Source organism: Pecten maximus, chromosome 5 (assembly GCF_902652985.1).
Source record: "Pecten maximus chromosome 5, xPecMax1.1, whole genome shotgun sequence".
NCBI lineage: Eukaryota > Metazoa > Mollusca > Bivalvia > Pectinida > Pectinidae > Pecten > Pecten maximus.
In genome coordinates this window covers 6,105,216-6,168,559 of record NC_047019.1, presented here as the reverse complement: position 1 = coordinate 6,168,559, position 63,344 = coordinate 6,105,216, and the positions used below count along the sequence as shown (strand labels likewise).

Genomic DNA, 63,344 nt, shown 5'->3' with positions numbered 1-63,344 from the left:
GACTTCAGACGTCATAATCCGAAACGATTTAAGATGTCCTAATCCGAAATGACTTACGTCATAATCCGAAACAGCATAAAAAGGGCAAAGACACACCCTTTAACAGTAATACACGCTAGAATCATTCTTGCTACCATAAACTCACAGAATAATAACACTTCACACGTTATAATACTCGCATTTGAAATCACGTACTCCCTTGAAATTGATTAAATAGGCAGAGTAGAAAAAGCATCACCACCTATACTGTATATTTGTTAATATTCGCACCGGAATTAATTTCAATATGTATTTTCGCGGTCATAGAATACAGCGCGAAAATAAATACCAAGCGAATATTTATACACACAGTGAAATATGTGGAAGTTTTTACTCCAGAATGTTTGAAAAACGTGGTTACGCGAATTTTATTGCCCGCGAACAAGGTCTAACTGGGAGAACCGCGAAATATTGGCCCCGCGAAATCTATTATCTGTATAGTATTATTTTCTAATGAAGATATGATAACAGGACCTCCCCATTTTTGGTTGCTAATGTAAATACTCTTCTAAATGATTAAGTTCTAGTATATTTTTAACTGTGAGTGACTGGATGAGTTTAAACATACATGTACTAGGATTCCTAAAATAACCAGGCTTAATGAAATTGATAGGAATAGTCTGTGCCTTTAAAGGAACAATTTAGTAACTAACGAATTTGAAATCGACCAAGAAAAGAAACACATCACTTCTTATGAAAGTTTGGCCAACGAAGATCGCAACTCTTAACTACAGGTAATTAGTTAATATGGTCTCCGGCTAGGGATAATTTGAACATTCAGCTTATGTCGAAACAAGCTTATGTCATAACAAGTGTTCATGGATTGGAAAGCAGGTTGAGATGACTGTTGTGAGAATTCCCGTCTTAAAACGTGTATTAATGACATGTGCTTTACAGATAAGAATTTTTTTCTGGTTATTTAAAGTTAAATTTCAAGAAAAACATAGCTTTTGTCAATTTTTGAAACATGAATTGTTCAGAAGGGGTTTACACAATGCTTTACGAAGAATTTTGTAACTTGATAAAAAAAAATCAAAACTTCATTTTTTTTTCATTAAAATGACTCTGCTTGTGTGAAATGACAATCGTGACAGAGTAAACTACCCATGTATATGTCCCTGTTGGAATCGACGGCGTAATGAAATATCGATTTGTCAAAAATGATGCTGAAAATCTGAAATTTTATGGAGTTTTCCACACGACGCCTGGAGCTGCACCTCGCTCTTAAAGCAGTACATATACAATACAGCTTACATTTCTCGTGACTTCGCCGAAACCTCGAGTCCCAGTGAAATGTACCAGCATTAATGCCTAATTTCTTGTGAATAATTCTGTTTCTAAAACAGCTCATTGAAAGACGGAATGGTTTGTTCATATGTTTTTATGTATCAGGTTTGGATATACAGATATGGACAATGTGACTTGCTTTAGAAATAACTAGTTTATATAGAAGAGTAGGTCTTGATGGCGGTCTGTACTGTATACATGTAGCTAGTAATATTTACGGAAGATTTGAGTTCACTATTTTCGCGGTCATCAAATATATATATAAAAATAAATAAATGAAAAAATGAAATTTAAAAAAAACGAAAAAAAGTACCCTGCCAACATTTTTTTTATTATACACTGATCTGTATAGAAGTTTTTTCACTGCGGAATGTTTACATTGCATTGTTGGGCGACATTGATATCCGCGAACTAATTTCGACTGGGGTAACCAAGAAATGCTAGCCCCATGAAATTTAAAAAAATATACAGAAAGTATTAAGGTTAACAACATCAATCTTAAACGATCTTTCAATATTAATTAGTTGATAAATTGCAAGTTTCTTTCATTGCTTGATGTAAACTTAAGTTTGCCACTGTTATGAATCATTCTCTTCGAGTTGGTATTTATGACTGTCTATAGTGTTAAACTTAAACTGGGTGTCTTTTTGAGGGGGGGTCTCCTTTTAGTAGTTAGAGATACCTCACTGAACAATATAGGGACCGGTACGTTTCTCAGCTTCCCGAGAAACACAACCCTACACACATGGAACGTCGAACCATGGAGCTATCCAACAACATGAACGACAAGGGACGATGAACCGGATGTTTTCTAATAAAAAGGGCAAAGCACAAAGGAGGCAGATATCCGGAATTCGTACTCTTTTAAATATTGATTTTTTTTATTATCATTATCTGACAGAAAATGAAGGGTATATTGCTGTGTTAGAATGCCACGTTCCTTTCTAAAAAGCGCTGGTTTTGATTTCCCCTACTTGTCCACTTAAACTTTGCACGTGACTGGATATATACACAGTACCACGATATTCTAAATTAAGCTCTTTCTCTTTCCAATTCCTTTCAGAGTATTCAAACACTAATTTCGATTCGTCGCAGCATTTTATTCTTTGTACTTTTAGTAAGATTGATATTCAATCCCTTTATTTCCGGTTTTATGAAATGCACGTGCTTTGTCCCTTCCCCGCGTTTGGTCATCATACTGTCAGAATATATGTTTACTGCAGAACACGTCGCATAAAACTTTTACATTGCGTAGGTACAACATCACGTGTTCACCGACAGTAATGTTACCCATACGTATAGAATGTATATTTCCACGATAAAGTTGTCTGTACAATGAGGTAAGTATTTATTGTTTAAGCTATAAAATTCCCACGTGTTGAAAACAGCAGAATTAAAGCAATGTTCCAAACAAAATTTCATTGTTATGTGTTTTACCAAGTTTTAAACTATTTCATAAATACACCTCCGCAGTACGGGGGTGTGTAGCCATCACTTTCTGCGTCCGTCCTCTCGTCTGTCCGAAACGAAAATCATGTGAATCTCCGATTATGGTACAGGATAGTCTTGGCTAAAAATACAGGTAAAATATCACGTGACCAGAGTGATTCCCACAGTACCAAAATACGTCGTCATGGTCCATAGGCGCACTGTGCGTTATGAACGAATTATGTAGTCAATCAATACTATATGGATTAAAGCTAGATTGACATATTTGATAGGAATTTTACACTATTCATCCATGTGTGTCTGTTGTCGACGTTGCAGTTCATTAACAGTTTACTTTGAATTATACGGAGCAAATCGGTTATTTTACTCCTTTTTTCGTCAAAGTGAAAATTTTCGATCTCAACATTTTCATATTTATTCTAAAAACTTTATATCAAATATTCATTTAAAATGTTGAAAATATCTTTCAAATACGATCAAGAAAAATTAAATAGTATTCACATTCAAACGACAATATATGATAAAGATGCATCGTGGTAACTCGAACCCTGAACCTTCGGGCTGCTAATGCGGTGATTCTGCCATATGAATCATGCGGACTGGTAGGTCTATATACGAGCAGTTTATGTCATTAGTTACATTCAGTCTGGTTAATACTAAATTAAAATATTTTATCGACTATGTTTTTTTCTCTCTCTCTCAATTTTTCGATACCAGCGCATCGGAGGACCACATTTTAAGAATAGGATTTTAGTTGTCTTTTGTACACAGAATAAAATAAGACATTGTTAAAGTTGGTCTTCCGAGGCTCTTTATGTCAAAAAATGATTTGAATGCGGGAAAACCCCCTCGAAAATTGCAAATAGCCCGATGATGGAAAATTTACGGTCATTTCATGAACTATCCACTGGAATTAACAGACACATATTTTTCACAAACAAGTTTGTCTACATTATATATTTATGTTATAGATTGAATGTTTGTTTTCCAAAACTCATTTTTTAACATTTATTTTTCAATTTTAAAAACAGTCACCGTTAAGTCAAAATAGGCCTAAATGCACCATACCTCGTTAGCACATATTAACACTATTGAACATGTATCGTAACATCAATGTCTACAGATTATTTCATTTAGTTGGTAAATGGTCACGGTTAAAGGGTCAAAGGTCATTCTTGACCAGTTCTGAAAACAAAAGTATATGTAAAAAAAAAAAAAAAAAGAAAAGAAGAAAAAAAAAAAGAAGAAAAAAAAGAAGAAAAAAAAAAGAAGAAGAAAAAAGAATAGATAATAACGAAACCATAATTCTAATTCAAAATCGAGAAAACCAGTGCAAAATATGCACAAAAATAAGTCTGGGGAACCTTGAACGATATCTCATGAACCCCTTAAAATAGATTAAGATCATATTCGTACTTAAGATTAATATTAAACATCTAGATTTTGGAGGTTAACGTTCAAGGTTAATTGAAAGGGCAAAGGCCATGGAAAAAGAATTTTGAACAATCAGCATTTAATGAGCGTATTGACCTGTCGAATTGTACATTGCGTTTTATTGTACGCGATAGACTCCATTAATATTTTACATAAAGAAATATTCTTTCGAGAAAATATTGCATTTATGATTGCATTCTGTCATAATTAAATTATGATAATGAGTTACATTGATTTTAACGATAACAGTGTTAATGAACAAAATAAAAACATCATTAAATTCTATCTTTCATTTTTTTTATTCAGAAAACAATTAATGATATCGGTTGCTCTCTCCTATCTTATGTTGAAGAGTCAAAAACTCTCGTGATACATATACAATTTGTTGGTATTACTTGAAATATGTCTTGCTGCTCGCCGTATATCCGATATCATCCCCCGAGGTCCGCAAACAAATACTCCAATTTTTGACCTGTATTAAAGAAAAAAAAAAGATGATTTAGTACAAAATTAGGATTAACAAATGATTTATTCAAGTGTCCATGGAATTACAAAAAAAAAAATATTAAAAAATGTATAGGGGAACAATACTAAACGAAAACGTGACCTATGAGCAAAGAGAAACACGTACTTAATGGTGTTTGATGAGTATAACGTTTAATTTGGTGTAAAGGTAAGGAGACGCCAAAAGACTGGGTCATATGACGGTGTTGTGAAGGAGACAACAGCAGACTGAGTCATATGACGGTGTTGTGAAGGGGACAACAGCAGACTGGTTCATATGACGGTGTTGTGAAGGAGACACCAACAGACTGGGTCATATGACGGTGTTGTGAAGGAGACGCCAACAGCCTGCGGTCATATGACGGTGTTGTGAAGGAGACACCGACAGACTGGGTCATATGACGGTGTTGTGAAGGAGACGCCAACAGCCTGCGGTCATATGACGGTGTTGTGAAGGAGACACCAACAGACTGGGGCATATGACGGTGGTGTGAAGGAGACGCCAACAGACTGGGTCATATGACGGTGTTGTGAAGGGGACAACAGACTGGGTCATATGACGGTGTTGTGAAGGGGACAACAGACTGGGTCATATGACGGTGTTGTGAAGGAGACACCAACAGACTGGGTCATATGACGGTGTTGTGAAGGAGACACCAACAGACTGGGTCATATGACGGTGTTGTGAAGGAGACACCAACAGACTGGGTCATATGACGGTGTTGTGGAGGAGACACCAACAGACTGGGTCATATGACGGTGTTGTGAAGGATACACCAACAGACTGGGTCAGATGACGGTGTTGTGAAGGAGACGCCAACAGACTGGGTCATATGACGGTGTTGTGAAGGAGACACCAACAGACTGGGTCATATGACGGTGTTGTGAAGGAGACGCCAACAGACTCGGTCATATGACGGTGTTGTGAAGGAGACGCCGACATACTCGGTCATATGACGGTGTTGTGGAGGAGACACCGACAGACTGGGTCGTATGACGGTGTTGTGGAGGAGGCACCAACAGACTGGGTCATATGACGGTGTTGTGAAGGAGACGCCAACAGACTGGGTCATATGACGGTGTTGTGAAGGAGACACCGACAGACTGGGTCATATGACGGTGTTGTGACGGAGACGCCAACAGTTTGGGTCATATGACGGTGTTGTGAAGGAGACACCAACAGACTGGGTCATATGACGGTGTTGTGAAGGAGACGCCAACAGACTGGGTCATATGACGGTGTTGTGAAGGAGACACCAACAGACTGGGTTACCTGACGGAGTTGTGAAGGAGACACCAACAGACTGGGTTATCTGACGGTGTTGTGAAGGAGACACCAACAGACTGGGTCATATGACGGTGTTGTGAAGGAGACACCAACAGACTGGGTCATATGACGGTGTTATGAAGGAGACGCCAACAGACTCGGTCATATGACGGTGTTGTGAAGGAGACGCCAACATACTCGGTCATATGACGGTGTTGTGGAGGAGACACCGACAGACTGGGTCGTATGACGGTGTTGTGGAGGAGGAACCAACAGACTGGGTCATATGACGGTGTTGTGAAGGAGACACCAACAGACTGGGTCGTATGACGGTGTTGTGAAGTAGACACCAACAGACTGGGTCATATGACGGTGTTGTGAAGGAGACACCAACAGACTTGGTTCATATGACGGTGTTGTTAAGGAGACACAAACAGACTGGGTCATATGACGGTGTTGTGAAGGAGACACCAACAAACTGGGTCATATGACGGTGTTGAGAAGGAGACAACAGACTGGGTCATATGACGGTGATGTGAAGCAGACACCAACAGACTGGGTTCATATGACGGTGTTGTGAAGGAGACACCAACAGACTGGGTCATATGACGGTGTTGTGAAGGAGACACACACAGACTGGGTCATATGACGGTGTTATGAAGGAGATGCCAACAGACTGGGTCATATGACGGTGTTGTGAAGGAGACAACAGACTGGGTCATAGTACGGTGTTGTGAAGGAGACACCAACAGACTGGATCATATGACGGTGTTGTGAAGGAGATACCAACTGTTGGGGTCATATGACGGTGTTGTGAAGGAGACACCAACAGCCTGCAGTCATATGACGGTGTTGTGGAGGAGACACCAACAGACTGGGTCATATGACGGTGTTGTGAAGGAGACACAAACAACTGGGGTCATTTAAGCATTGAACTGTTACCAAATGGTAGTATACAGTCGATATGAATACAATTTGGGTGACAGATAAATAGAATGTCGCCCGTTACATGAAATATTTATCTGTCACCCAAATTGTATTCATATCGACTGTATACTACCATTTGGTAACAGTTCAATGCTTATATTTACATTCATAAAGATTTTTTATTTACTGTAGGTTATGACGCGTTTAAATTTGCCGCTTACCCTATCACTGACGTCATCAAGTTCAAATACCGGAACAGCGAAATTTCCAGAAGAAATGATATAGTCCCTCATGACGTTATTAATAGCAAACACATAAAGTGGTTTTTGCACAAATTTGGCTTTATTTTATATTTCATATACGTGTGTAGGTATCGTCAAATTGTTCATAATTACATCATTTCTAATTGTTTAAAATCGAAACCGTTTTTATGCGCAATGATGTACGATTAACATTTAGAAGTGATGCAGCGTTGAACGGGCATTGCACAGGACAGACTCGATTCCTCGGAAACACTTATGTTTCTGGTATTGACTGGATTTACGTTATTTTCAGAAGAATAACATCTCTTAATTCTTAAAGAAAGTTGTCTTGATAGTAGGTGAAAACGATTCCAAGGATATTTCGTTCGAAACAGATTCCAGTCTAACCGGTCACATCAGTGTCGCTAACTTAGCAGACGATTTTCAACTTCACAGGGGCTCGATTTTGTAAGGTAGGCCTTTGCTATCAGTGAATAATCACAAAAACTAAAATCCAGTAGGCATATACATACACAACCGGAAACTATGTCGATACTCCCGATTTTTTTTACAAGATTTTTTTTTTATAAATACTTGACTTTTAATGTTGTCGTGTCTTTCATTTCTGAAAATTTGGAAACGAGCCCCTGTGAGTGTGACGACATTGACAATTTGATAATTTCGTATAGATCAAGAATGGCGCTTATAGTAATTTCGTGTTGACTACATTTTTAGTATTATAAAATTATACTCTCATAACTTGTGATATTGCTTTATTTTTTTGTTGTGGCTTCTGTTAATAAATGCTAGCATTCGAAAGATCTCTAGGCCGAAAGTAACTGGCGACCATTGTTAAACCTACAACACCTGGAGCTCTAATATTCCTCCACTGACCGAATCACTGTAAATTGTAGTATACACTCTGATGAATACAATTTGGTTTACTAACGACATATAGACAAATGCAACACAGAATGTAAATATACGACGGTGTTGTGAAGGAGACGCCAACAGACTGGGTCATATGACGGTGTTGTGAAGGGGACAACAGACTGGGTCATATGACGGTGTTGTGAAGGGGACACCAACAGACTGGGTCACATGACGTGTTGTGAAGGGGACAACAGACTGGGTCATATGACGGTGTTGTGAAGGGGACAACAGACTGGGTCATATGACGGTGTTGTGAAGGGGACAACAACAGACTGGGTTAACTGACGGTGTTGTGAAGGAGACAACAACAGCCTGGGTCATATGACGGTGTTGTGAAGGAGACACCAACAGACTGGGTCATATGACGGTGTTGTGAAGGGGACACCAACAGACTGGGTCATATGACGGTGTTGTGGAGGAGACACCAACAGACTGGGTCATATGACGGTTGTAAAGGAGACACCAACAGTCATGGTCAGATGACGGTGTTGTGACGGAGACCCCAACAGACTGGGTCATATAACGGTGTTGTGGAGGAGACACCAACAGACTGGGTCATATGACGGTGTTGTGAAGGAGACACCAACAGAATGGGTCATATGACGGTGTTGTGAAGGAGACACCAACAGTTGGGGTCATATGACGGTGTTGTGAAGGAGACGCCAACAGACTGGGCCATATGACGGTGTTGTGAAGGAGACACCAACAGACTGGGTCATATGACGTGTTGTGAAAGGGACAACAGACTGGGTCATATGACGGTGTTGTGAAGGGGACAACAACAGACTGGGTTATCTGACTGTGATGTGAAGGAGACAACAACAGCCTGGGTCATATGACGTGTTGTGAAGGGGACAACAGACTGGGTCATATGACGGTGTTGTGAAGGGGACAACAACAGACTGGGTTATCTGACTGTGATGTGAAGGAGACAACAACAGACTGGGTCATATGACGGTGTTGTGAAGGAGACACCAACAGACTGGGTCATATGACGGTATTGTGAAGGAGACGCCAACAGACTGGGTCATATGACGGTGTTGTGAAGGAGACAACAACAGACTGGGTCATATGACGGTGTTGTGAAGGAGACGCCAACAGACTGGGTCATATGACGGTGTTGTGAAGGAGACGCCAACAGACTGGGTCATATGACGGTGTTGTGACGGAGACGCCAACAGACTGGGTCATATGACGGTGTTGTGAAGGACACACCAACAGTTGGGGTCATATGACGGTGTTGTGAAGGAGACACCAACAGACTGGGTCATATGGCGGTGTTGTGAAGGAGACACCAACAGACTGGGTTATCTGACTGTGATGTGAAGGAGACAACAACAGCCTGGGTCATATGACGTGTTGTGAAGGGGACAACAACAGACTGGGTTATCTGACTGTGATGTGAAGGAGACAACAACAGCCTGGGTCATATGACGTGTTGTGAAGGGGACAACAGACTGGGTCATATGACGGTGTTGTGAAGGGGACAACAACAGACTGGGTTATCTGACTGTGATGTGAAGGAGACAACAACAGCCTGGGTCATATACAGTGTAACGATGAAGGAGACACCAATATATCTAAAAGTCCAAAAAGAAAGAAAAGACATAAAAAAGGGGTTTTGGTTTGTTTACCGTCCTGTTAACAGCCATAATCATTTAAGGACGTGCCTTGTTTTGGAGGTGGTGGAAAACCACCGGCCTACGATCAGTACCAGGCAACTACCCGACATAGGTTTCAAACTCGCGACCAAGAGGTGGAGGGCTAGTGATTAAGTGTCGGGACACCTTATATATTAACCACTCTGCAAAGGTAAAGACACGAAAGAATGATAAGAGAAAAATATCTTCGTCCCAATTATGGTAGCAGTTCGATTGTAGTCTCTGCAATGTCGCTTTAGAAGAGGATATGACAGGAGACACCTGATTATGCAGGTGAGAACTTTTTAGTCGCCTCCTGACATCATTATTCAGTGGAATACAACAAGCCTTATTCTGGGGCTCTCGAATGTTCCTAAAAGGAAGACATAGAAGAATCCTTCCCCAACCCTGCGGGGGGTCTACAATAAGTCGTCTCTAACGACATGAAGTGATATATAATGCATGGGCAATTCCCAAAACTTACATCTCGTAAACATAAATGTGGTTTAATATCCAAGATCTTATAAACAAATGAAATACGCGACAAAGAACAAATCGCTTAGTTCCTGTGTTAAATATCACAGATCAACAGACATATTAACTTCTCCTGTAGCCGCTGGGGGTCTCGGTGTACAACAATTTACGGCGTCTGTTGCTAGGTGCTAAAACTGCCCCCTAGGACCATCATTACGACCATTTCTAGACAAGTGTCAGGCGTTAACTAGGAAATTAACTCCAATGCCGGACAGTCACATACAAATTAAGAAGGACATTGTCGCAATTATGTCCGCCAATTTTCCTGTAGATAATTACTTTCATTGCTAAGACGAAGCCACAAGGTGCGTTAGTGAACTTTTCCATTTGTAGAAATCATAAGAAGGAATTAATGACTAAATATCAAATCTAGAAGCAATAATAAGACGGGAAATGTTTAAGACAAGCGCCATTATTGAATATTTACTGTACGTAATTCAATATCAATTTCCCCGTCTATCATAAATCGAAATGAAAATAGCATTTGTATCTAGACAACAACCGCAGATTGTTTTCTATACAAGTGGACTAGTGCTTGTACCCAATGACCTCCAAGACTTTCGCAGAAAAAAAAACATGCCTAATAAAGCATGACGAAAGCGGATGTTCCCATGCAATACAGAATATGATGCCAACCTTGAATGCCGTTTCATGTAGCTATCCAGTGTTTGGTGCCAGACGGGTCTGCCAAATATTGTCCTACTAACGGCGAATCCGTCGCCGGCTTGTACCTGAAAAATCAAATATTGCATCATACCCTTTAAACAACTTGCTCGTATTTATGATTTTTCGCTTCGCCATGCATATCTCTCAGATACATTCGTAGTATTCATAGACAAAGAAACAGAATAAGTATCTAGTATTTTATAGTTATGATAATAGCGGTCACGTGAAGAAAAAAAAAAATTTAACGACCTCAAATCTTAGCGCAAAATCTAATTTAACGTATTAGTTCAGTAATCAATTGGCGTATAATTAATTAAAATAAATTTTAATCAAGGACAATTTCATTATCCAAGTCCTAATTCAACGCAACCTTTGAACCGCGAAGACCGTCAAGATAAGGCTATCGCTGAAATAATTACGGTTACACTAAACCGATGATTTTTATTCACATACATGTCTCACATAAAGTCCCTAGAAGAGAAAAGGACTTTTCGTCTGGTATGTTGGCTTGGTAAGTGTTTCTACTGCATGAAGCAACATTGATATATCTAGTTACGTTATTAATTATTACATAATGCGTTTGATTTATCCTTTACTATCCACACAATATATATTATGAATTATTATACCTTTACGTTTTTTTCTATATATAAAAGTAATGTGATAATTTGACTATCAGCCTCGAGAGGATTGCGCATGTGTTTCCAGGACTATCACACCGTGTGACAGTTCGAAAAAACTGTCACACGGCAAACTGTCACACGGCAAACTGTCACACGGCGAACTGTCACATCCCTGCTGTAACGTCGCCAGAACGTTTGAAAGACAAATCGACATGCAAGCGCTTAATTGACACAGATTGTTTGTTGTTGCAGACGGTAGCCTAACATTTTGTTTTCTCTCACGAAACTGTCAAACACGGATCAACACACACGTTTTCAAAACACCACAGACGTAGAGATCGAGTCATTATTAACGGACAGAGATAGCCAAAACACTAAAATGGTCATACAAACGTCTGTCAAGTTAGTGGAGGACTATCTACCAGATTATCATGCCAGCACAAACATATATAGGCCTATAGAGAAAAAAACCGTTAAGGTATAATAAAACAGTTATCAAATGGGGTAATTCGGCAATAGTAATTTTGTCAGCCCCTCATCAACAACGGTTGCCCTCGGGCTAAAGCCCTCGTGCAACAGTTGTTGCTTCGGGGCTGACAAAATCACTATCGCCCTCATACCCATTTGATAACTGTATACTATTGCACGGCTAAAATGACTATTTCACGGTCACGTGCGAACTATTGAACACCTGTGACGCTTCGGAATTTGGTCACGTGCGAACTATTGACCACCTATGACGTTTCAGTATTTATTCCTACACATTCAAGCGTCGAAGTCACTCAGATGTTAACAATGCCAGTCGACTGCTAAGCCTACAGGAAAGTGATTCTAAATGTGTTTTAGTGACTTTGTAATAAAACAGGTATATCATGGGTGTCTGCAATAGTCCAGAATATTGTACAGACGCCCATAATACAGTATATTTAATTTGTATACTATAGCGAAGGCAAACAATGTCGTGCAACTACGTCATAACAATAAATTCACACCTACCTGTCTCCATGGAGACGTCACATAAAATGATATCTCCAAAAAATCTGGAACATTTTCCTCATAACACTAAAAGAAAATAAAAAACAGACTACATTTTACGTAAATTATACACATGTAATTTATACCCACAGGGAATAATTGGTACCAATCGAATGTCATTGTTGTACACGAAGAAGCATTTTGCAAACATGGAGGCGCTTGGCGTGCTATGCTATCATAAGAACATTTCTGTAATTATTCCTCAAACTACATCATTGCACATCAATATGTCCTGCGCAAGCAAATACACGGACCAATTACGAGTTGTCGGTCGTAAAAAGCCAGATGATTATACAATAAAAATGAAGCGTTTCAATGTGTATCCTTCATGTGGCCATATTTTCACTAATGGCATATTTTATTATTGTCATTCCAAAGTACTCAAATGCAGCGTCTCCCGAACGTTTGTCTCCGATAAAGTTCCACGCGCATGATGCATTTATCGTTTATGCGCGCCATACATCATTTATGGAATAATTGTAGATGCATTAAAAGTCTAAATTATTGTCACTGTGCTTTTTTCTGATGTTTAAAACACGACAACACATAGAAATCTCAAGGTCGCCGAAATAAAAAAAAATGCACATCCATTGTAGAAATTATTTCAATTTCAATCAGGAAAATGCTTCAGACAACCAAACCGAGATATGCATGTGGGAGAACGTATATGTCTTAAGTTTAAGTATTTTTTCAGGGTTAGAAAATGATAAAAAAAATGCTTGAGTATATAATGCCATTAAGGTATCTAATTATAAATGTGTATCAGCTGGCTTTGAAGTTTAGAAATTAAGAATTTCAAATATTTGAAGGATGTTTGCTGAGATGGCAATATAATTCAAATTTCGCGTTTTTTTCGGGGAAATAATTCATGGAAAAAATTCCAATAAGTTGCCACAAAGAGAAAACAATGATAAGGAAATCAGAGTTATTTCCCTTGGTTTTGGGATATGTATGTTTTATATGGAGAATGGGCCCAGTCATTTTAGCAGGACGTAGAAATGCTCACGTGATTGTGAAGGCGGACGAATTCTTCTTCGAACAGAGATATACTCGTGGTATCTCGTACAACCCATACCAGGTACAGTCTCCGGCATCTCAAATAGGAATGTTTTTTGTTTCTAGAACAAGCAAAAAAAGCATTGATGAATATGAGATTGCAGGCGATATATTACACAGGGACTTGATAATTAGTTACAGTCTACATGTATTTGGACCTTCCCCTAGTGTGTATAGCACAATTTGAGACGTTTTGGGGGCTAGATTAAAAATCCGTAAACATGACACCCCCGGTGTTCATTTAATTATTGATGTAATTTTTTTTTTAGTTTCATTGGGGGTTTGCAAACTGTATGAATCCTTACAAAAGTTTGCAAACTAATTATTTTTTCATACCCCTATGAAACTAAAAAAAATATTGACATCAACGCTTATAATAAATTTTTGAAGTTGATTTTCAAAATTAAAACATGTTTTATGTACAATTGAACTGATCTTATAAGGGATTCTTTTTCACAAATCAATAGGCAATGTCAATGGCCGTATTGTGACGTCACATATTTCGATTCATTTTCGGTATTAAAATAAAAAGTCTCAGAATGTGATTTGATTTGAAGATATTTTATGTTATAAACAAATGGATCGGGCACAAGTTATTACAACTTAGAAAAGCCCTCTCCACAAATATATGTTACAGAAAGTGTGATAACGACACAAAATGGTTACATTGATTTATATAGAAAGATAGCAAATAGTTGGGAGGAGAAAGGACAGATGTAGAGATATCAGGGTGAGAAGATGAAAATTGCTACTTATAATAAATTTACTAAATCAAATGTTCATGAATAATGTACACAAATTATTAATTGTTAGGCCAGAGTAATAATAAATAATAATACGTGACACTATCTAGCTACACATTCAAAACATGTCACTTATCGATTGTTTCTAGTAAACACAATCCATGGAACATTCTCTTATGTCAAGCTTTTCCCTCAGAATGTGCTATACCCACTAGCAGAGGTCCAAATACATGTAGACTGTAACAAATTCTCAAGTCCCTGTGATATATTAGAGGTGATGTTATAGATTCAAAACACAAATACGGAACGATTTGTTATCTTTGAGAAGGAGAGATCGCATGAACAAGATGGCGCTGGTGTTATTGTCGTTAATAAAAATCAAACTCTAGAAGGACAGATTGATTCGCTTCCTGAACAACATATACATGATGTTAATTTTCTTCACCTAGACGAATCGTCTATGCTTTCATCTCTCTTACCTTAGATATTGTATCCAGCTAATAAACGGAGTAACACCTATACCACCTGCTATACATAGCGATACTGGATAATTGCCGATGTTTTCCGAAGGGCTGGCAAACGGTCCATCCACGTACACATCTATTTGAGGACTGCGAATGGCAAAATAGTCATAAAGTACCAAGCTCCATAGTTAGTGCTCTTAATATCTTACACAGGGATCTTATGAGGGCTTTTGGGGTCGTTAAAGGGCCCAATTCCCAACTGAAAATATTTCATATTTAAGCCAAATTCTCAAATTGTACAGTTTACTTATGAAAAAACTTTCCCAATTCACCAATTTTCTTCCCAAAATGAGACAAAAGGGTCCCATCCCAAACCAGTGCGAAAAAAGCCCTGTCATATCAATGTCACATACTGTGAATCTCTTTGATTTCGCGAATAATTTTATTTCGCGAACTTTCCTCTCCAGACATATTCGCGAATACATGATTTCACGAACTCTGATCTGGAAATAACGTTAAATTCGCGAAAAATGAGTTACACTGTATTTGAGTCATGTATCAGGCAAGATTATTGGTACGCTATCCAAAGACGTTAATTTCGTACATCATTTTCTGTGTACACGAGACAAAAAAATCACAATACTAGTAATAAAAAGTCTGACGTCATCCTTTTCTGTGCTCCCGAGACAACAAACATGTACAGTACTAAGGACAAACTAAATCAGACGTCATCATATTTCGTGTACACGAGGCAACAAACACTTGCTAAGGACACAAACTAAATTCTAGCGTCATCATTTTCTGTGGACACGAAACAAAAACAAAAAATATAAAAATACAAATTCTGACGTCAACATTTTCTGTGCTCCCGAGACAACAAACATGTACAGTACTAAGGACAAACTAAATCAGACGTCATCATATTTCGTGTACACGAGGCAACAAACACGTGCTAAGGACACAAACTAAATTCTAGCGTCATCATTTTCTGTGTTGGCGCCTTTTCATGATACGTCGCGGCTCTCGGTGACCGCCAGTTCGGCTTTAATTTGTACCAGTCTATGTAATTGTCCATGTATTCATGTAAATTGAGTAGAACCAAAACTAACCAGAGTGATTTTGTTGACATAAACAAATGAAGCTACATATCCGTCCAGACTCGTCCATCACCTGATTACAGTGTAAAGATATCTCGTATCGGCGGTTACTACTGCAGAACATGGACTTCCGCCGTACGCGCACACAGGGACATGCATCATGTGTACTAAATAGCCCTAATCTGACTGACTTTGATAACACCCTTAGAACAGATATCAGCCACAATGAGGCAAAAAGCCAGACAAAATATACAAATAGTTTCTATCGATAGAGACGAATAAGATCGATTTTCTCCTAGAGAAGAAACCATCTGTTTCAGTAAAAATGTTGTATTACGGTTGTTATTATTACATATATCATAAGATAGTATGGGACAAAGATTGGAAATACACATATCATATTCAAATGTTCTTTTTTATTGATATGAACGAAAATAAGTACTTTTAAAACATCCTTTTAAAACAACCTTTAACTAAAATAGGTCAGGCATGAACAACAACAACAACAACAACAACAAACGGAACGAAGTAGCAAAGAATATGAGGTAAGGTGTACTAATTGGACTACCGGAAGTGGAAAACAATGTGTGTTACCTTTTTGAGCTGATCGTGTCCGGAGAGATATTTGTTTCTTTCATCACGTGACTTTTAAGCTGACCTATAAAACAAAATCAAATGTTTACAAGAAACACACACTGCATTTCACTCATATACGTAAATAACATTCGAAGGGACCTTTAGCGAAGGTACAGAGTGTATTTTACAATAATTTTCTACAATTTCCTTGAATAAAAAACGAGTGAAATCTATCCACAACAGACTATCATTGTGACCATTATTTTGGTAGCATCCTTGAAGAACGTTTGTTCTGAAAGCATGATTATTATTTAAGTTAGTTTATTTTTTCAAATGTCCTTAAAATCACTATTGATTATTTTGCATAGTTGTTTCGTTTTGTAAACTGTCTGTCATGATCTTTCAAAATGTATTTGATTTATGACGAAATATGATTATAAAAGTTCACTCGAGACAATGGTTTGAGTTAACGCTGACCATTCACTAGTTACCAAATCACCTGTCCAGTCCCCTGAAGTCTTAACGTAAACTCGGAATAATCCATCTTCTTTTTCATTCTGTGTACAAAAAAATAAATAAAAATAGATAAAAATAAATAAATAAATAAAATAAAATAAAAAAAATATTTAACGAATATATTTACCATCGATAACAATGTTACTCATAAATTTTCTATCAACAATGTTCGGATAAGAACTCTACATCTACCAATTCAATTTATTAATATTTTGCCAAAATCCTAAGTGAAATTGTACGTATAGTAGCAATATTTTGTTTACTTACCATACAAACTGAAAACGGATGCCATTCCAGGGTTGAAATTTCCGGAATCGATAGATATACATACTTGGGAAACAAAAGTTTTATATCAGTAAAATAATGCTTTCTTTTATCAAAGCAGAACCAGAGAGAAATGAGTCCAAAGTCTCAGTCGTGGCTCATTAACGCTACCAACAACATTGGTAGAAATATCATGAGCCGTGTGTATTCAAATAGCTCTAAATTTACTTAACTCAATATTTTCTTTAAAAAATATTTTTATTATTGCAACTTCGAGTTTGATCTTTTGGATATGTACGTGAATAGTACCCATATAATCCTTAATTGCATTTCCGACTGGAAAAAATGTCAAGAATCCTCCAAATGTAACGCTCTAACTCACCAAATACGCTTCGTGCAAACTAAATATTTTGTTTGAAAAATCACGTTAAGTAATACAACTTTAATTTGATCTTTCAGATCTGTGACGTGAATAGTACCCATAATCCTTTGCATTTACGACTGGAAAATTCCATTAATCCTTAGATGCAACAAACACTCTAACTCATCATATACGCTTCATTCAATTCAGATTCAAACTATTGGGCCAATAGATGAATTAAAAACATCTCACAAATAAACATGTGTGTTTAAGGAAATCTAAATTATAGATGGCTTAAATTCTCGCGAGAAAAACTGATATCACCAGAAATACTTTTTGTCAAAAAAGCTGAATACTTCAACAAGTCTGACATTACCTGTCCCGGAGAGGATACAAAATGAGAGCTGTCTGTCCGTATGTCAAGGACGACGATGTCGTCTGCTATCAGACGCGCGTGCATGACGGTCATCTTTCGAGATCGTCGGATAAACCGGTATAAACAGTCGCACACGTAAACAGCAAGTGGTCCAATCAGCCATTTCCATGTCTAGATGTGAAAATAGTAACACAAATCATAAACGTTTTCTTTGATTTCAGAAAAACAATAATCTGCGAACACGGACGTACAAAATGGCGAATTACTATAGCTATATACATTTGCATAGAATTACCAATATTAGAAAGATTTTTTTTAATTATCTACGTTTTATGTAAATTGATCAAATACCTTACAGGTCTACCTACACTGCAACCAATATGATCGAACACCGGATGTTCCTCACACACACTTCCGGTTTCTGGTGAGTATTCCGGTTTTTGAAGTGAACTGTTACATCCGGGTGTGTGGCTTTGTGTGTTCGTCTGTTTTCTGATAGGTCCCCTGTGAAATTTAGAAATTTAGGGTAGTGCATCTGAAAAATTCGTCTCAGTTTAACATTTTTCTTGGTGAAACTAATCTACGAATGTGAAACACGGGCTATTCTTAACCAATTATAGACTCGCGCAATAAAATCACTGCCGAGCTCTACCGAGAATATTTACCTGAGAACTAGTAATTAATATGAGATTTCGTTAATTTAGTATATGAATATATATTTCTTACCTGATACCATGGACCATCAGAAGGACGAAAAACAGAGGGAAGAAAAATCGATGACTATACCAGAAGAAATTGTAATGATGAATTCTAAAACGAAAAAAGGAATATTCTCAACAATGTCAGAGACTCAAAATATCAGAATCTTTCAGGACAAACTCTAAATTTATCGATACAATTTATCTGTATCTTTAAGAGAAAGCACTTTCTTTCGTCTGTCACAAATTATGACGGATAATTAGTTAAATCAGAAATAAGTCATTATGGCTTATAAGTTTTTTAGATGAAGAAACTCAATGAATTTGGTCCTAATTAGTTAATGAATAGCATGCTTATCATAGTAATATCGGTCATTCGGTGCAATCTCTATAGATTTTATTATTACTCTCTGACACAATTAAGCGTATGTAACAAGAGGTCAAACAAGTATACAGCAATGTTACAATTATAACATGACAATGTGAGCAGATCATATGTATGGACATAATTATTCTTGTTTCTTTCTTTTCCGTATAATGAATTGTGAAAATCTGGGAAATATGAATGTAGTAGAATATTAATTGATAATAACTGATAAATACATATGTCGGTTTTGTTGGTGTAGAGCGGGGTACGGTTTTAATTATAGTACATCAACACTATGTTAGTACCACAAACTTGTATGTAACATACATTTCACGCTGGAACATACATTTCACACTGGGATCAGATATTAATTAAAATACATTGACACTTTACCAGTATCATAAAATTGTACGTGATATAAATCTACGTGTATAATCAAAACTGTATGTAAGATATTGAAAAGGTGTATCTTAATCAGATTAAATATGTATTCGAATGGCTCATGTTGGGTTTTTTTTACTCTGAAAAAGAGATATGTAAGGTCTCCGAACTGTACCGTATTTTTGTATATTACATTAATGATTCATACTTAAATGAAGTTTCCTCGGTAAATGGGTAAATCTTGAAATAGTCAGAATTATATAGATGTAGAAATTCGGGAACGCCCTTTATTACATAACAAAATGACAGGAATTAGGTAGATGTCGAGAGGAATTATGTACGGTAACACACTACAGTAGGACAGGCTGGCCATGACTTTTTTTGTTAAGCAAATAACTCCTGTATTATGATATGCATAAAAAATGAAAAAAAAATGTACACTATAATTGGTATATTCAGTATGAAGTAGTACATACAGGCTTCACATTTGTTAAAAGAAAAATTAATAAATTGGTTCCGGATTTTAAATTTCCGGATTTTCCGAAAGTGTGTTTAGTTTTGCCTTCAGCGAAAAATGGAAGCCCACCGAAAAGGTAAGATAGCAGGAAAACTTAATTTACAACATTTGTCAAAACAAGATTAATTCTGTCCTTGGGATAGAGATATTTAATTTCAAATAGGTTTCAGGAGAAAAATTGGGTAGAGAATTGTGTCATTTTGAGTCAAATATCATAATAATTTGCATTTTTTGAGCATTTTTTAAGCTGTTACCATGGTATTCACAGCTCTAAAAATCACAGAAAATATAAGTTTACTTATCCTTCAGAGCTGTATTAAAATTTCAAATGTTGTACAGATTACAAATATATATACTTCATAAGAAGTAATCTGTAGGGTTAACTGGCAATGTTTACATATCTAAAACATATGCCATATTTTTCAGAATTGGGCATTTATACTGTACACTGCTACCTAAATGTATGCTAATTAGGTTAATAATCAACCCCCGGGCGTGTCTAGTTTATAAAACACTAGTGACTTTATTATCATATACAGTAGTTCTGTTCTTTTATCTCTCAGCGGGGTCAAGATGCCGAACTCTCGTTAGCTTCACGATAAATTCTCGCGAGACTTCCTTCTTTATGTAATTTAGATAATTTAAGATACACGTGAATTAAGAAATATTGCAATTTATATTCACTACATCACGACGATTTCAATCAGTAAACTAAAAGTATTATTTTTATATGGTTTTCAAAATCCGAAAACTTTGGTTAACAGAATAACGTTTTACATTTCTTTTTCCAAAATTATCACTTTTTTTTGTACGCCTAAATTACATACTTTTGATAAACCTATCAAGCTGATCATATCACATGATTGCGAGGTTTGTTTTTTGTGAGACCATACTTTTAGAAAAGCTATATTTAAAATTGTGTTATCATATTTTTAAGTTGAAAACATCCACACCCAATTTTGTGGTACATGGGAAATTGGGGAGATGTCAATATTAAAGTGCGTGTGGTTGGACTCTGGGCAAAAGTGATAGAATCAGCTAGAAACAAACTTAGTGACAAACTGCATAAGATATCTAGAAATTATAATAAATGATTAAATTACATCAAAATATCTTTGACGAATGCAATATATTACATTTGTATGTATATGTTTTTGGAAATCAGGAATTTTCAAGTGTAAGATGGTTGAAAATCACTGTTTTCCATACTCTTAAAAATATGTTTGATATATTCTTAAAGGGGCCAACTACATAATTTATAAACAAGATTTGATATTGGAGAAATATCTACCAGATCTCCCTCCACGATTAGCTAATCTGCTTTGTAAATGTCAGAGATGTAATATCAAATAACCAATTTAATATGGTAGATGGAACAACATCCACAGGGAAAATATCACTTGTAATCTTTGCAACCAGAATGATATGGAGACGAGTTTCATTATTTATTTGACCGCAGTGACAAATATTGAAAAGAAGGATTTATTTCATTTTCACACTATTATTGAAGACCAACTGCTTTTGAAATTAATACTCTTTTAATTTTTGTAGAATATATAAGGAATTGACTTCACTTGTGTTTATTAAGTAAACAAGTAATCGACATGCCTATTTAATTTACGAGTAGGTATATATGTATATATATATGTATGTAATATGTATGTTTGTTTGTATGTGTGTCCTTTATGCAATATGATAAACTGTATGATTATGAGAATAAAATCCTTGCTATTTTCGTTGTTCTAACAGTCTTCAAACTTCAACAAAACATGGCGATATTTGTATATTCTAAATGAAGTAAAACATTTCGGAAAATATCAATAAATTAAACAAAATAAACAAATATAACAACCATGTGTGAAACACGTTAATTTTTTACGTGCTAAGAAATATTTCAAAAAACCAGCATACAGTACCCTTACCTGCTATACTTGGTACTGGACAAGACCATACAACACAGTGTGACAATCAGTAACACTCCCGTAACTCCAGGCACTGTATACAAATAAATTGTGGTATTTCTTTAACAAAACATATTTAAACATACACAAGTGAATTGCACTTTGAAACACGACAACATATTGCATTCTATAACTGTTTCTTTAGCTAGTGCTAAGATCAGCCGATATGGCAGATTCTCAATACGAATAAAGAGTGGCTAGGGAAAAAAAAAGGATAAACTATTACTTTATTTATTATTATAATGAGATACTTATTATAGGATCAATCGGTATGGCAGATTCTCAATACGAATTAAGAGTATTGGGGGGGAAAAGAAGGATATCTATTATGAGCATGAAATTATTTAATTACTAATTCAATTTAAAAAAACAAAACATGGCAGACTGCCACAATGCAGTGCCTACCTAGAGCGTCATAAAGTTGTAGTTGGATAACCCAACCTCCCAATTTTAGAAGTTTTAGAAAGCCAGGAAACGAACCGAGTATACCCTACGCCAGCCGATAAGGGGCGAATTTAGACAGAACTCAACCGTGCGACAAGGCAGCGGGAGCCCCAGCATGTAGAATGTGTGCTAAGTGGGACACAGAAACTGGACAGATCTGCCGAAATTCAGCGATCGATGTTCAGACGTGTCACCAGGACACACGCTCCATTCACATACAGTGTGAGCGAGCATTATATACCCCTACTGCGGCTGGCGTTCGAAAAAGGTGGTGTGTAGAATATTAAAATTATTATTTTTCTTTTGTTTTGCATATCAATGTTTATAAAATGGTATATTATATTTCTATTATGTATATTGCACAATATAAATCAAATAAATGTTAGATATGAAAATTTGAAAAAGTGTTATAGAATAAAATGTAACAAAACAAATAAAATAAAGTCATTCAAATTACCTCCCTTTAAAACTACAGTGCTTTGTTCCGTTTTTCAAATCAAAACCGTCATAGCTTCGATTAAGTTTTTTACGAAAGGCATACGACCATTTTGAATAATTTTAACGATAATAAAAATTGCTAGCGGTCTGTCACCAGACATGATAATTTAATACACGACTCGCAACGAGCGATAGACTGATATTGATTTTGCCTGGCCGACAGAAAAAAAAGTCACCACGGCACTGCGAGTTATCTCGCTTTGTTCACATACGACCGCTAGTTCGCGACCAGATCACTTCTGAAATATAAAGAGAGAAAGACTTACCTGTGCTAAGGATAATTAGAAAAGGGCTCTGTTGAAGACACAAAAACACGGAATTAATTATTTAAGACAAGATATTTGAATTGAACCTGAATCAAGTTGTTTGTGTCATATCACCTATCGTAAAATGTAGACTAGTACCTGTGTGCAGTGTACCTTCTAACAGTCTTAGCGACATAGTCATAACTTCTGTTATATAAAGACGGTACTTACAAAAAAACACGAAATGGCACCAACTTTATAGGAAATATATCTAATTAACACCAGCAACTGTTTCATAAATAAACAAATTAATTAATGAATTAATAAGTTAACACTAGACTATAATGGTCTTTCTCAGTGGTGTAGCATCTTTAAAAAGTAACCTCATGCAATTTAATTACCCACCTGTCCAGGGAAATGAATGCTGCATTAAGTTTTCTGTGGTTATAATCAAACTTGACCGAGTAATTCCTTGCATTTGATGTATGAGCCACGCAATGTACAACTGAAATAAGACACCAGTTTACATCAGGTATCTTACACTGACACGTCAGATAAAATATATTTCAGATCAGGTAAAAGTTATGATTGAGATAAAACAGAGCAAAGAAGATTGAAAATTGTCTCCTGGGGTGTGAAACCAAAATTATGTGTTCCTCGATTGTTTTTAAGCGTTTTTTTTTATTATATTGAGTTGTTTTAAGAAAGATAAAATCAAATAGTTATTTTTTAGTCGTAGCAATTTAAAACTGGAGCTATATACTTACCCACCAGTATTACTATAGAGTAAGCACATACTATATGGAATCCCTTCATTGCTGTGAATATCTGGTTAAGTGAACCCAGTTGAATCTGGAAAACGACAAATAAATAAATAAATAAATAACAAACAAACAAAAAAACTCGCACACACACACAAACTATGAAATATCCGAAATCCACATACATTATAATTAATTTATAGATATAACGGAACATCCGACTATCACCCTACCCTATCATCATTATTATTTTCGAAATCGTTTAAAAATCACTACTGAAGCCGTCTGTACCAGGCCTTTTATTATTAATAATTATATTTTTATGATTGATTTTTTTTTATAATCTTATCATATATTCTGAAACCCTGACATCTGACACCATCCGAGAAAGATGATGTATCACTTCATTCTGAAACTATTTGACAGGTACGCCTAACTGCATTCCGACACAACGTCATAAAGATACCTCATTGTGTTATGATAACACGTCAGAAATGTACCTTACCACATTATATTTACCATTGTATGGCACTGCCACTATATAACCCTACCAATTCAGTTGCGAGTTCACCAGCTTATGAACTGCCAATTGAAATTTGAATTTGAAAATTAAAAAAAAAAAAATCGCACGACAAATAAAAAATCGCAGATGGTAAATATAAGCATTGAACGGCTTTCAGTTGGCATTCATAGTCAATATGAATGCCAACTGGACAGAGGCAAATTCAACATGGAATTTGCCTCTGTCTAGTTGGCATTCATATTGACTATGAATGCCAACTGAAAGCCGTTCAATGCTTAACTGACACCACATCATAAGGACACCTTACCACATCCCGATACCACGTCAGAAGGACGCCTTACCACATTTTGACACCACGTCAGTAGGACACCTTACCACATCCCGATACCACGTCAGAAGGACGCCTTACCACATTTTGACACCACGTCAGTAGGATACCTTACCACACTCTGACACCATGCTTAAAGGACACCTTACCACATTTTGACACCTTCTCAGAATAGTTATGGTACTCCGACACACAGGTAGGATGATTAGGCCACAGTTGAGGCTGAGGACAGCTGCACTCCCCCGGGATATACACAACCAGGTCTGAAATATCATACTAGTGAATTGAAAGAGCATTATATGTAAAGACAGTTATTTTATTGAAACGCTCTTTTGTATTAATAACAAATATTCGAATTAATTTCCTTGAACACATTGTGACGATAGAGAAAAATATGTCTTTTAGAAAAAACAAAAAAAAAAATATGTGAAAGAAATTGTCTGGCATTTCGTTTTGTGTATGGAATATGTGTGCGTCAACACCATTTTACTTTATGATAATAAAAAGTTGATTTTTTATGTGGATAATCTTTTATTTCTAGCTCCATTTTAAGTACCGAGGAGACATAATAGACTCACCCCAAGTATACGGTGGATGTAGTAATATTCTAGACTGTATTTGTAGGTGTTGTACGTCATCCAGAAAAGAACGCTACACAGTGTCAGCCACAGAATCTGAAACGAATTACTCAGATCAGACGATGTTTCCTTCCTTTATTACACTTTACCAGTGAAATGTCAGTCAATAATCAACTTGATAAAAACTGATATCAACACTGCTAACATAAACACAGTGATGAAATAAGAAACTTATATTGATCACTTTTGTTTTTGACCAATCAAAACGGGTTATTTTATTCACTGCATTGAAACCCACCGATTGTTCGCTCCAGAGCAGTTACAGCCCCCCCCCCCCCCCCCCCCCCCCCCCACCACACACACAAAATACTTACTTTACATGTTTATCCAAGCAAAACTTACCATATTAGAGCAGAAACCAGTAAATTGCGTGCGAACGGGACTGTACGAGAGTTAGTTTAGTTCAATTCATATACGCCATGTTAAATAGAAATAAATTACCAAAAAAGATTTTTTGTTATAAAAGATGTTGAAATTCATCGCAAACATGTACATATAATAACACTTCAATTTACAAATTGTGTTTCTGCTAATACGACGTAAAACTAATCAAGAATATTTTATATATCTATATGCTATTCATTGAAGAACTAAAATAATATGCACAGTTACATATATATATGTACACGTCTATAGACAGCACATGCGCTGTCCGCGCATCTGAAATTCTAATCAAAATATTTCCATGTTTTTACGTATCGATAAGATACCTTACCAACTACACATGGTTTAATTATAAAGATACCTATGGTTGTGTGAACCTGGTGACCCGGTATCTGAGCCAATGAACGTTGAGAGCAGCAGACTCAGCCTTCAGTGTGATATGCATCAGGCATGTAGTGTATTCTCATCTACATACCACTTATAGTACTGTATATATTTTAACACACGGTGTTTGTTTACCTAGAGTCTAGTCAACAAAATTAATTCAAATTAACATCTTAGGTAGTAATTTAAATGCAAAATCAAAATTCTTTATTAAGCAGGATAGAATTAAATTTTTCATAAATTCACTTCACAAAATGAATATATGTATATATACATGTATATATAATATACCAAATCAATATCATCATGATATAAGGGTTATCAATATTTTTAGCTTATTCTAGTCATCTATCATACACACTCACAACATCACTGTACACCAATACAAAGAATGGATGCAGTTATGTTGAAAATTATAATATTATACAATAAATATTATCAAAATATCCTTAAAAATAAATTATCCATCTTTCTCATCTGTGAAAATTTGAATTTTCAATATCAATGTTTCAGACTCGTTTTATAGTATAGATATTTTACTTACCAAAATTGTGTACTTCAATCCATTATTACGACACCAATTCCGGACGTTACACATCATTTTCTGATTTGTTTTACCCTTGTTAGTGATTTTTGATAGAAAAACGCGAAAATATATCAATATAATAATATATTTGTACCAATTATACCGAAAAACCAGAATCTGAGTTCAAGCAGAGATATGAAACAAAGAAGACTGTTGTAGACATTGGAACAAAGACGACTAGACAAAAATAACTGCTACTTCCGGTAACGATGACTTTGGGTGAGTGTATGTGATGAATGGTCTACTACATGAAGTGAATCACTCGTACTACACACCAAGGAGGTATTCACACTCTTTAGTGCAACTGATGCTGACGTTTTTGACGTCAGAATTTGTCAGGAAATGAGTTATGGGTTTATTGTTTGATGTTAAGAGATATATGTAATACGATATACATGCAAGTATCTCATAAAGAAAGGAGGGGGAGGGGGGGGGGGGGGATTCGCAGTCTTTATTATATTTTAATCCGTGCCACAGCTTTCCATAGCCCAACGTTCGTCGAAGATTACACCCTTCTCGATACACCTTCTCTTGCTCATATCCCGACCATTAACATTCCTCCCCCTCACCCCCTACCCCTGCTTCCCCCTCGCACAAACACAAAACACATATTTCTAGCTTCATATCTCCCGGCCCTTTCTCCTATAATACCCCTCGCCCCAACATCATCCTATCTCTAGCCTCACCTTTACCTTCCCCAATACCCCCTCTCCCCCACAACACAATCCTATATTCTTCCTCATGATTTCACCTTTTTTGTATCACTTCTCCGGGTCCCTTTCCCCTATACCCCCTCCCCCGCCCCTACAAACCTTCCTTCCTTCATCTCCCCCTGTTGTCCATCCCCCCCCCCCCCCCTATTCTGAAATCCTAGCGTTGCTTCACCTAATCCCTTCCCCTCTTAAACATATTCTATTATATTACATGTATCATATTACCCCCACCCCCACCCATCCTATTCCTAATTCCTAATCTTACCCCCCCCCTCCCCCTCTATCCCTCACCTAGTCCCAGACCCCTTAATATTATAATTACCCTCACAATTCTTTTCCCATGCCCGAACTGACCACTCCCCCTTCCCCTCCCCTTGTCTCACTACTTAGCATGGCCCAAATATGTAATACAGAATATGCGTAATGAGAAATGAATATAAATGTATGAAATATCCTTGGCTGCATGTCAATTATAATTTAATAGCATATTATTGTTTTGCCATGTTTTTACTATAATTACATTTTTTCTTCTAAAACAAACACTTACGTCATAGTTGTATTGTTGTTATATGTATTGTATATTGTATGACTTTATAAAATCAAACAAGATCAAGATAAACGTTTCCCTGGATAATTTGTAACAACTTATCTACACCTCCAAACTTACATTTACATATTTAATGGCGACACAATGAAAACATGCATATTTCTACAATAATAAATATTCGTTGCTATCAAAATCTGTTGCTGGATTAAGACATTTTAATTGTTTCATCATAAGCGAATGCCATATGTTTGATCAGTAACACAAGTGTTGGTTTACAAGATATGGTTACAATTAGTGAAAATAATAGTTGTAAATGGGGATTTTCATTCTCTGTAGATAAAATTCAAATTGATGTTTTTACAAAAGGCAGAAAAGAAGTTTTGGTAAAAGAAGAGTATTTATATGGTAAAGCATTACCAGTTGTTGCGGATATTACGCACGTTGGTGTTGTTTTGAATTTTAAACGATGTTCATCAGACAGAACGGAGTCTGCATGTAAGAGAATGAAAGTGGATCCATGGCTCTTGTTCGATCTGGTGCTCATCCTATGACCCTTAATCCTTGAACAGTTTCAAAGGTGATTAAGGCTAAAGTTTCCCCGTCTGCCCTGTATAGGTGTGATATATGACAATTATCGAGAACCGAATTAATCAAATTAGAGCTCGCGCAAAATTTTATCGTAAAATCCATTCAAGGGTTAAACATTAGAACTAGAACTGATATGGCCAATTCCCTAATTGGATGGACCACTATAGAAGGTTATATTGACATCAGAAAACTTTTATTTCTTGCTCGTCTTTGTAGACTGAACAGTAAAACTTAACTCATACTATATTTCTCAAACGTCTATTCATGTATCTTTTGAAGGAATCCGGTCAAAATGGTTTTATTCCTGATATTGTGAGAATACTTCGCAAGTATGATTTGTTTAATCAGTTGTTGCAGTATACTTCAGATACAGTTTTTCCAAGTAGTTCAAAATGGAAGTCAATCGTCTATAAAGCTGTTTTTAATTGGGAAGAATTAATGATGTACAATAGAATGAATGACGATTCAGATTTCTGTAGGTTTTTGCTCATTCAAGATGTAATTGTTCCACATATTTATGGACAGCAGCACTAAAATTCCCTGAACATCTGATTTAAGATCAACAAGCATAGAATTTTGTCATTTCTGTGGTATTTTACATAATGACCGTATATCACATATAGTTCTCCATTGTACAAAAATTGAAAGTCTTAGAGACGATCTATGGTGTCTTATTAGTGCTGTTTTGATATAGAATTTAGTGTGTTCTTACATTCCTTATCGGAATATAACTTAATTCATGTACTACTTGGTGGTAGTCTTCCCTACAGAGTCCATCTGATCATGTGATCTTTGTACTGCATAGTGTTATTGTTGTTGACAAAGTGTTGCTGTTGTATCAGTATTAATATTGTAATACACGAATGGCTTGATTATTTTTTTACAGGAGTAGTGCCGAATTAATAACTGTTTAATAATTATTCTTTATTAATATTATATCCCCTTTACTTCGTGTGTGTAAATGCGTGTGGAAGCCTGAGAGGACTTTGCTGGTAGGACTCTCCCTAACCCCTGGGAACCTCAGGTTTCACATGCATTGTAATGATTTTGTATTATTTGATACTTACGTGACCTTTCTTTCTGTAGTTATTTAACTATTTCATAATGTATTACCTTATTCCTTCATCTCTGTAATTAACTGATGTGTTTATGTTCATTCAATTACCAATTGATGATACTTGATTTGTATTTTGACAACAATGCATATTTCTTTTTGTAATTTTTCAATTCGTCTTTGTGCTTGATGTATGTATATATATACAGCCATATAGTGTTCAATCTAATTAATCTAAGACCTCTCATTACCCTCATTAAAGATATAATTTTGATTGGACTGCATACTGGTGTGAAATATGTTGAAAAACATTTCCTGTAATATTAAGTATAAATACATGTACATGTACATAAGAGTATATATGTCATTGTTTGAATAAGCATTTCTCAATTTGCTTGAATTTCCACTAATGTAATACAATGTAATTTACTGATAATTTAAAATGAAAGACAAAATCACATTTTTCTCTAAGCATCACTTACCATAGCGTCTAGATCTGCATTTAAAAATATTATGTAATTCTTTATCCTGTTAGACTAACAAAACAACTCTGGGTACTTAATGATAAGGGATTACAGAACAAAAACAATCGTTAAAATGTCGTCACGCAAAATTTCCCACTAATTTCTCTAGAGGTTGGCAACCATGTTATGACAGCCGTTGGCTATATAAAATGCTATCACGGTACGGGGACTAGAACAAGTCTAAGTTAACTCTCCAATCAGCGGTATCTTTGTAAACAGGCACCGTCCGACAAGAAAGGTATAGGTACGTATGTACGTAGTATCACAACAATGAATAATATCTTGTCCGATTGTTGTAAATATCTACACATGTATTTAAAATGACCAAAAGTGAAATGTAACGGTATTTCGTGCATGCATCGTCGATCTTGTGTATTACATTACACACAGACATTAAACATGTTTATATGTATACGTGTACGTACACGTAAACACAAGACTACACACATGTAAACGACAGCCGGCTCTAACATAGCCTATATCTTATGCACCGTGTATATAATATTAGCGACATTTCCCGATTATGTCCCTGTTAGATACACGATATCCATATGAAAAAGGTCAAAGGTCCTTACATGACCTCTTTATCATCTCGTGCTCTCTTTAATTCTAGGTTTCGTTGGTGAAGTGGACGTAGTAAGATGGCGCACATACAAAACTACCTACCAGGTAAATATCACCGTACGCGAGGTTTATTTATAGGAGAGGTTAAGATAATTCCTCGCCGACACTCCGTATAGTTCCGTATTTGTGTAAGGGAACTAGTTTGAAATTGCAAAATAATGATCTTTTGTCAAGCGAAACATAAAGTCGATACAATAACCAACATAACAGTGATATTACGATACAGAATCTATATAATGTTGCATATTATTTTTGGATTTATATAATTTTGCGAAGTAAGCTGATCAACTTGTGATCAATATCGTCTAGAAGAGTGAAAAAGAAAAAAGACAGTTTGACGAATAACAGTCTACCTGACGTATATCTAAGAATGAACAGGTGATGAATTTGTGTAGGAACTAATTCTACACGCTGAAAGATTCACAGATCAAATACATGTGTATTCAATAATTGTTTTTGGAATTGAATATATCAAGGAATATCACTTGGTTTTAGAAGATATCAATAGTTCAAAGTAATTAAACCCATGTCCCAAGTTTGATAAACGCCCAGTGACATGTAGTGCAGAGGAGATCGGGCATGAACACTGCTTTTTCTTGATCTAGGTCAAAGGTCAAAATGTAGGTCAAACTGACTTACTTTTGAAAATATACTGACTCACATAGGTATATCCATGACCCAAATATGAAGTTCCAATGACAAGAAGTGTAGGAGATAGAGCCCGGAAAAGAGATAAAGTACGGAAAAACGAATGGTCACATCACAAAATGACATGCCCCAGATTGCGTATTCGGCTCCAGAAATTCAAAAAAAAAAAAAAACTGAAAGGGAATATTATTTTCAATTAAAGTAAACTCATTGGATATTTCAGTTCAGTTTGATGTTTTTCCATTATGGTATAAATCTTCTCTCTTAAATAAAATACCCACGTCGTGGTGAATATTGCAGCTGTTTGTGATATACGGTCTGATGAATACACTATCAAAGAATGACTGTGACATCGACGGGCGGTTAATAGTGCTATCCCACTGGAATGTTAATGTCACACATGGATTAATTAGGTAGTGTGCCATCCTCCCCGGTCATTCTATAATGATAATATGCATTTACCCTTTTATAGACTCTGTCTCGGTATTGGGGCAGAACTTCATCACTCTGGCAGAAAAGTCACCAGAAAGACATCGCAAAATGTAGTCTAACGAGCAATAAGACAATCATAAAAAGAGGATTATATAAAATTTATATATATATATATATATCAAATATTGCACATTTACTTTTGATGCTTAAAGGTCTATAAGAGAAGAGACTTCTTAAGAAAACCCTCACAATGCTGCAATGGATTCGCGTATGGATTATCGTATTCGGCAACACATGCATTACTTTTTTCTGATTCCATAATGACATATCTACATATACAGTGCGATTTTGTGTTAAACCTTTCATTTTGGTATTCGCACTAATTATTCACGATACTGGTTCATTTTTATTTCTCACTAAACAGACATGCACCTAATGTGTGCTCACAAGACCATTAAAATATTATTAATAGTAATAATTAATCGTTTTCACAAATTTGTTCTCAAGCCAAATTCGAGGAGTCTGAGTTGACCGTACTTACCACTCATCTTGGAGAGCAGAGGAAAGTTCTGCGGCATGAAGGCCTCAACTTAGATGTGAACTTCATCAGCTCTGGATTCATCCCCGATGTCAGAGAAAACTTAAAGAAGATAAAAGAAATGGAATGTCGCGACGACGATGTGTTCATCTGTGCAGCAATGAAAGCAGGTATATTCAATTTCTTATTTCAAATTATTGTATCATACATTCACTGTCACGTTTTGATAAAGCCTGTTAGCTCCGAACTATATTTCTATGACCGAAATGTAAAATGAAATCGGATATCGATGTATACTTCCGATAAACCAGAAAACCACCATCGAGTAACAAAAAAAAAAAAAAAAAAAAACTATCTGAAAAAGGAACAATGGTAAAATCTTTGTACAAACTATCAAATTCTAGAGGAATGGTGAACTTTGGCTATCATACCCAGCTCACAATGAAGTCACATAGAGCCAAAAGTACTGAAAATGACGTGTGTTGGATTTTACATTTTAGAAATGAAATTATAAAAAGACTACTGCTTTCTGCAGGAACACACTGGGTTTGGGAAATAACCACCATGTTGCTGAAAGGAAAGGCAGAATACGAAAACGTTTCCAAGGAGACGAGAATGGTGGAATTCCATTGGCCAGAAGAATTTGACAATCTGCCATCACCAAGAGCCCTCAACACACATTTCTACTTGAGACTTCTTCCGGAACAGTTACAAAATGGCTCCAAGGGGCGAATCATCTTTATTCAGAGGAACCCTAAAGATGTTGTTGTTTCGAATTTCCATCACAGGAAGAGCATGACCATTGGTCAATTCAAGCATTCATTCAGCGACTTTCTACAAATTTATCTTGATTATGGTATTATTAAGTATACATTAATTTGATCCTCTCATGTCAAAATGACATCCATTGATTGGTAACATCACATATCTATGTGTTTTTTTATAATACTGAAATAGTATTAAATTTGTACTTTGTTTTCCAGGTTTTACGGTCGATTGGTTCAAATATACAAACGACTGGAACGAAATAATAGCGAACAACAAGAATTTACAGATTCATATGATGTACTATGAGGACTTGATAAAGGTATTGGCACCTAGTCATTTCTGTAACGCTTTCAATGTCATCTCTGATCTAAATTAGAGTCAATTTTCTTTCGTGAAGAGAGACATATCCTTATATGGACATTATGATTGACGAAATACCGCTCTTTGCAGAACCCTATTGGAGAAACCAGACGTTTGGCCGACTTCCTCAAGGTAGACTATGATGAGCAGCTGATCAAGGATGTGAGCCAAAACTGCAATTTCAAAAATCTTAAGAAAGCAAATAAGGAAGTCAAGGCCGCTGCAACCGGAAATCCTAACCCGGAAATGGATGATTTCCAAAATATGTACAGGAAAGGTAAAAGCAAATATGTTTTAATGAATTCCAACGTCATTTTAACTTCCGTCATCAGCCGTATATAGAAGATCAATATTCAGGTGCTTTGTCTAAGGCATAGTAAATCAATGGGACATTATTCTACTGTAAAATATGTACATATACACCCTTGTACATCGTCCTGTAGACATGTTTTTCTTCTCGTCGCGTTTAAAGTTAAGTATTTTGGTGTTATCGCAATATCATGTTTTTGCAGGTGAAGTTGGAGATTGGAAGAATTGGTTTACGGTAGCCGACAATGAGAAGTTCGATGCTGTTCTGGCGGAACGGATGAAAGGACTTAATTTTGAATATACATACAGTTTACATTGATAGACATTCATTCATGTCGGACTGAATTTTTTTTATCATTTTAGACATTTCATAACTTTAATGTGTGATGTGATGGTGCTATTGTGTTTTATTGATAAATCATTCATATAAAATCTATATATTTTACAATTAGAAAATAACACAATTTTTGATACTACATGTGGTATTACACAATAAAACATATTGCAATGGATATGGTCGTATGTACAATGCAGACAGGTAAAATTCAAATAGTATGTACAATGCAGACAGGTAAGATTCAAATAGTATGATGTACATTACATAATATTAAGCCGTTTCAATATTCAGATATGAAGTTTTCTTTTCTTGGAAATGCAATTCAAAATTGGATTATTTCTCTTTGTCATTGTCGTAACCATAGTCATCGTGATACTGATGAGTCGGAAGACTCCAAGTTAATAAAGAGGATGAACTATATCTAAATCCATACACGATAGGACAATTTTGTTATGATATTGCTACAACTTACATTCCTGTATATATCTTTTAAGTTTACCGATTAAGAGAATGATCAAAGCAGCCTAGAACTTTAAGGCATTTCTGCCTAATAAACATTTTATTAAGTGTATGCATGTGTTTTTATTTAAATTCCAACTGCAAGACGAACTCTGGTCATTTCCAAAAAATACATTCATGATAATAAAACGCCGTTCTTGACGTGTTTTGTTCACCATGGATAACGTGCGACCTTTGTAGAAAGCAAACATTTAGGTTAGGCTGTCTGATTTTGATATAAAAATTTTACTTTCACAAGACCTGTGATTATTTATATTTAAATCCTTAACTGAAAAGTATTAGTAACCTCCAGATCAACATTCATTGAACGAGATTTATAATGTATTGGTTGGCACTGTTGTTTATTGGTAGGATGCAGATCTACCTGACACAGACTTGGTGTTGTGTCCTTGAACATGATACTATTCTGCCGTGTTCCAGTTGACTCAGGTGTAAATGTGCACGTTGTAAGGCATTGCAAGAAATGTTGTGTGTAATCTGTTACCGCCGAAATGGCAGTTTCCCGATTGTGTCCCTGTTAGATACACTATACCCATATAAAAAGGTTAAAGGTCCTTGCATGACCTCTTTATCATCTCGTGCTCTTTTAAAGTGTCACCGGTGAAGTGGACGTAGTAAGATGGCGCACATACAAAAATACCTAGCAGGTAAATATCACCGTACACGGGGTTTATTTATAGGAAAGTATTAAAATAACACCTCACCGACACTCCGTAAAGTTCCATATTTATGTGGGGCAACTACAAAATGTAGTTTGGAACTGTAAAACTAAGATCTTTTGTCAAGCGAATCATAAATTCAATACAATAACCAGCATTACAGGGATATTATTATACAGAGTTTATATAATGTTGCATATTGGATTTATATCATTTTGCGAAGTAAGCTTATCAACTTGTGATCAAATTCGTCTGGAAAAGTGAAATAAGAAAGAAGACAGTTTGACGAATAACAACCTATCTATCAGACTATATCTAAGAATGCACAGGTGATGAATTTTTGTAGGAACTACTGTTTGTTTACCCTTGACCCAACTATGAAGTTCCAACGTCAAGTAGTGTAGGAGATAGAGCCCGGAAAAGATAAAGTACGGAAGAACGAATGGACACAACGTAATATTACATTTACTCGCTTCCTTGTAGGGAACTAAAAATCATGACGTCACTGTGATGTCACAAAATGACATGGCCGCCCAGATTGCATATTCGGCTCAAGAAATTAAAACAAACAAACTGAAAGAGTATAGTACTAGTATATTTCAGTTCAGTTCAGATTGATGTTTTTCCATCACGGTATAATTTTTCTTTCTTAAATAATACCCACGTCGTAGTGAATATTGCAGATGTTTGTAAGTTTGTTTGGAATTTTGGTTCTTGCAATAAATATACGGTCTAAAGAATACACTAACCAAGAGTGATTATGACACCGACTGTCGGTTTATAGTTTCATTACAACGAAATGTTAATGTCATTTTTGGTTTGTTTGGTTTGTTTTTGTTTAACGTCCTATTAACAGCCAGGGTCATTTAAGGACGTGCCGGGTTTTGGAGGTGGAGGAAAGCCGGAGTACCCGGAGAAAAACCACCGGCCTACGGTCAGTACCTGGCAACTGCCCCACGTAGGTTTCGAACTCGCAACCCAGAGGTGGAGGGCTAGTGTTAAAGTGTCGGACACCTTAACCACTCGGCCACCGCTGCCCCCTGATAATGTCATACGGTCATGGCCTCTGCAACCGGAAATCTAAACCCGGGAATGGACGATTTCAAAAATATGTACAGGAAAGGTAAAAGAAGCAAATATGTTTTAATGAATTCCAACGTCATTCTAACTTCTGTCATAAGCCGTACATAGAGGATCATTATTCAGGTGCTTTGTCTAAGGCATAGTTTTTCTTCTCGTCGCTTTTAAAGTTAAGCATTTTGGTGTTATCGCAATATCATTGCTTTTGTAGGTGAAGATGGAGATTTGAAGAATTGGCTTACGGTAGCCGACAAGGAGTTTGATGCTGTACTAGCGGAACGAATGAAAGGACTTAATTTAGAATATACATACAGGTTACATTGATATACAATCATTCACATCCGACTAAATGTTATCATTTTAGACATTTCATAACTTTAATGTGTGATGTGAAGGTGCTATTGTGTTTTATTGATAAATCATTCATATAAAATCTATATATTTTACAATTAGAAAACAACACACTTGTTGAATACTACATGTGATACTCAACTATGAAACCTATTCCAATGGATCATATCATCGTATATACAATACAGACAGTCAATTTCAAATTTCAAATAGTTTGATGTACATTACATAATATGATGACGTTTCAATATTCAGATGTGGAGTTTTCTTTTCTTGGCAATACAATTCGAAAATTGGATCATTTCTATTTGTCATTGTCGTAACCATATTCCTTGTGATACTGATGAGTCGGACAACGCAAAGTTAATAAAGAACTTGAACTTGGCCCCTTGGACCGAAATTGTAGCTCTGCCTGTATGCTCCCCAGGGAATTGAGAAATGTATTGGCTGATTGCCCAATAATAATGGCTGGTAATTTGTAAACCACTTTCTAACGTCGTGTGTAAGCTGTCAGCGCCGAAATGGCAGCTCCGACTGTATGCTCACCAGAGATTTGAGAAATAAATTTACTGGTTGTTAAGGGCCCAATAATAATGGATGGTAATTTGTAAGCCACTTTGAAACGGCAATGTTTCTCTGACATGGTGGTATACAAAACGCCAAACTATTATTATTTGACAAGAGTCTAATGATCTCTTCATCGATGAGAAATAAACGATAACTCTCAAATATATTTTAATGCAAGATTGGCGAATTAAGTTGCCTCGAATAGAAAGTTTTCAACCAACCAAAACAATCAGCGACGTCATCACGAACTTGTTTATTCATGACGTCATAATAGTGTCATTTCACACATTTCTTGCAATATTTATGACATAGTCGCAGGACATCACAGAATATGACATCACCAATAAGATATATCGTGTTAAGACATAATAAGACAAATATAAATTTGTTTAATAATGCCCACTTATTTATTTACAAAATCTGCCATCAGAGTGTTAAGGACAAGCTCAAATATTCAATAACACCACACACGATATAAGTGTATTGTAGATTATATAATACTACAGCAGCGTTATACTGAGATTATCTTTTATCAGAAATGTGTCGCTCTGTTTTATCTGCAGCTTAGAGGTTTAAAATCTAGAACATCTAGACCACTGTATGATAACACACACAACTTAAATTATCCGTAAATAAAACGAAACAAGAAAAAGCTGTACTCATCAAATATCTTGACTATCATGGAATCTGGGACACATTTTTGTTGCTCTATTTAGAAACCAAAAGGCCATGATTAAAGAAGATGACTGATGACACCAGAGATATCATGCATTGCGATTTCACACAAAAAAGCATTGTAAGAACTAAACATGAAAGTGTAAATTTTTTTTTTTTTTTTTTTTACTTTTGACATTTTTATTCAGATTTTCCACATAAAGTAATTACATGATAAAGAAAAAAACAAAGACAACTTTCACACACACACACTTACATACACAGACTATATATAATATATAACTTGAATACAGAGTATGTGAACTTTTTTCAACACGCCTATGTTTGAAGTGTTAAATTATTAATACATGTACTCAACATGTAATACATGTTACAGGCATTGATTCAAGACTTTGTACTCGGGAAGATGAAATACCAGGAACACTTTCTTTTGTGTTCAAACCTACTTACAGTCGACATGCATATATTCTTCATTCTAGAATATTCTGTTTATGCCTATTATAAAACATTCACATAGAAACAGGTAATTTTCTATAGTAAAGAAACCCTTGACAGGTAAGCATATTAGTCGGAGAGCTGTTAACCCACAATTTACATGTACTGTACATGTATATGTCATTCAGATTGCAATGATATTGACATATAAAAAAATATTTAAGAAAACGTTTCCGAGGTCATCAAAAATTCCTTTTATGTATAAATTACATTGTATGATTGATATAAATGTACTTCTTTTACCGACAGAGAATCTGAAAAATCAAAATCATCTCAACGGTTGATGAAAAGCTGTTACGAGCAATATCTGTGTCAACGAGCAAAGCGTTGAGGTAACGTAGGTCAAAATTACATTATGTATAATCATCTGTTTAACATAAATCGAAATGCACAATTAATCAGTTATATGTAGTTTTTCGGACTAGGCATATGTTTATTCCAAAACGAGACGACATTCGGCACTAAGCCTTTCTTTGTGGTTCGTTGTCGAATTCAGTTTTGATTCTTTGTAAAAGATCTTTGTTTGTGAAGACGTCTATTGCTGTCATCGCCATTGCCTTCCCCTGTAGTATGGTATACGGCTGGGCGGCAGCGGCACCTTCCAGAATAAACAAATATTTTCGTTAAATCAGGCAAAATAAGAAAAACATAACTTTTCATGTAAAACACAAAACCACAAGATATTTAAAACTGCTCTAAATTTAGGAACAATACAAATTCAAATTTTGAAGTATAGTTATAAGTTTTTAATCAAACAGCTGTGAAAACCCCTTATGTGGTTGATCTTGCTATAGATTCAGGGAATGCCCTTATGTGGCTGACCTTACATGTAGTATCAGTGAATCCCCTACTGTGATTGACCTTACAAGTAGTATCAGTGAATCTCCTATTGCGGTTGACCGTTCCTGTAGCCCCAGTGAATCAACTATTGAGGTTGACCATTCCTGTAGTGTCAGTGGAGCCCCTGATATGGTTGACCTTACCTGTAGCTCCAGTGAATCAACTAATTTTGTTGACCGTTCCTGTAGTATCAGTGAAGCCCCTTATGGGGTTGATCTCACCTGTAGTACCAGAGGACCCCTTTGAGTGGTTAACCTTACCTGTAGTACCAGTGGATCCCCTAGTGTGGTTGACCATTCCTGTAGCCCCAGTGATCCCTCCCTTTATGCGGTTGACAGTTCCTGTTGTACCAGTGATGCCCCTAGTGTGACTGATATTGCATCAGTGAAGCTCATATAGTGGTCGGGTTGACTTACCTGTAGCCTAGAGTAAAGCCCTTAGTGTGATTCACCTTACCTGTAGCCTAGAGTAAAGCCCTTAGTGTGGTTCACCATACCTGTAGTCTAGAGTAAAGCCCTTAGTGTGATAAAACTTACCTGTAGCCCCAGTGAAGCCCCTAGTGTGGTTGACCTCGTCTGTTCCAATGTAAAAGAATGGGTGGATACTAGGGACAACGTATGACACGTTTCCCATATCGGTTGATCCCAAGGGAGCATTTTCTGTAGGCGTTCCATGTTTCGTGAAATCTAGCCCCAGTTCCTTGGCGTTCGTCTCGAAAGACGAAGCCAGAGCTTTGTTACTGATGACATTTAAATATGGCATTTCTGAGAAGTCGTACTCAATCTGTCGTAAAATAAAATAATAAAAAATCTACATTTTATAGACTTCTTTGTTTTTCTTTACTCTGGTCCAATTACTCATATTACAATCTCTACTGCAGGACAATACATATTATTTGATATGGACGATATATGTTTTAAACATCGCGCACTACCTTGCATCCTGTTGCGGTTGCTGCACTTTCAAAACAAGCAATGATTTTCTCCCGCAACACATTAAGCTCCGCCCTATTTGGTGCCCGGATGTAATATTCCAATGAAGCCTCTTCCGGTATGATATTTGGCCTAACTCCACCTTTTGTGATGATTCCTATTTGACACATTTAACCAAGAATGAGTTGTTTGTATGGTGAATAACATAATTTCAAAAATAACTAATCTTAAGAATCTTAAATTCCCCAATTCTTGGTACCAAAAGTATATATAAGCTACTACAAAGAAATAGTAGATCGAAACTTTCAGTGTCTGTTTCTATTATTTTAGAACGTTACCATGGACTCTCCATGTCGGTTTCATCTGTTGGCGCATGCAAGACACGGTCTGGTAGCACGTGACTGCCGCGTCAAGTGCGTTGATACCCTCCCACGGAAAGCCAGCGGCATGACTGGCCTTGCCCTTATACGTCACGGTTACCCTGGAAACAGAGGGTGTTAATATTATCATCAAATTCATAAATATTCAAACCATCAGTTTCTGGACACTCCACCACCACCAGCACTTCTACTACCACCGCCAACAACAACAACAACAACAACAACAACAACAAATATAGCTTGTTCATTAAAAGGTGACACTTTTATATTATGGAGCATCATTACAAACATCAATATGACATTTCTGTTGTTACAAAAATTAGTAAAATGGTAAAAAAAATACATTCCGATTAAATAAGGGTGTTAGTTTTATCTGTTGAAATGAATCACAGTGAGATAAATAAGGTGATAATATGTTGTGGCAATATATGAAAATCAGAAATATGATATCAAAACATCAGACAGCTTTAACGATTATTCTAAGAAAACTTATTTCGGCAACTGACCAATCAAGTGCCAATGTGCCCGGAAGTAGAGAGTCACTCGGCCTCGGATGTGACATCATAGCTACGTCAATTTTCTCAAACGCTTCTTTTTGTAGCAAAATAAGTTTACCTCCTTCGTTTTCTTCGTCTGGTGTTCCCATAACAGTTATCTGCCAAGAATAGCTTTGATTAATGAGAACAAAAGCATACTAATCCAGGAGTGGAAAGTGGGAATGTCTCCAAAAGCACGACATAGATGTGCTAGAGGGTGACAATATGAAGTGTACATGCATACTTAAAGTGATATAGGTGAATATGTCAACGCTACCAAACATATCGATATGCAAGAAAGATGGTTTAGGATCTCATTCAAAGCAGGTCCCGATTAGAATAATACAAGGTGAAACAGCATTAAAAGAAGGAAAATATGAAAGCATGCTATATCAAGACTGTGACGGTTGTAAGCATTGATTCGCAAACCTCTGACGGGCAAGCATGGGCGGCTTTAAAACATCTCCTGGTGCCGGATGTGACATCATCGCCACGTCAATATTATCAAATCCATGTTTATCGATGAGAAGGATTTTCCCGCCACCTCCTTCTTCTGCCGGAGTTCCTAGCACCATCAACTACAGCATGTATAACAAGACCATCAGTTAAGGTATGTTTACAAAGGAATGGACATTCTAATCGATGATGATAAGTAATTCAATAAGATATGTTCCGTTCGTTCTTAGTAGTAGACATCGAGGAGATTATGTAAAAGAAATCAAATTCAACCTAGTGTAAATAATTTGCAAAATATATTGATTTATAGACCATTGAAAAAGTACGAGATTAATAAGCCAATGGAAAGGTAAGCGACGTCTGCTTCTAGTCGCGACTCAAAGGAAATCATTTATGACACCCGCCATGCAAATATAGTTGCGACACAAAGGTAATCATTGACGACACCCGCCATGTAAATATATTCGCGGCTCAAATGTAATCATCAACGACACCCACCACGTAAATTTACCCGCGGCTCAAAGGTTATCATCGACCAAACCCGCCTTGCAAATACATGCGAAATCGGGACTCAAAGGTTAGTTTTGTTTAACACACAGGAATATACTGACTGTAAACAAAAGCTAGGAAATTATTGATAAAGTCTCATTTTTCATCTTAACAATTGAAGATATATAAAGAAAGCAATCTTAGATAAATTGTACGCGAACATAGAATACAATGTTCCTAACCTAATGCTTATGGAATTGGATACCTTGGCCATATCCATGAAAATATTTTACAATATATCGTCATGATATGCAGTCAGGGAATTTCACAGGAGTCAAATATCACTTATATCACTCGTCAGTTTTCACGACGGCATCTTCTGCACGTGCTTTCTGCTAGTGTCTTCTATAGCACGTCGGTGAGGTGATGCTAATGTCTAGAAGCGTTGACATACAGGAAAAAGTCAGAAAAAAGTAAACGGATTGAAACAGAATAATTGATAGCTATAGTCAAACTTCGTTATATCGAACTTTGATTATTCAAAGGCTTCTTAACTCGAAGCAAAAATTCAGTTTCGACAATAAAAATCGTTTATAAAAAAAACTTTGAATACTCGGGATGTTAGGGAGTTTGTTCGCGAATCAGCTGGTTTCTTACTTGAAAGCTGATCCAAAGGAATCCTTATTGAAAAGGACTCCACCTCCCCTATCAGGCCCGCCTCTCGCCCTCTAGAAGTGGGATATACTTTTGAATTATTTATAATTGATATAGTTGACAAAGGATGAGAAGAAAGACATTTTCATTCTTTTTTTTAAATAATAAAACCATGTATACATGCAAAATTCAACTATACAATCATCAAATCATAGCAAATGTCATCACACACAAGTCAAGCAGCATACATGCATTTAATTAGATATTTTGACAAGACCTATTTTTGATCTGTTATCCCCAACCAAGATTATACATGTAGGAAAATAATCAGAAAAAAACATTTATACACGTCAGTCAGACATTAAAAGTTGACTTATTCAAGCATTTAATCGTAACATGTTTCTTAACGAGCATACATGCATTCACCTAGATATCTTGACAAGATAGACATTTTATATATATTATCCGAGCAAAGATGGATAGCTGTATATCAGTACCTTTACTAAGTAGTGCTACATGTTCATACATATTTATAAACTACATCTACAGTCATGATAAGGCATAAATAAAAATGCATTCGTTATCAGAAGAACATACATACATAAAACCATCATACGTTAATAGTTCTATCATTGAAACATTCACCCAATGAGGATACATACCTCATTTGATCTAAATTTGCATGGCTGGTGTCGTCGAGGGTAGCAGAAAACGCTTACTCTTCCTGAACATATGGTCAATTTCTTTGGGGCCTATATGCTAATCTGTATTTGTGTTATAAATTGACCTCATTCTAACAACTTTGAATAGGAATTCGATTATGTTTTATTGTTAGTACATGTATTCCCTGTTCTTTTTTATCAAAATTCTTCTATTAAATACTCCAAGAAATTCTCAAAAATTAAACACGACCACCATCGCTAGCCAAGGCTTCTGATTACCTTTCACTCCATGAACGTGGAGTGAAACGTGATCAGAGGCCTTGAATAGTGGAGATGAGCAAGACAATACCAAGGAAGAATGACATATTTAGTCCTTTTCTCTCTATCATCTTCCGACCAACCCCGAGGAAAGTGAGACAATCGGCTTGAATAATGCTACAAACTTAATTTGGTCAAAATCAATTCAGCTTTCCAAGACAAGTAGCGATTGTTTAAGAACGTCAGACGGGCGTCGGACGCTACATAATGGCATACGATAAACAAATAAGGAGATTAATAATTATAAGATAAATGAGATAAATGTTTAACATTTTATATAAACAATATGTAAGTGAAGTAAGTGTATTATATATTAACAAATACGGTTATAAATATGTAATATACTGTCTGCAATGTTAGACAGCGAGCACTGTATGAGAACTTCCTATTTCTTAACAGTCACAAATTCGTATTTCGTATCTGCGGATCAACAAGATTTTATTGTTAACGACAATGTATTTTGTATTTGGATATAACATAGAAAACCAAATGATGAAGAAAACAATTTACTTACTTTTACTATTATGCCAAGTCAGCTTAGCATAACTCATATACAAGTATTATTTATAATCTTGTATGATTGAAAATCACTTTGTAGGTAGCTGGCAAACGTTTACATTCAGGACGGTAAATAACATTCACTACTGACATGTATCAAACACTAAAAAATTACAAGTACCATCTTAACTCTATTGGATATGAAGCAGGCGGAGCTTCATTGGGAAAAATTGATTGGAAGTGGAAGGAGAACGCGTTCAGGGAATCAGAAAAGGATGTGCCGGTCAGATTTTAAATTGAGGTGAGCATCGTGCAAAGTCTGCAGTATCTGCAACACTTCATTGAAAAGAAACTCGAACATGTGTCTTTGGAATATTTTAGAATACATAGAAAATAGTTTTCCTAAACAAATTTGTTTTGTCATTTATGCAAATTATGAAATATCGTATGCATTTCTGTGAGATAAAATCACCTTTTTAGTGACGCCGAAGACTAAATACAGTGATATGCATAAATAATTTTATTGCTGTGAATTAGAGAAATATAATCAACCAATCAATCAGAGTTTAAAATGCAGAACGTGATATCCGAATTCATTTATACCATCGAATATTTTTTATTATTATGATGCAGACCACCATGGTTCTATATTGGTCACTGGATATTTCTTATAACACAGACTTAAATTATATATATTGATAATATTCGCATGATTTATCTACTATTTTGATATCTGTTTTGTTCCCGCCTACCTTGCCGATAGGTTGCCCGGATGTTTCCATGGCAGCCTTGATTCCAACCCCGGCTGCCACGCCCAGTTCTGCTATCAGGTTGTGTCCACATGCGTGACCAATCTCTGGCAGCGCGTCATACTCACACAACACCGCCACATGTGGACCCGCGCTATCGTCACCGAATGTGGCCCGGAAAGCCGTGTCGAGTTTGTACTTCCTCTCCACGTGAAGTCCTTGATTCTCCAGGAAATCAGTCAGTATGGTGTGAGCATGGTGCTCTTTGAAGTTCATCTCTGGATTCTTCCATAATTCCTGACTGATATTGTTTAGTTCCGAAGCTACCCTGTCGATCGCTTCACAAGCGACTTTCTTTAACTCCGCCATGTTGTATCAGTTTGTCTGATAACTGTTGGTGATAATATTGTGTTCAGTGGTGTATATATAATACACAACCTTGCCGAAATATTGTATGGAGTCCCGGGCTGGTAATCGTTCTAATACGTGTCGAAAATGTAGTACAGATATGCATCATAAATGTAAGTAATCCTTTACGAAATATTCATTTTTTTACTAGTATATTGAAATAAATGTTCTTTTTTTATCGTTTTCTATAGAAGAATATTATTGTAAATGTTTCATGTGAAATTGTAAATTCTAGTCAACTACGCTTTGTCTTGTCAATGCGTTCAGTAGATATATCGTGTAATAAAGAGTCATGCTGTTACGTTTTATTGTTTTAATTCAGAGTAGATATAATTACTTAAATTACGCTTTAGTATTATGACTAAATAAATGTCGTCATATACAACATGTGGTAATGTTGTTGATTTATTGATTATTTGTTTCCATAGTAAATAAATAATGTATTCTCAGTAACAGGGATGAATATTCATGTTGTGCGTATTGTATATAGGTTACCAGGTTGTGATTGTTTACGTTATATTAAAATAATCAAGTTGATGTACATTGTAAATCTGTATAAATATAGAGGAATCCCAACCTACACTACTGTAAATAAAGTACTGAATTAATAGGTCATCTAATGCCAAATAATGTCCTTGCAGCCCAGAGGTTATTAATGTGTAGGAAATGCTTCTATTGTAAATGCATTGTGGTGTCCACAGAGAGTTGTGTTTAGAATATAGTTACAATGCAGAACTCTTTGTGAGGTGTTTTGTTTTTCACACACCCTACCCCTACCCCCACACCCAATCCTAATTCTCCTACTACAATAGTCGTATACATCATGATGACTACATGCATTTTTGGTCAGTGTGATGAGGCATTTATTGTATATATGTACATCATTATTAAATTTTATGTCGTTTTTGCAATAAACAGCCTATTTCAAATCTCAATGGGATTACTGGTTATCATTTGTCTATTGTTATATTTGTCTATACAGTATAGCTTGCTGTGTGACTACTGAACCGAATCGCACATCACCAATATATATTTATCCTGCAACTGCCACCGCATTGTCGGAATACACCCACCGTATATATTTTTGCTGTATACGGCAGTGACGGAAAACAGCTGTATTTTGGAATCTTAGCACGTGCGTCAGTTCGACTGACCTACTTCAAAGTGAAACTACGTTTAAAAGGCGAACATATTTCTATCATTTTTGACGCCGTTTCACTTCAAAATAATTATTTTTTATAAGTATTTTTATGACTGTTGCAGGATAAATAGAATACATGGTCAATGTCTTAAAATACAAGCTGTATTTTTGGCTCGGGACAGAAAGACAAAAGTGGCTCGCCAAGGCTCGCCACTTTTGTCTTTCTTTACCCTCGCCAAAATACAGCTTATATTTTAAGACACTGACCATGTATTCTCTATATATCGGAACATGTATATGTGATGACTATCACCACTTCGAACGAATAACCTATCCCTCTTGCTCATCTACTACCACCTATGACATCATTACCAGTAAAACAGGGTTATATTTCTATTAAGGAGGCCTGCTACCCGTGACTGATATGAAAAAAATCTGTCGGCCATTTTTTTTCTGTATCACGATACCCTGAAATTAGACATCTCCAGGATGTTTCGATCTCTAGCATATCGGAATAATTCTCAAATTCTCGTAACTTTACAAAAGTTAATCCGTCAAATTAGACGTATACCTCTACAGTGTTAATTTTAGACAGCCATGAAGATCAAAAAGTGAGAACTCAAGTGTGTTAATTCTAACGCTATACAGCTGATGATCACAGCTACCCCCACCAAAAGGAAAAGGCTGCATATTTATCGGAAGTCAGCCAATATCCATCTGTACACAATTGATGCTATTTTATGTGGATCTTCAGGTTCAATGTTGGCGATTAGCCTGTGTCTGTGTCAAGTGATGTGGAAACGTAGCGTTAAACAATGATAGATTAACACAAAATATTTAGAATATCATGAAGTAAGTTTATTCACAAAGATTAAAAATTCGGCAAAAACAACTAAAATAAATCACCATTTCTTTTATTTGTGTTAGTGTCATTATTCATATGTTTATCAGTATGTCATACATAAAGGTTACACAAAGAGTGGTTGTTGGATATGGAATTTATTTCACACGAGTAAGTTATTTTTTTAAAAGTTACAAAAGACACGAGCTTTAGCGAGTGTTTTTTGCAACTTTTAAAAAATAACTTACGAGTGTGAAATAAATTCCATATCCAACAATTTTGAGTCGTGTGACCTGTTTCTACCACAATAATATCGGCTTGAATCAAAGGGAAACGTGGCCAAGCATAATTTCGCGTATGCAAATAAAGTGTACCGGTGACGTCCGGGACCCGGTGATGTGACATCATAAGATTATTGATGACGTCAATAACAATTGCAGCTTGGATCAAAGTTCACCGTGTTAGCCAAGCAAAATGCGTACAGAGTTTATACCACGTGTGGTATAAACAGATTGTTAATCAACAGCTGTAATGATTAACTGATGGTCTGAGAGTCGAATGACACAGTGTATTGTGGTAGAAAACACAATTAATGACTGATCAGGAAGATTTAAATGAACTAAAATACAATGCTGTATTGAATGTTATCACAACTTTGATATTTTCATTAACGCACACACAGATGATATTAATCCTTCCTCTGTGGTTCATCGTCGAATTCAGTTTTGATTCTGGGTAAAAGATCTTTGTTTGTGAAGACGTCTATTGCTGTCATCGCCATTGCCTTTCCCTGTAGTATGGTATACGGCTGGGCGGCAGCGGCACCTTTTGGGGTGAATAAATTGTGTTTTTATATTTTACAATAAGCAGTAAAAGGAAACACTATGGAAAGTCAATGTACACCCATACGTACGGTTATAATGACATTACTTATCGCATATGTACATATCTTCTATAAAACCTTAACGTAACTGTTGTTAACTTTAAATGATTTAAACATTGAATTCATCGCATGGAGATGACTGTAAGAATTGGAAGCGTTAAGAGACAATCAAATATACATCCTAAGTGCTTGAATGGGAATGGACCTTATCGGAAACAAATGATTCCGGACATAAACATACCAATGTTGTTGATTTTAATTCAAAACATTTTTGAAAAGAGAAAACACCGTATTGATGTAGGTAAGTAGATGTAATAGTTTGTTACCTTGCATGAAGCCCCACTGACCCCCCCCCCCCCCCCTAGTATGGTTGGCCTTACCTGTAGCCTTGATAAAGTCCCACGTGTAATTGACCTTACCTGTAGTCCCAGTAAAGCCCCTTGTATGGTTGACCTTAACTATAGGGGCCACAGAACCAAATCGAAAATAGATTGTGGGTTTTCCCCGTTTGGGCTGAAGATTTAATAGGAGGGTGAATGCATCGGGGCCTACTAATTGGATATTTTGGTGGGAGGAGTCTCCAAAGTTTTAATATGTGGGTTGGGCAATACATATAGATGTAAAATATATAGAAAAAAAAAAGTTTTTTTGCTAGCCTGTTTTTGTCAGGGGGAGTTAAGCAAGTGTATATTTTGTTGTAAATTTAGATGAATTTTTGGTGCTGAATTCAATACAAGATGGTGGCCCCCATATAAAAAAAGTTGAAATTGGTAGAATTTTTTATTATTATATTTAGAGGTTTCCGAGGTGCCATACTTCAAAATTATGGCTACTGGACCAGTGTTGAAAACTCCATTTAAGCAGTACAGTGGTAAACGTTAACATTACCGTCTAAGGGAAATCATTTGGTTCCGTAGTCCCTATAGGGAGCTACCAGATTTGACATTTTATGCCGTTCAGCGTTCCTGGACACCAGATGACGGGACCCATCTGAACATGTTCGGCTGGGATTTTCATCATGAAGGTATTTTGGCAGAATTTAAGCAGGAAATCAGATTCTGAGATTGTTTATAATGAAAATATGGGCATGTGTAGAGTGTAAAGGGGGTCATAGATCAGAATAATACGAAAATATAGTATTTATTTCAGTGGTAGCTGTATGAAGCGTGTTTTGTAGTCCCGTAGTATGTCTGGTTGTTCTGTAGACAGTACCCCGGTTCGATGTTTGGTGGTTTTTCTGGTTGTACTCTTGTCCCAAGCCCGGTTCGGTGTTCGGTGATGTGATTGGTTGTTCTGTTGTCACTACCCCGGTTCGATTTTTGGTGGTTATTTTGGTAGTTCTGTTGTCCCTAGCCCGGCCCACTGTCCTGTGTGTGTTTTGACTCAATTATATAAATAATTGCTCTTGTCCTAGTTTTTTTTAGATTAAGTCGAGTAATAAGGGGTGGGTTGGGGGGTGGGGAGATAGCATGGAGTTATCTCCCCTTCATCTTCAGGCTATATCTTATTTGTTTATATTTTTTAGTAGTACAATATCAATACTCTTGTATGACCAAAAGACATCTGTCTGGATTCAAAATTCATCAAGATATTTATATATTAATCAAAAATTTGTTTCAATTTTCATGTTTTTTTCTAATATGAATCTCCATCTTCGGTACCAATAGAAGACTTGACCTATCAGCCCAATACTTGCAGCCAGCCACTTCCTATTTGGACATCATACCCTATGGTCCTATCCTGTCCCAGAGAAGGTAAATTTGAAAAATGTGTAAGATTCTATAGACTTGATGAAGCCCTTAGTGTGTTTGACCTTACCTGTAGTACCAGTAAAGCCCCTTGTATGGTTGACCTTACCTGTTGCCTTGTTGAAGCCCCTAGTGTGGTTTCCATAGCTGTAGCACCGGTGAATTCTCTCGCGTGGTTCATCTTACCTCTTACACAAGGAAATCTCATATTGTGTTTGGGTATACCTACATATAGTCCCATACCTGTAGCACCAATGAATTCCCTCACCAATAAAGCCTATATTGAGGTTTGATTGACTTACCTGTAGCCCCAATAAAGCCCTTAGTTTGATTCACCTTACCTGTAGCCCCAGTAAAGCCCCTAGTGTGGTTGACCTCGTCTGTCCCAATGTAAAAGAATGGGTGTATACTAGGGACAACGTATGACACGTTTCCCATATCGGTTGATCCCAAGGGAATATTGTCTGTAGGCAATCCATGCTTCTTGAAATCTAGCCCCAGTATCTTGGCGTTTGTCTCGAATGACGAAGCCAGAGCTTGGTTACTAATGACATTTAAATATGGCATATCTGAGAAGTCGTACTCAACCTGATAAGAAATGAAATAATAAAACTCCATTATTTATATACTTTTTTGCTTTTTGCTACTCCGGTCCAATTATTTATATTACCATTTTAAATCTAGACGAATAAATGTTATTTAATATGGACAACATATGTGTTTAACATCGCGCACTACCTTGCATCCTGTTGCTGTCGCTGCACTTTCAAAACAACCAATTATCTTTTCCCGCAACACATTAAGCTCCGCCCTATTTGGTGCCCGGATGTAATATTCCAACGAAGCCTCTTCCGGTATGATATTTGGCCTAACTCCACCTTTTGTGATTATTCCTATAGCAGTAATTACACCAGGAAAATTACATTTATATCGTGATTAACATAATTTCATAGAACATGATCAAACTAAAACTACATTAATCCTACAAAAAATTAATATAAAATAGTACCTACATTCTTAACAATTGGTTTATTTGATTTAAGTAACGTATTATTAACAGCCAGGGACATTTAAGTACGTGGCAGGTTTTGGAGGTTGAGGAGAGCCGGATACCCGGCCTACGGTCAGTACCAGGTAAATGCCCCATGTGGGATTCGAACTCGCAACCCAGAGGTGGAGGGCTAGTGATAAAGTGTCGGGACACCTTAGCCAATCTGCCACAGCAGCCCCTAAGTCTCCACAAGAAGTACATACTGGAAATAGTAATCAATTAATGTTGGCAGAGCAAGTTAAAAAGTATAAAATTAGCATATCAATTTTATAAACATATTCGCCAAAGCTACACACCTCTTGGTAGCAAATATATCGAAATACCATATCAATTATATAAACCTCTTCGCCTGATCCCCAACATCTCTGGGTACCATATGTATCAACATATATGGCGAAAAGGTATATCAAAACGTCAATTTATTTGTCTATGATTCATCCATGGAGAAAGTGATTAAAATTATTACCGTGGGCTCTCCATGTCGGCTTCATCTGCTGGCGCATGCAGGACACGGTCTGGTAGCACGTGACTGCCGCGTCCAGCGCGTTGATGCCTTCCCAGGGAAATGCCGCGGCGTGACTTGCCTTGCCCTTATACGTCACGGTTACCCTGGAAGCAAAGAGTGTCATTACTACTATCTAAGCGTTCCCCGCAAATGTGACACTTTAAATATATCAGATGTAATACATGTGTATAGTGGAACATATTTGAAATAATCAGCAGAACGACATTTTCTGTTGTTATAGAAATTGCTACAATGGTAAAGATATAAATAAATCTGTGTATTCTGATTAAATATATGATTATATATGTCTATTGAGAAGTGGCGGGAACATGTCAACAATACCTATAATGCCAACCAATCGGACTGCTTTTACGATTATTCATGGACATTTATTTCTACAACTGACCAATCCAGTGCCATTGTGTTTGGAAGCAGGGCGTCACTAGGTCCAGGATGTGACATTATAGCTACATCAACTTTCTCAAACGCTTCTTTTTGTAGCAAAATTTACCTCCTTCGTTTTCCTCGTCTGGGGTCCCCATAACAGTTATCTGCCAATAATAGCTTGAATGAGAACAGGAACAGTCTTTGCATAGAGACTATTCCAGGAAAGGAAACAGGGAATATCCCAAAGGACACGAAGCGTAATATTCAGAGCATTAATAACCTGCATGCATATACGGCATTAGGAGACCACGGGGCCATAGTTATGTTGGATGGTGACAGTATCAACGTACACATGGCTTTAAAGTGATATAGTGAAATATGCTACCAAACATATCGACATACAAGCAAGATTGTTTAGGATCGCCTTCATAGTATATACCGATTAAAATAAAGCAACAGCAGCGAATAAAGCCGAAACATATTGTAGGTATTGGGATATTGAGATTCGCAAACCTCTGACGGGCAAACATTGGTGGGTTTAAAATATCTCTTGGTGCCGGATGTGACATCATCGCCACGTCAATATTATCAAATCCATGTTTATCGATGAGAAGGATTTTCCCGCCACCTCCTTCTTCTGCCGAGTTCCTAGCACCATCAGCTACAGCACGTATAACAATACCACCAATTTAGTTATGTTTACAAAGGCTCTATCTTCCATGGGAATCTAGGTCAAAGCCCGGATGAAAGGATATGACTGCATTATTAACAAAAACACAGAATATACCGACTGTAAACATTTTTAGCTTCTCAATGTTAAAATATTCCTCAATAAGACATTGAATCCTATAATCTTGTAGCCCAGAATCTCTACGAGATTTCATCAAAGTAAATATTTTGAAATAGTGTGTTGCAGGACAGTTTATGAAATATGCAATGGTAGGAGTTTTCCTTTGACTCCATGCCCTAAGAGGAATTCAGAGGTGTGAAAATCTGATTACATAGTAAATGATAAACTTTCAGTAGATAGAAAACCTCACGTACATATCAACTGATATAAGATTCTGTGGCCGAGCATCGTCATATGGAAACGGATGTGACATCATCACGACGTCAAACTCGGTGAACGCGCCGCTTTTTAAAAGATGTCCCTTCCCATTGCCGCCTTCCTCAGCTGGTGTACCCAACACGCACAACTAGTAGATGAATAAATGCAGCTAGTCAGTAAACCTAAATATTGAGGGATTATGTCTAAACAGCAATAATAATTAATATAATTCAAATTGTATAGCAAATATATTCCCATCTTAAACCTCTGCGAAAATTCATTTAAAAAGAAATTAACTTAAATAGTCATTTTTACATTCTCTTTCCCTTCTGTCCCCTCTGTAGGATATACTTATGAGCTATATAAAAACAATTTACCTTCCAATTCTTGCTATAATCAGAAACACAAATGATTTTAATCACGTAATCCTAAATTACAACCATCCAATGACATTACACACATCATCAAATATGCCATCATAAACTTTGATAATTTTCAGTTGGAATTACAATTTTGAATTAATGTCAAAGTTCATTTATCAAAAACTCAAAAATCTATTACGCAATGCAAAAGAAAAAAATTAAAAAGGATTACGTCTATTTCCCGTTTTCCCTTCAAACCCACCCACCAGGGAGTCAGACTCTCTGTTTATTGAACAGTTGAGTATTCTTTTCTCAGTAATACTTCAGAGTTTTTATCATAATCCATTCTGTTATTAAGGACAAGTAGAGATTGTTTACGGACACCAGACGAAAAAAGGCTGCGCCATGGCATGAGATCACTGTCTTTGGGGCACATAAAAGACATCAAGTATATACCAACAAGCAGATTATCAAATTATAAGTTAAAATTAGATAAACATTTTATATAAACAACATGTAAGTAAAGTAAAGTCAATAGTAGGCTAATATATACCAGTATAAAGGTGTGTGTTACTGTCTGGAATGTCAAACCACGAATAAGAACTTCCTATTTCTCAACAGTCATATATTACATTGACTAACCAATTATACATTGTGTTTGGAACTCCCTATTTCTTTAATATGAAAAAAAATCACAATGTGTTTTTACGAGCTCACGATGTACGGCACAAAATATCCTATCAAGGAATGTCCGCCCCAAATCAGCTTGGTATAATTCCTATACAAGTATTATTTATATTGCAGTTAACTAGGAATTAGGCATTAGAAAAAGTTGAACCGGAAACGGAAGAAGATCCCGTACAGGGCAGCAGAAAAAACGGTGTGCCGGACAGGAGCTACGCTAGTTGATGACCGTGCACAGTTCTAATTAAGAATCAGAATTGCTTTATTCTACAGATATAAGAAATTAGAACATGTGTCGTTGAAGATATTTTATGTAATCGTCAAAAAAAAAAACCCAAAAAAACATAAACAAAAAACAATAAACCTATACAGACTGCCTTCTTGTCATTTATGTAAATTATAATGCCCTGTCCCAAACTTCTGTACGATAAAAAAAAAATCATTTTCAGTGACGGTGACAAATCAATGTGATATTTGTGATAAAACGAGAAGTTTATTTCTGTGAATTGGAAAAACATAATCAACTTATCAATTAGAGTATAAAAATGCAGACCGTAATATTCATATTCATCGATATTATTACATATTTTCTATTATCATCGTGCAGCCCACGATGGTACACTATTGACAATTTATTAATAAACAGACATAGTTATCTGCTTAAGAAAATATTCGCATGATTCACGTACTTTTAAATGTTTGTTTACTTCCAGCCTACCTTGCCGATAGGTTGCCCGGATGTTTCCATGACAGCCTTGATTCCAACCCCGGCTGCCACGCCCACTTCTGCTATCAGGTTGTGTCCACATGCGTGACCAATCTCTGGCAGCGCGTCATACTCACACAACACCGCCACATGTGGACCCGCGCTATCGTCACCGAATGTGGCCCGGAAAGCCGTATCGAGTTTGTACTTCCTCTCCACGTGAAATCCTTGATTCTCCAGGAAATCAGTCAGTATGGTGTGAGCATGGTGCTCGTTGTAGTTCAATTCTGGATTCTTCCATAATTCCTGACTGATATTGTTTAGATCCAAAGCTACCCTGTCGATCGCTTCACAAGCGACTCTCTTTAACTCCGCCATGTTGTATCAGTTTGGCTGATAACTGCTGGTGATATTGTGCTCAGTTGTATATATATAATACACAACCTTGCCGAAATATTGTATGGAGTCGCGGGCTGGCAATATTTCTAATACGAGTCGAGAATGTAATACACATTTGAATCAGGAATACAGCAATTTTTCGTCAGCAATTGTACTTAGAAATAGATGAAAGAACATTTTATTGTCTGATATATCATTTTCTATTGTATTTCGTGTGAATTTTAATGACGTTGATTTTCTGATGATTTGGTTTCATAGTAGATAGGTAATGTATTCTTAGTTACAGTTATGAATATTCATATTGTACTGTCCTGTCTATATGAATAAACAGGAATTCATTTGTTACTTTACACTACTATGAATAAGGTAGTGTATTTAATATTAGTAAGTTGATGCTTAGTCATGTCCTCCTAGATAATGATATTACAATGTAGATCATGACAATGGATATATAGGGATTTTGTGAGGACCATTACCACTTCGAATGAATAACCTCTCTCATTCAGATATTCATTTAAGTTGTTTAAATTATGTATTAAATTAGAAAACATATAAGAAATTATCTTGATTATAATGAATTCAGTAAACTCTTTACTGATACTATCAACAGTTAAAATAAAAAATGTGTAATATTACAAGCAATGATCAACCTAGGATGAGAAATAATTAAGACAAATGATAATATTGAAATCCACAGAATTAAACATAATACATGACAACATTTCCCCCATGTTTCCATACAAACATACTATAGTTTATATAAATAGGAAACCTTTGTATATACGCCGAATAAATACATTTCGGGCTTGTTCGGGTTAAGAGAAACTCATAAGAGAGAAACTCATCCCTCGTCCACCAGTTAAACACATTATTGTTCTTATTCACACGTTCAAACGAACATAAATCATTTATCAATTATAATTCAACACTCTTATATATATATAATAGCTGACTGCAGCTACGGCTTTATTGCGGTCGAATACAATAAATTAGACTGATGACCACGCGTCTGGCCGAAACGCCTTCCTATCTATCTCCATGAAGGGATGGTTAGCACTGTCAATAATTCCAATCACGGATCGTCGGTTGACGGATGATTTCCAAAAAAGTCTTTCGTTTAGTCTTTCTCAGCATCCTTTATAATCTTGAAAACATATCAGAAATATCTAACACTTTATCTCATCAAGAAAAAGACTAAAAGTGTATTGTCAGGCGCAACAGCTCGTATGACGCCACCATCTATACACCATGTATACGTCTACCCCTATCCCCAGGTAATTCACGTGCTATCCGTATTTCACCATATACGTCACTATGCATGCCTGACGCCCTAGCGTAACCAAGCACCTAAGTAACCCCAGTGAACCTGTACCACTGACAAATATAATGAAGGAGACATCGGGTGGGTAGGTGGGTTGGTTGGGGGTAATGAAATTGGATACGCTTCACTTATTTTCGCTTTACTTAGTTGATATTGTTGGTTACCCACGGTCCTTTCCACTACGCTACGCTACACTTAAAACTCCATATCACACCTATCAGATAAGTGTAGCGTTGAATGGTGCAATCGAAGTGAGGCATCCGACGATGGCTTTTTCATTATAACACTGTGTAGCTGATGTACATAGCTATTGCGGTGAGGACAGGTAACATGCCGGTTGTCAGTATACTATGACCCAATTAGGCGCATGCCACTGTGTAAAGTGATGTGGAATAGCAGCATTGATTCTAATTATCACATAAAGTTAAACAATGGATGAATACACACAAACTAATTATGATATTAAGAAGTAAATATTGTAAATATTCAAAGAGATTAAGAACTGACAAATCAAAATGTGAAACAAATCGGGGTTTTTTTGTTTTTTTTTTTTTGTGTTTTTTTTTTTTTGGTCTTTTTTTTTTTTTTTTTTGTTTTTTTTTTGCGACCGTTTTGTAAAATGTATTTAGCTGTTATTCAATTAATTAAAGAATTCAAAGACTGACCAGGAAGAACTAAATGGACTTAAATTCAATAACATACTAAATATTAAACTTATCACATATGATTCCAGCTTAAAGCATTTCATTAATGATTTCAATATACAAATGGTATTAGCCATTAAGTCTTCCTCTGTGGTTCGTTGTCGAATTCGGCTTTGATTTGGTGTAAAAGATCCTTGTTTGTAAAGACATCGATGGCTGTCATCGCCATTGCCTTTCCTTGTAGTATGGTGAACGGCTGGGCAGTAGCAGAACCTTTAAAAATAAATGATAATTATTTAGTGTTTCTAGAATAAGCGATGACATGAACATTGTGCAAAACGCAACGTAAAAACATGATTTGATGAGGTATTGATTTTTCTGTATAATCTTTTAATCCCTCGTGTCATAAGACTTTAAAGTTATCTCGTAGAAATTACTGTAATGCTTGAAAAAATATCGATTTTTGTAATTGTACACGTAAAAGAAGACGGTTATTAACGGAAACAATAGATTTCTGAAATCTTGTAATTTGTTATTTTAAACGCAGTACAAACATAATTTTGAAATTGAAAACAATTTGCGTTGTCAATGAGATTCATATTCGTTCGTTACCACACATGTAGCTCCAAGAAAGACCCTGGTATCTTTGAACTTTGGTGGTGCTGACCTTACCGGTAACACATGGTGTTGTTAACATTACCTTAGGTTCCAGTGAAACCCCTAATATGGTTGACATTACCTGTAGCCCAAGTGAAGCCCCTAATATGGTTGATATATCCTGTAGCCCCAGTGAAGCCCCTAATATGGTTGACATTACCTGTAGCCCCAGTGAAGCCCCTAATATGGTTGACATTACCTGTAGCCCCAGTGAAGCCCCTAATATGGTTGACATTACCTGTAGCCCAAGTGAAACCCCTAGTATGGTTGACATTACCTGTAGCCCCAGTGAAGCCCCTAAAATGGTTGACATTACCTGTAGCCCCAGTGAAGCCCCTAATATGGTTGACATTACCTGTAGCCCCAGTGAAGCCCCTAATATGGTTGACATTACCTGTAGCTCCATTGAAAACCCTGATATGGTTGATATTACCTGTAGCCCCAGTGAAGCCCCTAGTATGGTTGACATTACCTGTAGCCCCAGTGAAACCCCTGATATGGTTGATATTACCTGTAGCCCCGCTGAAGCCCCTAGTATGGTTGGCCTCATCTGTTCCGATGTTAAAGAAGGGATGTATGCTAGGGACAACATAAGACACGTTTCCCATATCTGTGGACACCATTGGAACATTTTTTGGTTCATTTTTCTTGAAATCAAGCCCAAGCTCCATTGCGTTCGTCTCAAACGAGCTAGCCAGTGCTTCGTTACTGATGACATTCAAATATGGCGCACCCAAATTGTCGAACTCAGCCTGTCAAGGAATAAAAATTCTTATTAATTTTTAGAGATTTTATGCCGATGATCATGAACGAATCCCGAAAAAGGCATCATGCATATTTCGTGGTTATCCCGGTCGGGCCTACATGTATTTCGAAAGTATCAAATTTCACTCAACGTTCCAATGCATTTATGTGACTGTATTAATATAGTATTAAATTACCTTACACCCAGTTGCAGTTGCTGCACTTTCAAAACAACCAATCATCTTTTCCCGCAGGACATTAAGCTCCGCCCTGCTTGGCGTTCGGATGGAATATGCCAATGCAGCTTCTTCCGGTATGATATTTGGTCTCGTGCCCCCTTTTGTTATAATTCCTTCCATACAAATGTAAAAGATACATTTCAATTAAATACAATTATATGCAGTTAGTAATAAATATGCACATAATACATTAAGAACTTCCTACACAACGTCAGCGAGGATAGAACACACTTTGATGGATGGGGAAGTCGTAGATATGGTGGGTCTAGTCTCTGGGGAAAGAAAGGAATTCATTAGAGAGACAAAAAGAATAAAAAGAGTTTTAACAAGTTGTTTGATCATCGAAGTCGGTATTAACGCCAGTCAGATTCATCTAGTCATCTATATGGTAAGAAATCAGTAGTAAACAGTATATTATCAAACTTTCAGGTATTCCTAATGATTTTGTCGCCCTTAAACAGCATTTGTTTACGGAAACATCCAAACATTCTCTAAATCTTCTTTCAATAATCGGAAGCAGCTCATACGGAAGTTAGAGGATAGTCATATCATAATGTTAAATACTATTCTCCTGATATCTTTAACTTTGGATAAATACATTTTCAATAATCCATTCATTATGGGGAAACAAGTTTTTTGTGTCACGTATGAACGATTGTAGCATGGAATTCAGAATGTTACACGATGTAGGATGCGAGCATATCAAATATTACGTTTGTACTGATTCAAATCATGTGACTTTTTTTCAGTCGTAATTGGTTGATTTTCAAGTCCAGAAGATGATATTTGTTTTGTATTTATATTTTCCGATGTAATTTGCAATATTTTGTATATGTGACTCTACCGTGGACTCTCCATGTCGGCTTCATCTGTTGGCGCATGCAGGACACGGTCTGGTAGCACGTGACTGCCGCGTCCAATGCGTTAATGCCCTCCCATGGAAATGCAGCGGCGTGACTAGCCTTACCCTTATACGTCATGGTTACTCTGGAAACAGAAAGAACTGTTTTTAGTAGTGCCCTGCTTGGGATGAAGTTAACGCAAAATTAAAAGATTGAAAAATATTCTTTGGTATAGAAAATTGACGATCATAAATTTGAATAGTTAGATTGGACAGAATAAAGTGATGTTTTGTGATGCATTTTCCATTCACCTCCTCTCAAGTACTAAATAAGGAAGTGTAGATATACATTTCATGTAGGGCATTATCTAGTTTAGAATAAATCCATCGCCCATGAAATTCCGACCCGATTAACACATGGGATCATTGGCTACTTATTAGAGTGACTCTATTTGTCAGGTCGTCATGGAATGTATATTATAAATGTATTATGCATTCACTTTTATCCTAAAACAATTACGATTGTTTTTGTTTGTCAGTCTTTTTGTTTTTGTTATTCCAGTACAGTTAGATATTATAATCAACAACTACATTGCATTTGTGTACAATAACTGTTCGAGTAGAGAATACAATATGAATTGATGAAATTATATTTTAGCTTCCTGATTGATAACTATCTTTAGAATGTTCGAACCCTTGACAGGCAAGCGTTTTTGGTTTCAAGGCATCTAAAGGAGCCGGATGTGACATCATCGCCACGTCAATATTGTCAAATGCGTGTTGATCGATGAGGTCAATTTTCCCGCCTCCTTCTTCTTCTGCCGGAGTTCCCAGCACTGTTAGCTAGAGTAGATGAATATATTACAAGAAATGGAATTTAGAAATAAAGCTGCTGACCAATTCATTTTTAACAATGATAATCACTGTCTAACGCTCAGTGTGAAAAGTCATCGGCAACAATAATATAGATTCTTTTTAGTCCGTTAAAACAATAATGAAATTACAATTTTTGAACAGTAATAATAAAAATGGCTGCCAAAATATAACGAAATTATTCCACATCAAATAACACCAGAAAGTTCTGCAATTGTGAAGAAGATAGAAAAGAGACAAGTGCGTGTAAGAAAATTCTTGTAAAGTGTTATAGCAGAGAGATATAATATACATAGTTATATTTATCAGCGGATGTGACGTCATAGCAACGCCATGCGCAGTAAAGGTGGAGCAACTTTATCTGTTCTCGTTGCCCCTTCCTCTACCGACGTATCTAGCACACGGAAAGGTTGATAAAGAGGGTTGAAGATGATATCAAGGATCAATAAAAAATGAAGTAAAGAAAAGGGGCGTATTAAATAATCCGAGACATAATAATAGATAAAGGCTTAGAAGTTAAACAATGTAATAGGTAATCTAGATCTCGATATCTAGAATAAACAATTGTAACTGATAGACAACGGAATATATACAGGGTTGTTTGCTTCAATATATGTTTGTACTCAGGTTTATGGTACATTTCAAGCGATGATATATTTGTCTGACAATATCAGCAATTCATGTGTACACTGAATATTGTGTACATTTTGATAACTACACTGGATTATATATGTATTTGTAACAGATAAACTAACGCTCAGTAAGAGCAATATCATGCTGCTTCCAGAATATTTGGTACTCTTAACTCGTATGAAGAGCTACACTGTAATATTTGTAGTTGTAACAAGTTACTGTTACTCAATGATTAAAATGAGGGCCAGTTACAGTAATTACAAGTTGTTTCTAGGTACAATGAAATTCACTTTGGTAATTCACAATGTTTTCATCACATATATTTCGAGGATTTTGGGTAGTCTCCTCGTCACCTACCTTGCCGATAGGTTGCCCGGATGTTTCCATGGCAGCCTTAATTCCAATCCCGGCTGCCACGCCCAGTTCTGCTATCAGGTTGTGTCCACATGCGTGACCAATCTCTGGCAGCGCGTCGTACTCACACAACACCGCCACATGTGGACCCACGCTATCGTCACCGAATGTGGCCCGGAAAGCCGTGTCGAGTTTGTACTTCCTCTCCACGTGAAATCCTTGATTCTCCAGGAAGTCAGTCAGTATGGTGTGAGCATGGTGCTCGCTGTGGTACAATTCTGGATTCTTCCATAATTCCTGACTAATATCGTTTAGTTCCGAAGCTACCCTGTCGATCGCTTCACAAGCAACTTTCTTTAACTCCGCCATTTTGTGTGTCAGTAAACTTGCTACTCCTGCTACTATACAAACGTGTCGACGACGATGTTTCTAAGTAAGGTGAAGAATAATACTAACACAAATCACGTTATCGTGTTATCCATAGTAAGGCAATAATCTAATATGATAAGTATATGTCACACACAACAGTGTTGACAGGTCAGCCGCATCTATGCAGTTTTATGGTCGATAAGTGTTACTTAAATTTAAGGCATTCTGAAAAATAGTTTTATTTTTTTAAAGGCATAATTGATGCTTTGAAGATAGAACTTAGATCTAACCGATTGGGTTAATAGGGTCAATGGGGGGGAAATGCAATTCATCATCAGGTGAGTGACAGTTTATACATAGGCTTCTAAGATAAAAAAAATTAACAAAAAACAACAAACAAAAAAACAAAAAAACAAAAAAAACACAAAAAACTGCAGATTACAGTTTATTTCTTTTCTGTACCCTTCTTCAATAGGTTTATATAGAAAATAGCAGATTATTCTCATATAGAAAATTTAGTTTGTCCACAAAAGTTGGTTTTGTTTGTGCATAACTTTGTCTTTATATTGCTTTTAATCTCATGACAGTTAGGGAAAGAGCCATTTCTTATTCTAAACCCTGCAAAGTGAATATTACTGATGCATTTTTATGCATATCCTTGCTTAAAGCTTGTGCCTTCATAACAAAAGGATTTGTACATTTATTATGCTTTGTAATTCTCAGAAGATAATTGTAGACTTGAATTACTATCGCTTGGGAGTTGACATATTTCTTCACGCAATGCAAAGTTAGCTGCCTCTATACTGCTACTTCAAGTGTGTTTAAAAAACTTACTTGCTCAAAGGAATATTCGTCAGTGTACAAAGTAGTCAAAAGCTTTACCATTTGCTTTCATTGCTTATCATGGCCTCAGTAAGCTTTCGATATAAGTCCCCAATTTCGGTGTTGCATGTTAGTAATGGTTTGACGAAGGAATTAAATTTAGATTGTGCTGGGAAAACTTCTATCCGTTAAGAACACTTGTTTATTGCAAATGTGATTTTTAGCCCTTTGTTTGATAAATGTTGACACATGGAAGAAATTTACCCGAAGAATTTGTAATGTTGACGATATAATTACATTCACTAGTGCAAAATGTTAAAACTGCACATGAAAATCATCGATTTGGTTGTACAAGTGTTCAATTCTGAGCAGTATGAATGTAGTTTGTTTAACGAGGACTGGATTCCACCAGACGTTCCTGATAATAATAACAAATGATCAGCAAACATAATAATTAAGGTCCTTATCAGGGAGGTCGAGCATGTATAAGTTAACGATGCACTTAAACTAAACAGAGAGGATTTTCGATCGAACGTTTAACATATGTTTGAGTACAGTATGTAATAGTTATCTCCCTTTGAGCGCTGATGCATTTGCTCATATAGCCAGGTGCTTTGAACATATTTGTTGGTTG

At 36.3% G+C, this 63,344-nt stretch overlaps 5 protein-coding genes across 6 annotated transcripts; 1 reads left to right on the top strand and 4 right to left on the bottom strand.

Annotated features, from left to right (window-relative positions):
• Window positions 1–4,492: 4,492 nt before the first annotated feature.
• On the bottom strand, window positions 4,493–18,776 carry LOC117326729 (NADPH oxidase 4-like). Its single transcript, XM_033883451.1, has 11 exons — window positions 18,760–18,776; window positions 18,402–18,537; window positions 18,034–18,204; window positions 17,300–17,362; window positions 17,016–17,073; window positions 16,535–16,598; window positions 14,859–14,990; window positions 13,587–13,698; window positions 12,542–12,607; window positions 10,893–10,987; window positions 4,493–4,681 (listed from the first exon to the last, which is right to left on the bottom strand). Exons 1-11 carry the CDS (start codon window positions 18,774–18,776, stop codon window positions 4,564–4,566), a joined length of 1,032 nt encoding a protein of 343 aa, XP_033739342.1. The 3' UTR covers window positions 4,493–4,563.
• Window positions 18,777–30,399: 11,623 nt separating this feature from the next.
• Window positions 30,400–34,761, top strand: LOC117326973 (sulfotransferase 1C2-like). The gene is made up of 7 exons (XM_033883776.1): window positions 30,400–30,418; window positions 30,788–30,843; window positions 32,386–32,586; window positions 32,952–33,272; window positions 33,400–33,503; window positions 33,635–33,821; window positions 34,057–34,761. The coding sequence occupies exons 2-7, from the start codon at window positions 30,816–30,818 to the stop codon at window positions 34,170–34,172; spliced, it is 957 nt and encodes a 318-aa protein (XP_033739667.1). The 5' UTR covers window positions 30,400–30,418; window positions 30,788–30,815; the 3' UTR covers window positions 34,173–34,761.
• Window positions 34,762–37,750: 2,989 nt separating this feature from the next.
• LOC117326972 (peptidase M20 domain-containing protein 2-like) lies at window positions 37,751–45,448 on the bottom strand. Of its 2 annotated transcripts, none has more exons than XM_033883774.1 (6): window positions 45,054–45,448; window positions 41,654–41,802; window positions 40,647–40,789; window positions 40,311–40,465; window positions 39,913–40,159; window positions 37,751–39,134 (listed from the first exon to the last, which is right to left on the bottom strand). In XM_033883774.1, the coding sequence occupies exons 1-6, from the start codon at window positions 45,417–45,419 to the stop codon at window positions 38,998–39,000; spliced, it is 1,197 nt and encodes a 398-aa protein (XP_033739665.1). In that variant the 5' UTR covers window positions 45,420–45,448; the 3' UTR covers window positions 37,751–38,997. The 2 variants fall into 2 exon arrangements, with proteins under 2 accessions (XP_033739665.1, XP_033739666.1); XM_033883775.1 differs by lacking the exon at window positions 41,654–41,802 and adding an exon at window positions 41,195–41,343.
• A 2,377-nt stretch (window positions 45,449–47,825) lies between these two features.
• On the bottom strand, window positions 47,826–55,351 carry LOC117326968 (peptidase M20 domain-containing protein 2-like). The gene is made up of 6 exons (XM_033883771.1): window positions 54,827–55,351; window positions 53,059–53,210; window positions 51,589–51,731; window positions 50,810–50,964; window positions 50,413–50,659; window positions 47,826–48,265 (listed from the first exon to the last, which is right to left on the bottom strand). The coding sequence occupies exons 1-6, from the start codon at window positions 55,190–55,192 to the stop codon at window positions 48,129–48,131; spliced, it is 1,200 nt and encodes a 399-aa protein (XP_033739662.1). The 5' UTR covers window positions 55,193–55,351; the 3' UTR covers window positions 47,826–48,128.
• Window positions 55,352–57,074: 1,723 nt separating this feature from the next.
• On the bottom strand, window positions 57,075–61,891 carry LOC117326971 (peptidase M20 domain-containing protein 2-like). Its single transcript, XM_033883773.1, has 6 exons — window positions 61,523–61,891; window positions 60,361–60,502; window positions 59,663–59,821; window positions 58,777–58,931; window positions 58,347–58,587; window positions 57,075–57,451 (listed from the first exon to the last, which is right to left on the bottom strand). The coding sequence occupies exons 1-6, from the start codon at window positions 61,886–61,888 to the stop codon at window positions 57,315–57,317; spliced, it is 1,200 nt and encodes a 399-aa protein (XP_033739664.1). The 5' UTR covers window positions 61,889–61,891; the 3' UTR covers window positions 57,075–57,314.
• Between the last annotated feature and the right edge of the window lie 1,453 nt (window positions 61,892–63,344).

Coding starts and splice junctions, on each gene's coding strand:
- LOC117326729 (XM_033883451.1), bottom strand. Junction 17,074..17,299: donor ATCCGTTTTCAGTTTGTATG/GTAAGTAAACAA, acceptor TTTTGTACACAG/AATGAAAAAGAAGATGGATT. Junction 13,699..14,858: donor AGCTGGATACAATATCTAAG/GTAAGAGAGATG, acceptor TGCTTGTTCTAG/AAACAAAAAACATTCCTATT.
- LOC117326973 (XM_033883776.1), top strand. CDS start 30,816: ATGGCGCACATACAAAACTACCTACCAG. Junction 32,587..32,951: donor CTGTGCAGCAATGAAAGCAG/GTATATTCAATT, acceptor TGCTTTCTGCAG/GAACACACTGGGTTTGGGAA. Junction 33,822..34,056: donor CCAAAATATGTACAGGAAAG/GTAAAAGCAAAT, acceptor ATGTTTTTGCAG/GTGAAGTTGGAGATTGGAAG.
- LOC117326972 (XM_033883774.1), bottom strand. CDS start 45,419: ATGGCGGAGTTAAAGAAAGTCGCTTGTGAAGCGATCGACAGGGTAGCT. Junction 40,466..40,646: donor ACCGACATGGAGAGTCCATG/GTAACGTTCTAA, acceptor TGTGTCAAATAG/GAATCATCACAAAAGGTGGA. Junction 40,160..40,310: donor CAACCGCAACAGGATGCAAG/GTAGTGCGCGAT, acceptor ATTTTACGACAG/ATTGAGTACGACTTCTCAGA.
- LOC117326968 (XM_033883771.1), bottom strand. CDS start 55,192: ATGGCGGAGTTAAAGAGAGTCGCTTGTGAAGCGATCGACAGGGTAGCT. Junction 53,211..54,826: donor CCGGGCAACCTATCGGCAAG/GTAGGCTGGAAG, acceptor TTCATCTACTAG/TTGTGCGTGTTGGGTACACC. Junction 50,660..50,809: donor CGACAGCAACAGGATGCAAG/GTAGTGCGCGAT, acceptor ATTTCTTATCAG/GTTGAGTACGACTTCTCAGA.
- LOC117326971 (XM_033883773.1), bottom strand. CDS start 61,888: ATGGCGGAGTTAAAGAAAGTTGCTTGTGAAGCGATCGACAGGGTAGCT. Junction 60,503..61,522: donor CCGGGCAACCTATCGGCAAG/GTAGGTGACGAG, acceptor CATCTACTCTAG/CTAACAGTGCTGGGAACTCC. Junction 58,588..58,776: donor CAACTGCAACTGGGTGTAAG/GTAATTTAATAC, acceptor ATTCCTTGACAG/GCTGAGTTCGACAATTTGGG.